Source organism: Rattus norvegicus, chromosome 13 (assembly GCF_036323735.1).
Source record: "Rattus norvegicus strain BN/NHsdMcwi chromosome 13, GRCr8, whole genome shotgun sequence".
NCBI lineage: Eukaryota > Metazoa > Chordata > Mammalia > Rodentia > Muridae > Rattus > Rattus norvegicus.
In genome coordinates this window covers 49,297,970-49,367,428 of record NC_086031.1, presented here as the reverse complement: position 1 = coordinate 49,367,428, position 69,459 = coordinate 49,297,970, and the positions used below count along the sequence as shown (strand labels likewise).

The following is a 69,459-nucleotide window of genomic DNA, read 5'->3' as shown; positions in this document are numbered from 1 at the left end:
TCCTAGACCCTGAGCGCTGGACAAACATTCCTTTGTTGGTCAAGATCCTAAAGCTGATTATCAATGAGCTTTCCAACGTCATGGAGGCCAACGCTGCTCGCCAGGCCACTCCCGCCGAGTGGAACCAAGGTGCACCAGACCCTTACTCCCAGGAGACTTCTCACTGGGAGAGTGAAGTTCCATGTTGTCAGATGGCAATTAGGTTTATCCAGGAACAGGTTTAAGGGTGTGGTGCGGAGTGTTACTAAGCAGCTGTGTCATGGCTGACGCTGGCAGATTTACTCAAATCTCAGTGTTGATGGTGAGGGCAGCCAGGAAGCAGCTACCTTCTTCCTCCTTAAAGCTTTAGTTTTTCTATTCAGACACCCGGGAGGGTTTGGCCAGTCTTTGTGCTGTCACATTTGGGGACTGTAGGCCACATTGCAGAAACCCTCGGGGCCTTCTGTTCTGTCCTAGTAAGGTTTGGGGAGGTAAACTGCATGATTGTTTGAGCTGCTTTTTGTCTTCAAATAGATGATTCCAATGATATGTGGGAGGACCAGGAGGAAGAGGAAGAGGAGGAAGAGGATGGTTTAGCTGGCCAGCTTTTATCTGACATTCTTGCTACAAGTAAATATGGTAAGCTATTTGAGAAAAGACAAGACAACATGGTAAATACCTTTTCTTTGCACATTGGTGCCAAGAATGGAGTACCCAGGAAAAAGGAGATGTGGGCTCATAAGGGGTGCTCCTTGGGCTTTTGCCCCTTCTGCCTCAGCTGTGCAGTGAGTGCCACCTTAGGCCTGATGGTGGCCTCTGTCCTGACTTGCCTGTGTTGGCTGTGTCTAACAGAGGAGGATTACTATGAAGACGATGAAGAAGATGACCCCGATGCCCTGAAGGACCCTCTCTACCAGATCGATCTGCAGGTGAGGCATCCATAGATGACAATTACATACAAGTTACAATGGCTTTCAAAGGCATGGGAGCAATATTATGGGTTCAAATCCACTCATGGTTCGTCATTAGAACTGCAAGAAAGTGGGGGTGGGTAGTGTCTATTTGAGTTCTCAGGGCCCTGGGGTAGAGAGGGGTACTGGGATTTTTATCCAGTTGTCTATACCAGCAATAATCCGTCTTTTACGTCTACTTTGTGAAATTCTCCAGGTGAAATAGGAGATGGAGTTTTGGAAATGTTTTTGGATTCCCTATGGACTTCTGTCACTGGGTTGAATGTCCAGCAGGTCCACAGTGTGAAAACCTACCCCTTAGGAAGCTGGCATGTGTCTGAAAGCCAGCATTCCTGTACCTCTTGCTGCACACTGTTGGCCTTGGGGAAGTTTGCTGATGCTCTCTCCTTCCTCTCCTCCCTGCAGGCATATCTCACAGACTTCCTTTGCCAGTTTGCTCAGCAGCCCTGTTACATAATGTTTTCATGCCACCTTAACGACACCGAGAGGCGGGTCCTACAGACTATCGGCATCTAACAAGGAGAGTCTTCTTCAGCCTGTGTGCTCCCTCCTGGCCCAGCCACAGACCATTCTACAGTCCTCTCCAGCCTTGAGATGCACTTTTTCTCAGCCTGGAGTGGCTTCTGGCCCTTAGCCTCGACAGTGACACTGACACTCAGCCCTTGTTTACCAGGGCTGGCATTTTAAAAGCTAAAGCAAAGAACATTTATCAAAGTCCTGTGAAGATACCCCAAATCTGGAACTTTCTCCCCAGCTCTGACCCCCTTCATTCCTAGCATCCTCTGTTGGCCAGACCAGAAACATTGACCCGGATGTGGGTTCCTCATTTTGCCCCACTTCAGGAGCACAGGAAGTTACTGCCATTACTCTTCAGAAACATACCTGTTTGCTTTCATAGGACATCTGATGTGTTCAGATAGGAACCCCTTGGGAGGTCATTATGCTTTCTGCCCTCGGCCAGTGATGCTCTCGGTTTTCAGTAAGAAGCTGGAGCAGCCACATACTAAGCCATTTCCAGTAACCTCACCTTCATGCTTTCCTCATGCAACACTAAGGGTCCTTGTCAAAGGTTCCATCTTCCCATCTTTGCATGCCACAGCCCCTCCCCCAGGCTGTTACACACACACACACACACACACACACACACACACACACACACACACAGAGAGAGAGAGAGAGAGCAAGCCAGATGGATGGCAACTTGTTTTGGTTTTTTTGTGTTTTTTTGTTTTTTTAGGGAAAAAAATCAGGAAAAGGATTTTTATTTCTAAATCTGCCTGACCCATCTATATTTAATATGCCTCTTCTGCACATAACCACAGAGTCTGATATTCAAAGGTTATCCCTCTCCCTCAGGAATCCTCTAAAGTGGTTGAGTTGTAGCCCTCGAATTTGCAACATGTATTTTTCTAGGACAGTAAAGCAATCTTTACAAATGAATTTAGTCTGCATACTCTAAGGTATCTCAACACCTCTACCTTCTGTTTATTCCCTCTAGAAGCAAAGTAAAAACAGAAAAAAGCATAACATATTTTGGCATCCTACTGTGATTTGGCAAGCAACTCAGAAATCTTAGAGAACTGATATTTTTCATCCAGATATGTTTAAGAGTCAGTGGTACAGCATGTGGATGGCCCTGAGTTCAGGCCCCAGTACTAAAAAACAAGGGAGATCCCTCAATGGGTTTTCTTTGTATTACGAATTGAGAATGGGTGAAGATTAAGAGCAGTGTTCCCTCTGTTTGGTAGTGCCCAGGTCTGATGTCCATTTTACATAGCCAGAGCTATTTCTTTGGGGTGATGCGCTAACAAAGGAAGGGGAATGTAGTGGTAACTTGAGCGGAAGGGTCAGGGTGTATCCTGCACGAGGCCTTTCTGGAGCCTAAGGACTTGGCAGCTTGTTGCCTACACCACCTGATGCCTTAGTGCTCGGCCTGGAGTCAGAGGCACCAACTGTAAAAGCCTAGGAAAGTGTGTATAGTTGTCTTCTGCCTGGCAGTGGAGACCAGTATGTCCTCTGCCCTTGCTGCTTTTCCTCCTAAAGTTGAATTTCCTGATAAAGAGAAATGATAGCATACCTGCCCAGTGGTCCCCAGAGAACCACAGCAGAAACTTTAGAACCTCATTCCACAGTTGACCTCAAAGCCAACTGGATTTGGTGCTAAAAACAGTAGACCATTCCACATGATTTAGGCGTCCAGTGGATTCAGCATGTTAGACTGGTACCAGGTTAGAAGCATTGGCCTGCTGAATTTGAGGAAGCTTGGGGACCCCAGTTCATATGCTGACAGTGACATATATCTATTCTAAGCCTGCACGTTTGAACAGTTCCCAATGTGTAGTGCCAAAATTAGTCCAAAGGGCCTGTCCCGTTCGAGTGCTTCACTTGATAGGAAGGCTAAGCTCCTGCCTTAGGGAAACTTGAAAAACAGGTTCCTAGGAAGCCATCCTGGCCAACGTACATAAGTGATTGGAGGTGGAGGGTCTTATGCACCTTGATGGACAGATTCTTGTGTTTTCAGAGCATTTGCCTCCTGGAACAGTGGAATCTCCCATCCTGCTGAGAGACTGTTCCCAAGATCGAGGAGAAAGTTCTGTTGGTGACTTGGTGTGACAAAGTTGACCTCTGGCTCCTATTTTGTCTCCTACGAAAGGCAACTTCATTTGGGAAAGGGGCGAGGCGGACTGTTGAAAGACTAAGATCAGCAAGCTCATGAGAGCGGTGTGAGCTCCCTGTGTGAAGGGTTTCCAGTTTGTGGGTGAAACACTGGAAAGCTGAAAAGCAGATAAAATTCCAAGAAAGGGAACTGTTCTGCAAGTCACTAAGAAGCAAATGGTTCAAAAGCAGATGAATATCTGTGGAGAAAGGGACGACCAGGGCTGAGGTGGCCATTGTGAGCCAAAGAGCTAAAGTGGTAAGCTAATGGAAACTAGCCTCTCCAACACACCCCGGAGAGGTAGAGTGAGCACTAAGTAACCAAGCCACAAGTCAACCCTTGGTGGAAGAATCAGGCTGGGTCTTTGCTGTGGAGATGAGGGGGCTTATTCATGCTAACAAGTTTGAAGCCATTTGCAAAAGAAACTGACCTAAACAAGGAAAGAGTGCGTATCAAAGTTTAGATGACGGGAAACCTAGGAAGGGTGACATTTAGGATCCAAGGAGATCAAGTCATAAGAAAAGGAGATTGGCAACAGTATTTATCAGGAAGATTGAAGATCAGAGTACTGTGTACCTCATTAAAAGTACTGAGTGTTAGGAGTCCATATAGTTCCAGTGTGGGCCCAGGTTAGAATACTGCAGGTTTTCCTCCACCCCCATCCCTCTCAGTGATCCTGACCAATGACAGTACTCTGTAAAAGGACAACCAAGGCCTACACTGTTGAGGGAAAGCAGTGACGTGGCTGAACAGGCTGGGCTCAGGACAGCACTTCAGCACGGTGTGGGCTTGTTCAACAAGTGCTGCTCCAGCCCACCAGCCAGGCCAGCTGTGCCCAAGAACGTAATAAAAGATGCATTTCTGCCTCTTGTCAGTTTCAGTGAATATTTAGCTTCTGTCAGGTACAGAAGGCCAATGCCTTAGGCTTTTCTCAAGAAGCTAGGCTAGGGCTCCATGGTGGTGCCCACCCTAAATCCTAGCACTTATTGACAGGCAAATCTCTGAGTCCATGGTCAGCCTGGCCTACATAGCAAGTTCTAGGCCCACAAGACCTTGTCTTGGAGTGGGGCAGGGGAAGCTGATTATGAGATAGGAAATCAATAACAAATGAGGCAAGTGCTATAGGAAAAATGGGTACTGTGTACTGTCACCTCCACCCCCAAAGAAAGACTGGGATAGCAGTAATTGAAGGTGAGTCGCTGGCATGAAGATGACGACCCTTCAGTAAAGCGTCTTGCTAAAATGTGAGCACTGAAATGCTAGAGCTGTTGAACAGGTCTGTGAATGACCTCACACCTGCTAACCTTGCAAAGCAGGTCCTTTTCCTTGACCCTTTTATAGATTGAGGAGAGTGGATGCTGAATGTTGCCTGCTAGTGTGAGATTACCATCCAAAATCCCGTCCTTAGGACACTCTTACCTCTCCTGTGTATTTGCCAGTCAAAGTTGGTTAGGGTATTCTAGAGGGATAGAAGGTGACATACTGTGGAGGACAGTGGACAGAACTCACTAAATTTCAGGCCAAGCAGGGCTACATTGTGAGCCCATGTCTTTAAAAAGAAAAAAAAAAAAAAAAAGAATGGATCCTGAGCCATATATAGCCCAGGGGTAGAGCATCCAATTAGCATTCACGAGGCCCAGGGTTCTACTCTCCACATCAGCAGCCCAGCTAGAGAAAAACATTAAGGGGTTGTGATTCCTGGAGTCTAGGCCAGAAATAAAGCTGTAAAGATAAGTAGAGCCAAATGGTAAAGGCTCCAACAAGGCCTGCTTCCTCTAGAGGAACTCCCCACCTAAGAGAAACTAAAAGTAGTTTGGAGCCTGAGCTGAAGTGGGAGGCCATGGAAGGTAGGAATGCCATCTGGCAGCAGATCTGGGTGGAAGAGCTGCAGCGTGTGCCGAGACCGTAACCCGGGGAGAAGAGATGAATCGGTGAAGCCTCATGAAGGTTTGGTGACCCCCTGGGAGAGTTTCCCCAAAAGGACAAGTGTCAACTGTGTCTTCTCAATGTTACCAGGTCCTCTGCATCAGAGGGGTCAAGCATTCTGTTAGTCATGGCCAAAGCCCCACTCACACAGACTGACACTAAATCTCAGTGCTTTTTGAAGATTCCAGCAGCAAGCAGCTGAAAGTACGTGTTAATAAAATTATGAAATCAGTGACCCATTTGCCTTTCTGTGAGGATAACGCAGGTTGGCACCAGCCAGCTAATGATCTCATTTTTTGTTTTGTTTTTAGATGATTACAAAAGGTTTCTCATGCCCATGTGGCAAGCAGGCAATGAGAAGGAAAACAGTCACTGGCCTGACTAGAAGGCCCAGAAAGCCCTTCAAGTCTTGGCATAACAATGTAGCTGGAAGGGGGCTGGGACCTTGGTTTCCCAGTCTGTAAAGTGGGACTGGTGCCCATCTCACCGGGATATGAGAAGAGCCCCATCCTAGCCCCCACCACAGAGCAGGAACTAGCTGTATCTGGCTGCTCTTGCCTGGTTGGATTTGACTGTGACTCAAATCAGCCTCACAGATGCCAGTGCTGCTGCTAAACCAAAGGCTTGGTGAGCCTCTAGGAGGACAGCTCTGTGGACCTGCCTGAGGAACAGGGTGGGAACAGGTGGTGGCCCCAGCTCCCACCCACCACCCACTATGCAGTTGCTCTGTGGTTATCTATGACAAATCGCTGGTATATTGGTTTGCTTTCCCTATCCCCCCACCACCACCTCTCATTCTCCGAACATAATTAAGTTCTTTGTAATTCATCACCTTAGTGGGTTCTGAAAGGTGGAAATCCACGGCTTGAGGATAGCCACATTTCTAAATCTGAAGGGGGAAGCTCAGCTGAGGTCAAGTGCAGAGCCTGGGGGGAGGGGGAGGGTAAAAGGAGGGACCTAGAATCCCACAGTAGGAAGTCCATGGAGCCTCGGTCAGGTGACAGAAAGCCTTTGGGAGAAGGCCGAATGGGATACCTGAAGAGCTCTGTACACAGACCAGAACTTCCTGCATATCGTGAGCATGTGTTAAAACCAGAGGAAACAGGCCTGGAATGCTTACCCCAGAGTTTGGCACTAAATTCCCCCGCTAGGTGGTAGGATAGACTCAGTCTGATTTATTTCAATATTTTAAAAAAAAAAAATTTCAACCAGGTGGTGGTGTGCACACCTTTAATCCCAGTACTTAGGAGGCAGAGACTGGCGGGCAGGCTGACCTCTGATTTCAAGGCCAACTTGGTCTATATAGTGAGTTCCAGGACAGCTAGGGCTACACAGAAAACTATATTCCAAAAAGAAAAAAGAATTTTTCTGACTTTGTAATTGCAGATTCCTTTTTTTTCTACTTATAAGTCCACTGTTCCTGCCTTCAGACACACCAGAAGAGGGCATCAGATCTCATTACAGATGGTTTTGAGCCACCATGTGGTTGCTGGGATTTGAACTCAGGACCTCTGGAAGAGCAGTCAGTGCTTTTTTTTTTTTTTTTTTTTTTTTCTTTTTTTTTTTTTCCGGAGCTGGGGACCGAACCCAGGGCCTTGTGCTTCCTAGGCAAGCGCTCTACCACTGAGCTAAATCCCCAACCCCTAGTCCGTGCTTTTAACCACTGAGCCATCTCTCCAGTCCGTTGCTGCAGATTCTTAACTCTCATTTCCCTCGATAGCCTCTTTCCTCGTGCCTGGCAGGAAGGTTAACTAGCAACTGCAGAGAAGCCAGGCCAGTGACAGTGACCTTCACCTTACCTTTACTTTACCTTACCTTAAGCCCTCTCCCGATCAGACAAAGAGAGGGTGGAGTTTCTACAAGAGAGAAGCCAGCCAGACCAGAGGGCTCAGGTGGCTTTCAGTGGCAGTCAGGAAGTGGCAGAGCAGGACACAGACATAGTTGGTGATTCACAGCGTGGGCTCTGAAGCCAGGCTAGAATTTGAGTATCTGCAGGACCACATACCAGCTTTGGTAATTTGGAGCAAGCTGTACTTAAAATTTTATATCCACATTTCCAAATCCACACAATAGGTATGCTGGTCTCTGTACCACAGGGGACTGTAAGGATCAATAAAGTCTGTATAATACAAAGTCCTTTGAAGTGAAGCTTACAGTATTAGATTTAGCTTGTTAGTGTGATCTGGAATCTAATGGAATTATCATCACCTAAACCTGTTAAGAAAGGTCCTGTGCATCCGAATTCAACAGTTCCCATCTGTGCTAGGAAGGCTGCAAACAAAACGGCAGCTGAGTTTTGAGACAAGGCTCTGGCCCGAAGCTCTTCCCAGGAGAGGGGACAGACAGGAGAGCTGTAAACAGCCTTCGCCACTCACTCTCAGGTCTCAAAATAACTTGTCTGCCTCCACCCTGCCCAGCTGGCAGAGCTGCAGGCTGAGTAAACTGCCATTTAAAGATAACCTGGCACTCTCCACACACCCTACTGCCTGGGCCAGCTCCTAAGAGCAGACTGAGGCTGCCTAAGAAGGCGGCCGCCCCTTCCCCTTCCACTCACGCCAGCACATCCGCCCGCTTCACCCTTCATCTTGGAGTCCACGCTGCGGAAGCTTTGCTCAGATCGCTGAGAACGCTGCAGACAAGCAGGACCTTGGCGTTCTGAGAGGTGCTCCTAAAAGACATTTTAAAGAGTACCCCTTCCTACCAGTGGCTGGGAGGCAGGATGACGCCCTACACTGGCCAATACCTTTGACCTCCCCGCAAAGGTGCTGCCTCCTGCTACAAGAACAAATACAGAGAACGCTACTTTTTTTTTTTTTTTAATTCTTTTTTTCGGAGCTGGAGACCAAACCCAGGGCCTTGCTCTTGCTAGGCAAGTGCTCTACCACTGAGCTAAATCCCCAACCCCGAGAACGCTATTTTTTTTTTTTTTCTTTTTTTCGGAGCTGGGGACTGAACCCAGGGCCTTGCGGTTGCTAGGCAAGCGCTCTACCACTGAGCCAAATCCCCAACCCCGAGAACGCTATTTTTTTTTCTTTTTTTCGGAGCTGGGGACTGAACCCAGGGCCTTGCGGTTGCTAAGCAAGCGCTCTACCACTGAGCTAAATCCCCAGCCCCGAGAACGCTATTTTTTGCAGCAAGTCTTCACATCCACTCTTCAGTCTTTGCTCCATGGCCCCCTCAGGACGCGGGTCTAGTTCGTTGTGGAACTATAGCTCATGGTAACCATTCCATTCTGTGCTTCCCCATCCCCTGTCAAAGAGTGCCAGTTGGGAAGTGGTGGGTCATTGCTTCCGCCAGAACCCAGAAGGCCGGGGCACAAGGATTAGGAGTTTTGAGGCAAGGCTACCCTTTGTCCATGTCTGCAGGCACGTTCCTACATGAGTGTCCCAACCTGCATGGGCACCCTAACCACTAACTCCTCCTAATCCTCCGTCCTAGAATTTCTCAAACAGAAAACCACGGGTGTAGCTGGGCATGGTGGTTCATGCCTTTAATCCCAGTGCTTGGGAGGCAGAGGCAGTTGGGTCTCTATGAGTCAGAGGCCAGCCTTCAAGCTCCGGGCCAGCTAGGGCTACACAGGAGAATCTGTCTCAAAAAGGGGGTTGGGGGGAGGGAGTTTGGTCTAGTGAGATGAATCAGCTGAAAAATGCAATTATTGTCAAGCCCGAAGACCTGAGTTAAATCCCTGGAACCTACATGATGAGAGGAGAGAACCAATGCTTACAAGCTGTCCTCTCACTTTGTGTCACACAAATAAAGAATGTTCAAAAAAAAAACAAAAACAAAAAACAAAAAACAAAACTAAAGATACCGAATAATGCAGAGACAGGCGAGGCAGGACCTAAAGCACACTCGCAGAACAGGAAGGACAGCCTTTTGCTGAGCACCTGTGGCCCGAGCTTGGTGACCGTAGCCCTTGCTTCCATAGAGCTCAGGATAAAGGAGGAAGAAGGACAGCAATGGCAGGCATAGGGGGTACTGAGTCAAGACATGTCCTCAGCAGTGACTGTCCGACTGAAGTAGGCACTCCTGCCAGCCCATCTGTGGCTGGCAGCTTCCTTGTTCCCTCTCTGGAAGGCACCTACAAGACCCGGTTTATGACCACCCTTCTGTGATTTCCTTTTCCTAACTCACCAACGTTCAACTTTGCCGCCCGTGACCTCTGATTCCCTCTCCCTGAACACCAGAAACGTTTGCCATCAGCCACCATCTGTAGCTGTGAGTAAAGATCCACCTGTCTAGAAATCATGGGTCCTACCATTTTCTTTCCCATGTACTCTTTTACCCTAATCCTTTAACATTTGGGTTATAGTCTGTGTTGGTAACATAATGATAAAAATATTTACCATTTTGGGATGGGCGTCAAAGATGGCTCAGCAGTTCAGAGCACTTGGTGCTCTTGCTGAAGAAGACACAGGTTTGGTTCCCAGCGCCCATGCAGTGGCTCGCAACTGCCCATGAGTCTCGCTCCAGAGTATCAGATGCTCTTGAGGGCAACAGGCATGCATGTAGTGCACACATGCACAAGCAGGCAAATAATCATACACATGAATATGTTTAAGTGTCCATGGCAGGAGACGAAAGTCATCATTACTCTGCCTTAGTTGATTGGTAGTCCTGGTCGGGGTGTTGCCTGCAGGGTGAAGCATGACCACTGACATTCTGTAACTACCTGTCTGGCAGCAGTGAAAATATGATTAGAAACTTTGGCTCCCTCTTGTTATTTCTCCCCCCACCCAACCCCTCAAACCCCCCACCCCCACCCCCATCCCGATCCCAGAGCTGAGGACCGAACCCAGGGCCTTGCATTTGCTAGGCAAGCACTGTACCACTGAGCTGAATCCCCAACCCCTTTGGCTCCCTCTTTAGCTGCCAGATTATTGAAAGAATGGACCCCAAGAAATTTAGACTTTTCCCAGGAACTTCCAACTGGGTGAGGAATCGGTTAAAGCCCAGGGGCATCCAGAGGAGGAACTGGTGTCCTGGTAAGAGATTTACAGTTTGTCAGTAACCTTGCAGGGGAGACTAGGAGCTAAGGCAGTGATGGCCAGGGGAATCACATTTTCCCTTGACTGCTTACCCTCTATTGAAACTTTACCCTTACTTGAGGATCCTGAAGATGGACTAGACCTGTGTGCCCAGACCCCTCTTGGGGTTAGAAGCACCCTTTTACACAAGAGCCTAAGACCATCAGAAAACAGATATTTACATTACGTTCATATCAGTAGCAAAAGTGCAATTATGAAGTAGCAACAAAAATAACGTTATGATTGGGGATCACCACAGCGTGAGGAACTGTGTTAAAGGGTTGCCACGGTAGGGAGACTGAGACTCACTGTATTAGAGCTTGGAAAGGAATCGCTGGATTTCCTTGTTCCTCTTTCCAATGTGGCCATATTGAATAAATTTCCTTGTTGTTTTTCAGTATTAACTTGGTTATTTTAGTTGTCTTATCGAGGATGAGTGGCTAAACCTGGCTTGTTGGAGCCCAGGCTGTGACTCTAAGTCCTGTATCAACTCCACATGAGTTTGTGAAGGTACATTGGCTCTCTCTCTACCCTGAGACTTTCCACCTGTAACTAACTGTCGACTCTGATAGCTTATGTAGTATTTTTGCAGGCTTGCTCCATGAAGAAAAAAAGAGCTTCCACTGTAAAGAGATTAGCTGGCTGTGTCTCAAGTGGCCTGGGCCACCCCTACCGGTGAGGAGTGAGGCTATAGTTGGAGCTGTCCATTCAGAGGGAGAAGGGGCCATCTCAGGGAGCCAGTGCAGCTGCCAGGGCCCAGGCCTGTGGGCACCGATGGGGACAAAGCTTCTCTGAACTTCCTCTCAATGGACGCCTGTTTCTAGGAATGGGGGCAGGGTGACGCTGCCCCATCCTCCCCCTGCAGGATGTCCAAGACTGGACACCAGAGCAGAGGAGGTTCCACACAAGGGAAGGTGCGGCTCTGCCCCTCCAGAGTTGGCCCATGAGCTGGTCATTAGGAGGTGGCACCAGGATCAGTGTTTCTGGGGTCTGGGATAATGATTGGTCTCAGGAGAGGGGCGGGCACAGGGTACTGCCAGGCCTCCCTGACCGCAGTGACCAGCTGTTGGCTGTGCCCTTAAGGGCTCAGACTGAAGGAGTCACCGCACTGTTGTGGACAGGGAGAGCAGGGCTGTGCCTTGGGGTGAGGGGCACAAGGCTGGTGCTGAGGCTGGTGGGCGTCACTGGTGGGCAGACTCCTGGGCGGAGCCCAGGCAGGGTTACTGCAGGCGGGGCGTTAGTCCCGCCCCCAAAAGGCGGGAGAGGAGCCAGAGCCTGGCGGAGGGCTGGGCGGTGCTGCAGCTCCCGCCGGCCGGCTTCGTCCAGCTTTGTCCTGCGGCCCCTTTTCAAGGCCGTCCTGGCCGCGCCCAGCCCCCTCCGGCCATGCCGCCCGCCGGGCCCCGCGGGGTCGCGCCACTCGCTGCCGTCGTCCTGCTGGTGCTTGGGGCTCCTCTGGGTAAGGGATGGAGAGCGACACGAGATGGGTGGGGTGGGGCGGGATCAGGGAGAGGTTAAAAGGACCAGCCGTGTCCTCAGAGGCTATCCTCCGGCTGTCCATGTGCCCCAGATGCTTACGGTTGTTCTTGGAGCAAGAAGAAATGGCGCTGAGAGGTCAGGCGGTGGGAACCTAACCCCGGCCAGGCGCGGGGTGACTTCAGGGAGAGGGGGGCTTCTAGGGCTGAGCCCCTCAGGGTGGAAACAAAAGTGAGCTTTCAGCTTCCCAAGGCAGTGGGGTTGAGGGTGTCCAGAACTGAACGGGACTGGTATCTACTGGGCAACCCCCACCCCTGCCCGCAGCACTGGCGAGTGAAGACTGCTTGTGGTATCTGGACCGGAATGGCTCCTGGCATCCGGGATTTGACTGCGAGTTTTTCACCTTCTGCTGCGGGACCTGCTACCAGCGGTACTGCTGCAGGGACCTGACCTTACTCATCACCGAGAGACAGCAGAAACACTGCCTGGCCTTCAGGTGGGCTGCGGACTCCCACTCCACCCCTCTTAAGAGGCCTCCTGCTGGCTCCAATGCCCACCTCCACATTCTTAACTGAAGGAGTCACCAGTACTCCAAGTGGTGACAGAGCCGGGTGGTTGGTGTTAGTTACCATGGGCTTGCCCGAGCTGTCTCCAGGGGCTTTCTGGATCCTGATAGGTCTTGGGAGGGAGTTTGCTGAGTTAACACTCAAACAGCAAAGTGGCTTGGTAGGCAGTCGGTGAGAGGACAGGAAGACTTGGGGTTTGTTTCCAGGCTGGCTTCTTACTAGCACTGTGATCCACTGTGACACTTGCCCTCTATAGATCGTTGTTACCTTTTTGAATAATATGGAAGTTGCTAACCTGGCCTGGCGGTTCACACCTGTAATCCCAGCACTCAGAAGGCTGAGGCAGGAGGATCACTAAGGAGTTCCAGACCAGTCTGGGCTACAAAGTGAGACTATCTCAAAAATAATGCTACCGCCAAAAAAAAAAAAAAAAAAAAAGAAAGAAAGAAAGAAAAAAAGAAGAAAAGAAAAGAAAAGAAGAGAAACAGAGTTGCCAAAATTAAAGGTTTTGCTGGTCCTTCCCCTATCCAGCCCAGGGCTGAGGGTAGGTTCTCAGGCAAGCGGACATGCTACTGGTAAGCTACACTCCTAGCCCCCAAATTAGTGGTTTCAAACTTTTTTAAAGGGAGCAGCAAGCATATAACATTGATATAAGAGAATTACAAGTTCTTGTGAGATTTGGTGATAATGGCCCTACATTATTTCAAAGGCTCCATTGAGGCCAACATGTTGTAAACCTAACCAATTAAATGGTAGATGTAAAAGCAGGAGTAGGTGGGCACACTACAAATCCCAGCATGCCTCATACTAACTAGCCAGACAGCATAGCCTCCTGGGAAGTAGAGATCTCTTAGATCTACTAAACCGGGTGGGCAGAGTTAATCCCACAGGGAACCCCAAGTCTTAGCATGCTGTGGCTCCCTGCTGGCCAAGAGTTGGAGCCGGCACAGTGAGGAGTCCCTCTGTGAGTGTCAGAAGGTGAGAGGACCTGTTTTTTTGTCTAAAGTCCCAAGACCATAGCAGGCATCGCCTCTGCTGTAATCCTCTTTGTTGCCGTGGTTGCCACCACCATCTGCTGCTTCCTCTGTTCCTGTTGTTACCTATACCGAAGGCGCCAGCAGCTCCAGAGCACATTTGAAGGTATGCACAGAGTCAGGCAAGATGAGTCTGAAATGGGCTGGGATTGATTCCTGCACTGGGCACCAAAGGGGTCAAGGATTGGTGAATTCTGCAGTGGTGAGTTTCCGTATGCCCGGACACCGCCACCCAGAAATGCATGCAGGTGAACCCTTGAGCATTAGACTGCGTCTGTCCAGGAATGTATGGGAGCAGGCTACTGTGCCCTCGTGTGTGCGTGCACATGCACATAGTTACTGTGCCCTCGTGTGTGCGTGCACATGCACATACAGTCATGTGCGGGAATGCATCGGTTGGTGGCAAGTAAGCTGTAGGCATAAGCCTGCCTGTGGCCGAGTATATGAGGTGGGGTCCACAGTGGTGGACAGTAATTGGGTGTGTCTCAGTACCTCCGGATGTATATTTGAGTGTTGTGTGTAACTGCCCAAGCCTGATAAACATGGGGTGATGGTACCATATGGGAGATCAGTGTGAGGGGAGGACTGGGAGAGGACCCCCTTAGCGGCAGCTGTGTTGGATGACAAGATACCAGCATCTGGAGCTGCCCATTTTCTACCCAAGTGGCGCTTCCCCAGGCTAGACCGCCTCCAGAGGGCTCTCAAAGCTGCTTGGGGGAACAAACTTGGTCAACACAGACGGACCTGCTTAGCTTCATACATAGCTCCCTGCTCAACTCGGGGCAAACAGGCTTTGGAGGCAAAGGCCACAAGTGGCCACCCAGTAGCCTGCCAGGCAGTCGCCAGAGTACTTATCTTGGTTCCCTGGATGGGAGAAGGTTTGCATAGCAGCCGGGTATTTATTTATTTATTTATTTTTTCGTGTCAAGCCAGAAGAGGAAGGGCCTCCTGTAACTTTATTCACCAAATATATACCCCAAGTACACCAGGTAGAAAATATCTGGGAAGCACAGTGGGAAACCCTGGCTCGTTCGGTACCAAAAGCCAGCCGGGTATTTAAATGCTGACCCCTGTCCCTCTTCTAGGCCAAGAGATTCCGATGACAGGCATCCCAATGCAGCCAGTATACCAGTACCCCCCGGACCCCAAAGCTGGACCTGGACCCCCACAGCCTGGTTTCATGTACCCACCTAGTGGTCCTGCTCCTCAGTATCCTCTCTATCCAGCTGGGCCCCCAATCTACAACCCTGCAGGTAAATGCACAGCCTGGAATCCTCGCTCCTTCTCGTCCCCACTCCTTGCTCCACAACCTCCCTTACCTCTTTCCCTGGTAGAGTGCCTTTCCCAGGCTCCTTCCGTGTCTCCTTGGAAACTTCTAGGCATTTTCCCGTGGAATCTGCACACCATGAAGGGGATTGGGGGGAGTACTTCCTGTCTTCCTGTGTCCCACTGACCCTCATCCTGTCTCCTTGGTTTTCAGCTCCTCCACCCTATATGCCACCACAGCCCTCTTACCCAGGAGCCTGAAGAAACAGCTGTGGCTCTGCTGTCCCTTCCATGACGCCGTTTTGTTGGGAGAGTCCCCATCCTGTACCTGCATCTAGCCCTGAGGGTGGGCATGGGTCTTCTGGTCACCAGGCCCCAGGTCAAGCCAAGCCTTGGGCCCTGCTGAGGACAGAGCCCAGAGAAGTGGAACGTGAGCTGAGCTGGAACCAGGCCGTGGATGAGGGGTGGGTAGGGAGGGCTTGGGATTCATGAGCTATTTTCACTGGGAGTAAGATGAGAGCCTGGGTCACAGTCTCTGTTTTCAAGTAGTCCCTCCTCCCAGGATCCCAATCAGAAAGGTGGGGCCCCTCCTATTTGCCCAGTTTGGGCAGAGGTGGAGACCGGTGGGGGGGGTGGGCTCTATCAACAGCTGGCCACAGCCCTTCCCTCTGGCTGCCCGACTGGCCAGAGCTCAGGCCTCCTGGATTAAAGCTGTAACGATATCACTCGTCAGTGGAATCATTGGCCCCTTCTCCTATCCCTGCCTTCTGCTGAACCCAGACTGCTGCCCGCCGCTCCACATTCCACGGCAGGGGAGGGCAGCGCCAGTGGGAGAAGAGCCCTGCCATCAGCCCCATCCCGGGGAAAACCCCTGAGGATCCCTGAACTGTTTTCCAATGCTGTCGGGGCAGATTTGTGGCAGCCAAAAAGAGGGTGCTCATGTGCTTCTCAGGGCCAGGCCTCTGAGACATCCAAGGCATTACCAGCTATATAAAGGCACCTCTCTATTCGAATGTGGGTCTCTTCACTGCCTGACCTTGAACATGCCTCTGAACATCTTCATGTATTGAATGGGGATAACAGTTGTCAGGAGGATACACACTGGCATTGAAACTATAAATCCGTCCTTTCCTCCTGATCAGAGAGGCCCAGGACTCAGAGCCAAGTACAGAGATGTGGTCCCCTAACACACTGGTGTAAGGTACTGGACTGCTTGATCCTCACGAGATGCTAAGGTGTCAGGTCCTACAGGCCAATGTCCCGGTCCACAGAAGCTAGGTATAAGGTCTGTGAAGGCTACCTAGAAGAGGTGACCGGGGGGTATCAGTGGATGCACAGAGCTGTCTGCCCATCTTCCCTTGCTTGGATCCTTAAAGTCATAGTCTTTGTGCTCTCGGGACAACTGGTGACAGATGCAGGAAGTTCTGAGGTTTGGGGATGCTGGTATGGGCTGTGAGAGCCTCAGTCATGATAACTAAGTGCCCTGCTACTAGGACTCACCCTGAGACCATTTTTAATAGTTTTGGGTCAAGTAGGGAAAATGCCAAGTTATCCAGTGTCCCCTACTCCCATTTCTTTAAGTTCAGCTTTTTTTTTTTTTTATTTTTATAACCACCTTCAGGAAATCTTGCCCAGTGCAGCCTCAAGTTTCTGGCTTCCAGCAGCCTTTATAGGTTCTAGGCAGGACCATTGTCCTCACAATGTCCCCAGAGCCCTCTGTAGCCACATACCCAGGGGGCACTACCTCATATCACATAGCCCAGAAGTGGAAACATTGGGGCCTGAGTCATAGACTCCCTAGAGCAAGGATCTGCCCCAGAGTTCACAGCTTTCCTCTCCTCAGTGAAGTCGAGGGGTCCCTGAATTTATCCTCTGAGCCTGAACCTTGTCACAGAGGGGCAGCTGATGCTCCTGGGGACGCGCCTTGGCCTACAGCTGCAGATTCGCTCTCTCTTTGAGGGCAGAGGGAAGAGATGGAGCTGGTGTTACACCTTGTTTCTTCCATTAGACTTCAGAAGACCATAACGGAATTCATTGCCCTTGAGTCAGCAATCTGGGACCTTTGTAGGGTAGGATGGGAGGTTTACACCAGCTAGAGCTGCAGGTGGAGAAGGGCTATTTCCAGCTAACACAGCAAAGCACCAGAAATAAGAATTCTAAGGAGAGGGGTTGGGGATTTAGCTCAGTGGTAGAGCACTTGCCTAGCAAGCGGAAGGCCCTGGGTTCGGTCCCCAACTCCGAAAAAAAAGAAAAAAAAAAAAGAATTCTAAGGAGAAAGAGGAAGCATTCCAGTGCTGGGGGCAGTGGGTTGCAGACTTCTAGCATACACTGGAGCTTCTTCATGGAGGATAACATTCTATCTCCCTCAAACACTCCTAATTTCCAGCCTGCTGCGTGTGTCTCATTGGAGAGTAAACAGAGCCCAGCAAGACCTGGGGGAGCCGGGGTTGGGGATTTAGCTCAGTGGTAGAGCGCTTGCCTAGGAAGCGCAAGGCCCTGGGTTAGGTCCCCAGCTCCGGAAAAAAAAGAACAAAACAAAACAAAAAAAAAAAAAAGAAAGAAAAGACAAGACCTGGGGGAGCCTAGAGGCCTATATTTGCCCCTTTCCATTACTTAGCAGTCCCAAAAACCACAGGCAGGTCAGAAAGAGGAGCTCTGGGGTGGGGCTCACTCTGGCTGTTGTGGGACTGGATACAGAACTAGTACCCAAGGTCTACTCAGGGCACTGTTTCAGACCTGAAGGAACCGTTAAGAACTAGGAGACCTCAGTGATGGAACCATGGTCTTGCTAGGATAGGAGGAGACATTGAACAGCCTCAGGGCTGGTGCAGGAATCTAGTTGGGGGTGGGGGGAGGTGTGCTTTTATAAAATGAATGAATGAATGAATGAATGAATGAATGAATGAATGGTCTATACACTGTATGCAGCCCTGGGCTTGCTTCTCAACTGAAGCACACACAAACCTAGACAAACGTGGATCTGTTCAGGTGCGTTTGTTTGTCAGGGGTAGAGTGACAGAGCTCCAAGGGGTTTGGGTGCCGTGAGGGGAGAGGGCTAGAGCAAAGACAACATGAGAATACCGCAGGGGTCAAGGGAAAGTTAAGTGAGAAAGAGGAGGAAGCAGGGTAGCTGACTAGAAGGGAGGTGCACCTTAACAAAAAAGTCACTTCTGGCCTAGAGGGAAGAAGGGGAAGGAGGCCTGGAGGGGAAATGGGGAGGCAGGCCTGGAAGGGGGAGTTCCAGAAGAGGAGAAGGCTTTTGGGGCACTGACAGGACTTCCAATGCAGCACCCCTGGCGCCTGACTTCCAGGTTGATTTCAGCTGGATAGCATCTGCTATCAGGGGCGGGGGTTGTGCTCCGTCCTCCAGATGGCGACAAGAGAACTTGGTTTTCCAGAAAAGCTTGGTCGTGAGCGAGTGTCCCACGTCCAGATCTATGCCTCAACAGTGGTCAAGTAAGCGCGGAGTCCACGCTCGGCCCTGAGACCGGAGCCCATTGATTGCCATAGCTCATCATATGTTGAGCTCCAGTGACAATATGGGATATGATATAAAAGCCTAGCCAACTGCCCGTGCCCACGTGCCAGGCAGACCCTTGTCCTAGGCCCGCCCGAGTCCCCCACTCTGGCTAGGGAAAGTGAAGAGCCGGAGGAGGAACTTCTCGGTTTGGGGGCAGTAGGCATGTAATGGAACCTCAGAAAGAACAGGACGGATGCTAAAAAAGGCTGAGGTCAGGTGTTGGCTTCTCTTGGATCTAGAAGACCTGCTCTCACAGGGTGGGGGTTGGGGGAGCGACCTGGAGTTGAGTCTGGATTCATTAACTTGAACGAATCATTTGCTTTCTTTGAACCTCTCTGCTCGCCCCTCCCCCGCGTAAAACGTAGGTGATAGATGGGGATAGATCTTTTCTAATGCTAGTTCTGACCTTCCTCGGTTTTAGGAAGGAAAAACCCGCTAGACGCGTGACTCCGGGTTCAGGTTCCTCAGGCGGACAGCAGAACTCGCGGAGCCGACAGAAACGCTTCTGCGAATCCCGCGTGTCCTGAGCTCAAGCATCCGCCCCGCACCTCGAGCGGGTCCGGTACCGCACCGACAGTCGCGTAGGGTGGGGCTAGCTTCCCTTCCGCATCTCTGGTCTTCTCTGACCTCCGCAGCCAGCTCCAGGTCCAAGCTTTAGGCTGCTCTCTGGAGCAGAAGAGCCTGGGACGCAGTTCTCCTCGAGGTGGCGCTGCGCCCCCACATCAGGTTTAAAGGCACTTAGAATTCTGTGATTACATCATTCCAGGCTTAATGGGCTCTGGGAGGCAGAGGGTTGGGGAGTGTGTGTGACTCCAGTCCCCACCCCGCCTAAATCGTGTTTCCAGCTAAGTAAACAAACAAACAAACAAACAAACAAACAAGAAAGCAAAGGTGAAAAGTTATAAAGGAGACTTTAAGATTGGAGATTGGCCGGGTGTGGTAGCACACACCTTTAATCCCTGTGGAGGCAAACAGATGTTTGTGAGTTCGAAGTTAGCCTGCTTTATGTAGGGAGTTCTAAGTCAGCCAAGACTACATAGAGAAGAGGAAGATATCTATATCTACATCGACATCTATCTACCTATCATCTACCTATCTATATTTCTGTTTGGCTTCCAATGTCATTGTGAAAAACTATCACTGGTCCATTTTTCAGCAGCAGAGAGGAGTGAAGACTTCGGTCCTGCCTCTTATCAGCCATGTACCCATGTGAAGCTGATTAATTTCTATCTGCAAACCAGTGAGGCTATTGGCTTCCACCTCGCAGAGTTGGAAGATAAGCAGAAGCACCCTTAAGATCTACCTAGTGGGGGCTGGAGAGATGGCTCAGCGGTTAAGAGCACTGACTGCTCTTCCACAGGTCCTGAGTTCAAATCTCAGTAACCACATGGTGGCTCACAACCATCTGTAAAGATCTACCTAGTGCCCTGCACCATCAGATGCAAGCTCGTGGGCTTGGCTCCAAATCACGATCTTTGAGATCTGGGAGCCAGCGCTGGGATATCTCCTCCCCTGGGCCAGCCCATTACTTAAGCAGTAATGGGGTGGGGAAGGAATGGAATCAGAAGGTACCCTGGGATATGAGTAGGCCCTCTCTGATTTTAGCCAGACCTACAACAGCTATCCTACTTCCTTAGGGAGGTGGGACCCCACCCATATTCCAACTGCTTTCCTCTCTGCTTCTAGAGAGAAAGAGAGAGACAGACAGACAGACAGACAGACAGACAGACAGACAGATGTCTGTGACCCAGAACCAAGGTGGTAATTTCATGGTGGCACAGTAATCTTCAGGCCAGTAAGTCAGAAAGAGATCATGTTGGAGATGGAAACCAAGGCCTCCATGCTAGGCATGGGAGCTGACGCTGGGCTTCATCCCTAGTTGGAACAGTATTCCATAGATCCCCAGTGATGCCTCCAGTGGGAGCATGCCCTAAGTCACACTGGTGTCCCTCCCTGAGTCACTCTGACTCACTCTGCCTTCCTTCGCCTGTAACTGCTGTGAAGAACTGGCCCTGAGCCTACAGTAGGAAGAGTCACGGAATGGTCATCCCTGAACGTGCCTTATATAGCCATCGCCAGGGCCCTGTGTGACTCTCTGCCCCTGAGAACATCTCTGGGCACAGATACGAGGCAAAGAGACTGGCGAGGAACAGACCTGCAACACCAGGTCGGGAGGTTGTCTCAAGAGTTCAAGCTTTCCCCCATATTGCCCTCTCTGTCTATGGTCACCTTGAATGGTTTGGCAGGGACCCTGAGCTTTTGGAGGCCTTCTAGGGAACCCGGGGTGAACATTAGAACCATTAACACATGAAGAAAAGGTGAGGTATAGCCACTCGCAGCTAAAGGTTTGTATATATTATCAAAATCTTATGGAAAAACAGATATATAGCTATTATACAGCAGCAGGTGGTGTGAAGGAAACGTCTGCTTTGGCATCAACCCTTCAGGTCCAGCTGCTGTCTGTCTGTCTACTCCCAGCTGGAGCCTACCTTCTCTCAGGTACTGTCCAACCATGTCCGCTGCCCAGGCACATCAGATGGAGGCTTTATAGTGTTCCCAGCCCTCCTGCTCTGCCTTCCGACTCCCTTGCCCTCCATCTTTCTACCTCTGCCCCATGGAGTGCCACTGGCCCAGCCGCTTGGCCCCAAGGGCTCCTCAGAGGCCTGAATCCTGGCCCTGGAGGCAGTGAGGCTGGGGTGGATATGTGGTCCCTGGGAGACATCTTCTCTGTGACGTACTTAAAGGACTCCTCTTGTCCCGACACTTCACTCCAGCTCCAGGTTTCAAAGCAATTTTTGAAGAGCCTCAGAGACAAGAAAAGGAAAGGGAGAAGAGATGAGGTGTCCTCCCTCGAGCGCGGCCCAGGTCTCGAGCTCTCCCATGGTGGACAGGGGCAGCTGTAGCAGCTCAGCCAGGGTGGGGTGGCGGGGGTCTGTGTAGCCCTGGAACAAGAGTCTAGGCAGTCAGGCATTGGTACCAATGCCTGGCTGCCTGTCCTATTGAAGCAGCTTGGGCACCTCTACCTGTAAGGCAAAGCAGAGATGGGTTAGCTCAAGGAATCCAACACCGTACCCTAGAGTCTAACTCACTTTCCTTCCCTGCCAAAGGACACCACGCAAACACCTCAGCATGTGTCTGTGGGATGAATGTTCTGCAAAAACCATATGCTGGGGCTGGAGAGATGGCTCAGCAGTTAAGAGCACTGACTGCTCTTCCAGAGGTCCTGAGTTCAATTCCCAGCAACCACATGGTGGCTCACAACCATTATGAGATCCGATACCCTCTTCTGGTGTGTCTGAAGACAGCGACAGCGTACTCATATACATTAAATAAATAAATCTTTAAAAGACAAACCAAAACAGATGTCAGCAAGAAGCCTCTGGATCACAGCTGCCTTCCCCTCTATGTTTTGGTCTTTAGTCACAAATGATGGTGAGGAAAGCCAAGTGTCCAGTCAGAAAGGCAAATGTTTCTGGGCTCTGTCACTCACGTGGGACTGGCAGGGAGGCAAGGATGTGAGAATCGAGAGATAATGAGACAGTCCTGTGTCCAGGGCACTGGGAGTTAAAAGCATACCCTCCTAGGGGTGACCTTTAGGATAGACTGGCCCATGGACTTGGGCTGATCCTGAGAGTGAACGAAATAGAACAATGATGGCTTTTGTTGGAAAAACCAGAGCATAGAAAGGCCACGTGCCAGGACCTATGGCAGCCTTGTATATATAGGGGCCGCTTCTCCATTTCTAGGGGAAGCAGGTTTCACCACAAGTGGAGAAGGCAGAGAACAGAGTCCAGAGGAAGAGCGAAAGGTCTTTCCTCTAAGAGAGATGATGTGGCCTGTTGGAGGCTGGATGGCTGAGAGGCCCTGGGAGTCTGAGGCCCTGTGGCCTGACACGGGCTCCTCCGTGTGCGTTCCCTGTGTACCCTGCCTTATCCAATAAGCCTAGACCTGTCCTGGCGCCATAGCCACGCCCACCACCACTTGCCTTCTTCAGCTGCTTAAGGTTGCTGGAACGGATGGCAGCTAGGAGTTGGTCACGTGAGTTCTTCTCCTGGGCAGGGAGCACTTTGTCTCCCATCTTCCTCTGGGTGGCTGGTGAGAGTGAGTTCTTTAGGTTCTCCATGATAAGGGGTGGGGCCAGTGGAGGGGGAGGGGGAGGCGGGGCTGCTGGGACACCCGCTTTCTTGGGTGAGTTCTTTGGAGCAGACTTTGGGGATGGCTGGGGTGAAGGTTTGGGGGAGCCCTTGGGCAGAGCCCCGACCTTGGGTACCTCCAGCCGGTCCTTCTTCTCCCCACTGGCTTCCTGGGCCTGCTTTTGCTCTTGCAGCCGTTTCTGTCGCTGCTTGTCCATGTTTCGGCTAAGCAGATTGGTGACAGTCATCCGGGGTCCAGCCAGCTCGAAATGGTAGCCCAGCTTGAGTAGGGTGGTGTTCTCCTTGAGCAGCTTGGCAATCTCCATCTCCGTCTTGCCTCCACAGATGTGCCTCTGGTTGTGAAAACGCAGCTCCGTCAGCGTGTTGTTCTGGAGGAGGGCCCGGAAGATGGCCAGGATGCCTTTGCCAGTGATGTGATTGGAGTCCAGGTTGAGGCTGGTGATGGTCTTATTGGCCTTCAGCATGATGGCAATGGCAAAGGCCACGTGGTCGTCGGCCCGAGTGTTGGCCAAGGCAAACACCTTGACCACGGTGTTGAACTCCAAGGCCTCGGTAAACCGGACTAGGATTTCATTGGTGATGCAGTCTGAGTTGTTGACGTTCACCTCGGTCATCTCTGGGTCATTGTTCTTCACTTTCTCCAGAGGTTCGTCAAATATACTGGGAGCTGCTTCCTCTTCTGCCCTGGCTTGCCCATCAGAGGGCTTGCTGGGGCCGCTGGGGGGCTGCTTCTCTCTGGTCTTGCCCTCTTCTCTGACTCCTTTATCAGGTTGGGTTTCTTCCTTCTTCACTTTTTCGTCTTCCTTTCTCGAGTCTCTGCTCCCACATCCTATGCCCTTGACCTCTGGTTTCTTGTCCCTATCTTCGCGTGACTCTTTCTGCTTCCCGTCCTCCTGTCTCCCAACTGTGCTCCTGTTCTCTGCTGTTAGCTTCACCTCCTCTTTCTTGCTGGGCTCCTTTACCTCCTCTCTCTTCTTGTCTTTGTCTCTGCTCAAGCCTGCGTTCCTGACACTCCCTGTCTTCTCCTCTTCCTTCTTCGTGGTGGCGGCTGCCCTTTCTTCTCTGCCATCTTTCCCGGCTTCCTTCCTGTCCACTGCAGCCCTGACCCTGCCCTTGTCAATGCCCCTGATGACCTTCTCCTCCTTGGGCTTCTCACTACCTCTGCTGTCGGCCTCCTCTCGATCCCTGGAGAAGCTTTTCTTTAAAACGCCCTTCTTCGGCTCCTTGCCCACGTCTGAGTCCTGTCTGGGGCCTAGGGCCTTTCTGCTGGCATTGCTGCCCTTGTCCTCTCCGTTCTTGGCATCAGTCTTCCTCCCCACTTGCTTGCTTTCCTAAGAATTCAGAAAAGAAAAATAAGCACACAGAGCTGGCCCCAGAGGGAGGGAGAGAGAGCGTGTACGGACCAGAGGGAGGGCTTGTATAAGTGCCCTTGAATCTCTGAAGGACGTTACATTTGGGGAAGGTTGACAGCCTGCCTCAGTTGAGTTTTGTAGAGGCAGGACTGGGTTCTGGCCTCAAGAGAGAGGACTGACATCAGACTCATGGCCTCGGGTTTGGGCCATGTGTACATGGAAAAAATATGCCGAGAGATCAGTTCCTCCACAGAGTACCTTAGGCCTTTCCAGTCATGGGTGAAAATTTAGTTTCCTGCTACACACATGGTAAACTAAGGAAAACCACTCTTGCCAGAAAAATCTCTGTCTTGTTTATAGTGCTAAATGTTCATAGATTTGTTTGCATTTATTTTTTCTTTTTTAAAGATTTAATTGTTGGGCTGGAAAGATGGCTCAGGGGTCAAGAAAGACCCAGGTTCAATTCCCAGCACCCATGAGGAGCCTAACAACCACGTGTTGCTTCAGATGCCTTCCATTGGCCTCCTTGGATACCAGGCATGCAAGTGGTACCCTGAACACACATGCAGGTAAAATGCCCATACAAATGATACCATAAAAAATATTTTTAAAAGACTTATTTATGCTGGACAGTGGTTGCTCACACCTTTAATCCCAGCACTAGGGAGGCAGAGGCAGGTGGATCTCTGAATCTGAAGCCAGCCTGGTCTACAGAGGGATATACAGAGAAACCTTGTCTCAATAAACAAGCAAACAAACAAATAAACACAAGTAAGAAGAAAACAAAACAACAAACTTACTTATTTTGTGTTTTATGTGTTTGCCTGCATGCTTGTATGTATACTACATGCCTGCAGTTCCCACAGAGGGCAGAAGAGGGCACTGGATTCCCTAGGAATTGGAGTCACACAAGGTTGTGAGAACCCATGTGGGTGCTGGGAACCCACTGGGTACTTTACAAGAATAGCCTGCCCTTTTTTTGTTTTGTTTTCTGTTCTGTTGTTTTGGAAAGGGGTGGGAGGTTGGATGTTGAGACAGCCTTAGCTGTCCTGAAACTTGCTATGTAGGCCAGACTGGCCTCAAACTCACAGAGATTCCCCTGCCTCCGCCTCCCAAGTTTTAGAATTAAAGACATGCAACACCATGCCTGACCAAGAGCACCGAGAGCTTAGCTACTAAGCCACTTCTCCAGCTCCAAGTTTATGTTGTAATATACATTAAAGAGGGCAGTAAGATGGCTCAGAGGCAAAGGTATTCACCACCTAGATCCCATGGTGAAGAAAACCAGTTCCTAAAAGTTGTCCTCTGAGCATACTGATGTGTGCACTCACAAGCACACACACTGAGTATAATACATTAACTGCAATAAAGTGTCAGTTGGCTGACTCCTTGAGTGTCTGACTCCCCTCGCATTCATTCTGCATTCATAGTAAGTGCTTAATATCCTTCAGTCTAATCCTGAGGGAGTCAAGGGCTTCGGATAATGAATTTTGTAAGAGTGTGTGTGTGTGTGTGTGTGTGTGTGTGTGTGTGTGTGTGTGTGACTAAGGATCAAAACATGCTAGGCAAGTGCACCTTCCATGGAGCTGTACCCTCAGCTGAAGCCAATACATTTGCAAAAGGGGAAAATGTTGGAATGATCAAGATAATGTTGCTAACATTTTATTTTACCAACCAAGGTTATTTCTAAATTCTATTCTCTGTACCATTGAATGAATATGTGTGCATATATATACACATGGACACACCTTGAAATAAAAAGGAACTAATTAATTAGGTAGACATAATAGAGCTGAACCGTTCCATCGAGTGTGTGTCTTCTGTAACAGTCCACAGTTTTGTCATCTTTATTATTTAGTAAGGACTTTGATGGGGCCAAGCATGGTGGCAAACGCCTCTAGTTTTAGTATTAGGGAGACAGAGGCAGTCAAGTCTATATGAGTTTGAGACTGGCTTGGTCTATGTAGTGAGTTCCAGGCTAACTAGGGCTATGTAGTGAAATCCTATCCAAAGAAGAAGAGGAGGAAGAGGAGGAGGGAGATGAGGAGGAGGGAGATGAGGAGGGAGAGGAGGGGAAGAGAAGGAGAAAGAGGAGGAAGAGGAGAAGGAAGAGGAAGGAGGAGAAAGAACGAGGGGGAAGAGGAAGAGGAGGAGGAGAAAGAGGCGAGGAAGAAGAAGGAGGAGGAAGGAGGAAGAAGAAGAAGGAGGAGGAGGAAGAGGAGGAGGAGGAAGAGGAGGAGGAGGAGAAAGAGGTGAGGAAGAAGGAGGAGGAGGAGGAAGAGGAGGAGGAGAAAGGTGAGGAAGAAGAAGGAGGAGGAGGAAGAGGAGGAGGAAGGAGGAGGAAGAGGAAGGAGGAGAAACAAAAACCACTTTGCCAGGGACAAGTTCCTCTCTGTGCAGAGCCCTGGAAACCACTGAGGGCAGCCTACTCTGAATACAGATGCTCTGATGTTGTCTGGAGAGGCCCTGAGATGGAATCGACTTCAGTCAGTAGAGGCTTGAGTGTTCCAGGCAGCACAGGCCACCCAGCACCTCCACAGAGCCCACTTCCTTCCTCTGCAGAGGTGTGAATGGGCATTTCACAGTGCTTGCTTCTCATCGCTGCAGGAGAGGCAGAGGGAGCAGTAGATTGCCTCAGAGGATGCAGGCCATTTGACTAGACATAGGACGGAGAGTCAGGAGCAACTGCGTCACTAAGGGATGTGTGAGATCTTTTCCTGCAGTTTTTCTTTTTTACTATGACGAGACCAGGAACAGCTTCTTTCTTTCAGGTGTGCCCAACAGAGTGTAGGAAGATGGAGAGTCAGGGTTTGGAAGAGCAATAGTCCATGGCACCCTCTGGCCATGCAGCCCTTCCTTACCACGACCCTTCCCAGAGGGGATAGAGACGAGGTTGGGCCTGAATTGCAAACACCCTAGTAGGGACCAGCCCTGGAGTTTTTTGACTTCTCTCCCACGATCACATAGGCAGGCAAGGGCTGGAGGCCTGGGAGACTGGGCCTTGGACTGTGCCCCTTTCAATCTTAAGCCCAGAAAAAACAGCTGTACTGTGTGTCACTGGAGCTGTGTGGTGAGCAGAGCCCTTTACTCTCTAACTGGCTCTCAGGAGCTGGGTCTGGCCCATGAGATCCTGGGGCAGCTTTCCATCTACAGCTGCTTTAGAAGACCTCCTCGAGCTAGCCTGGGAATCCCTTCTCCCATCCCATCTCATTGGGCCCTTAACGCCTTCCTCTCATTGCAGGAGCACGGTGGAGAGCGATAGCTCTGGAGGAGGTCCGGCTTGGGACAGAGCCTGCTACCTTCCCTTCTCTCTCTGTTGCCCGGGTGTGGCCATCTGCTTACTGTTTATTGCTCAAACACCTCTCCAGAACGCCCAGACTGCTCAGCTCACAGCCTTGCCTTCAAGGGAGGCTGAGATAACCACCAAGTGTACTGGGCAGACGTAGGCAAACAAAACTGGAGCTCAGGCCCAACTGTCTCATTAGCAGCCATCAAGTCAATAGGAGAGTATCATCTGGTCTTTCCTATTAGGGGTCAAGGCTCCGTGCCCTGCCTGCTCTACACTCCTCTTACCTGAGTGCCACACCACCCCCAGAGCTTCACAGATCACCCCCACTCCCACCCCTATTCAGAACCTCCAAGTAAGTAAGTCTTGATCTTTACATTTTAACCCTTTCTCTTCCCAGATCTCTCACATCCTGACCTTTGACCTTTTCAGACATCAGCTGCTGCTCCTCCAGTTATACCCCTGACCTGGCGTCTAGGTTGACTGAGATCTACCAAGAGGTGAGCCAACACTTTAAAAAGAACCAAATGTAAAACAGGCTGAGTGGGGGGGTGGGGTGGGGAAACGTTGATTAATCACTGCTTTCCTCCAAATAGCCAGGAATGAATGGGGCTGTGGCTTGTTGGAGCAAGCTCAGCCCTGGGATCTCAGACCTTGCCTTAAAAGGACAAGGAGCACAGACTGCTCCCAGGCCTGGGATTTTGCAGAGTCCAGCTCCTTGCACACAGCCAAGCCTCCTCCTTTATGCTTATCTGAGAGGGAGTTTGGGCTGGTGGCTTGATTTTTGTTTTCAGAATTAATGGTGAGCATCCTGACACCCTCCACAGGTTATTTATTTATTTATTTATTTATTTATTTATTTATTTATTTATTTATTTATTTATTTTTTTGCTGGTGCTGGCTATCTCTAGACTTTTCATCATTTATGGCAAAACGAGTTTAGGTTAAATGTAACAAAGGACTCAAGAGAACTAAGGCCTGTCAGCCTTCCGATGAGGGAATCTAGGTAGTGCGATTGTTCTTTCTGGGAAAAGCTTGAAGGTTACAGGAAGCCCAGAGGGTGGGTCTGGGTCTAACTAGAGTCATGCACTAGACTATGACCGTAGAGGACCTCCGGTGGCCTGTGACACATGGAGGGACCTCTCCCAGGGTCAGAGGTGAGAAACAACTCCTCACCTGTTTCCTCTAGGCCTATGGCCATGAGATGGTGTCTTGTTTGCTAAAAGCCCCAAGGGCTCTGGTGAACAAAACACAGCATTGTCCCCATCACCAGATACCCTTGAAGCTATTTCCTGTAAAGTCATATCTGATTACAGAGAAGCCACCATGCCAACATTTCCAGTGCCGAGAGAGGAGGAGAGGACAGGACAGGAGAGGACAGGAGAGGGGAGGTTTGTCTATTTGAAAGTCCATGACACGAGAGCTCACTGAAGGCAAGAACTAAGGCTCTGTACAGTGGAGCCCTGTTAGCCCAGGCTAACTCTATCCTACTATCTTTTTCACCTGATGATGAGGAGTCTCCTTGGCCCCACACAGCTGTGAAGAACAAGTTTGAAGGTGGTTCCTGCAAAGCTGGTCACAGGAAGGCTGGAAGGGAATTGCCTTTGCTTCTGAGCCACGTTGACAGCACCTTACCTAGGAGGCAGCAGTGACCACCCTCCTCAGCTGGGATCCCACTGCCTCCTCCATTTCAGGCACATTTGCTTCTTCCCCACAGCAAGTCTGAGGTGACTCTGCTTCAGAGGCTCAAAGCCACTCTTACTGCATTTCCAGGATCTGAGAGGCCCCGGAAGACCCTCCAGCTGGAAGCAACCAGATCGCCCCAGCCTGAGCTCTAGATTGGAGCAGTGGCTCTGAGTCCCCCATTCTGTCTTTGCTGGGTATTCTTTCTAGGCCTTAGCAATGTTGGTGTTGACCTTGGTGCTCTGTGGAGTGTCACAGCATGGGCAGCCTCAGTGTGGAGAGCTAGAACTTGGCAGGTCTCCTCTTGCCTTTGGCCTTGGCCAGCTGCTTCCTCCAGGATCAAGGCTGTTCTTTCACCAGGAAAGCAAGAGAAGCACAAGGTGGTGTCTCCTGGTCCTGCTTATAGAAGGCAAACCCCTTGCTGCCTCTCCATCCTGGTCCTATACGTTCTCTCAGAATCCCAAATTCTAGTACCTCCCCCAACCCTCCCCCCCCCCCCCCCCCGCTGCCCCCAGTCCCAGTCTCCAAAGCTGCTAGTGCCATCTGTTTGCACAAGGGAGGGCAGAGAGGAGCTGGCCACAAATCCCCTGGGAGAATAGCTCCCTTTCAAGCTGGTGTGAAGGGCAAAACAGACACACAGCCAGGGCTGGTGGGGACAGAGGGAGTGAACTCCCTCCAGGCTCCTGCTTCATTCTACCTGAAGTGACAGTAAAGGTTCCAGATTCTCCTGGGGGGTCCCCTGCCCTTTGGAGACTATAGCATTCCAGACACACAGTAGTGCCTAGGTAGCCTGTGGGTAATGTCCCCTGCTCTGAGGCAGTTCCTTACATAGATAGAAGAGGTAATGCTACTGTCCTGGAAAGCCTCCGCCTCCCATCAGCACCGTTGGGAGAATTTCACATTGTTCTAGAAATGTTCTGCTTACAGTTGGCCTGTGTGCAAACCCCACATGTGTCTCTACATAGTTGTGTGGCCCTCTAACCTCTTGTCCCACGTACAACAGAGCTGGTCCCCTGGGATTCTTCACCTAGTTTCTCAACTGGCTGTGTGCTGGGGCCAGACTCAGATCTAGCTTCGCTCGCTGCCAAGCAGGACTGGAAAGGAGACACAGTGTGACTGTTCAGAAAGCCTTGGGACAAAGGCTCACTGGGGCCAGGTGTGGTGGAGCCTGCCTTCAACCCAGCACTCGGGAGCCAGAGGCAGGCACATCTCTGAGTTCGAGGCCAGCCTGGTTTACAGAGTGAGTTCCAGGATAGCCAGGGTTACACAGAGAAACCCTGTCTCAAATTTAGAAAAAAGAAAGAAAAAGAAAGAAAGAAAGAAAGAAAGAAAGAAAGAAAGGAGGAAGGAAGGAAGAGAGAAAGAAAGAAAGAAAGAAAGAAAGAAAGAAAGAAAGAAAGGAAGGAAGAAAGAAAGAAGGAAAAAAGCAAGAGATGCTCACTGAAACCATGATAACATCATTAGGGTCCAATCCCTTGTCTACTTGAGACTGTTCGTGCTCAAAAGGATTTTAGAATTTTTATAGTACGAAAAATTGAACACTTACTCAATGGCCAAGGGAACTATAATTTGAACTTTTCCATGGAAAAAGAAATGACATCTCAGATGCCAGGAGCCTACCTGGAGGATAGGAAGCTGGGATGAGACCAGGTGGTTTTGGGAAGGGTCTCCCACTCTGGCCCCCATCACACCTCAACTGTACAGTAAACCCTGTGAGAATTAAGGCTAAAACAATTCCTCACACTGACGTGGGCTCTGTCATCATCTACTGTGGGGCTGCAGGGCCACCTCTCACAGGTTTTCTTCTCAAAGGAGTCTCATGTAGGTTCTGGTTGATCTCAACTCACAGTGTGGCTGAGGATAAGCTTGACCTTCTGATCCCCCTGCCTCTACTTCCAGAGTGCTTTGCCACATCTGCCTCAGGGTGTGCTGTAGATCAAAGGGTCTTGTACATAGAAGGCAAGCACTCTATCTACCAACTGAACTATACCAGCAGCCCCTCCCAGAACTTTCTGATGAGCCTGCAGAGGACTCCCTTGCCCAAGGAACTTTCAGCCTCTAGGGTGAAAGAAAGGGAGAGGAAGGGTAATGAGATACCTTGATGAGGCCTTTCCACAGCCCAAGAGCTCCCTGAGTGCTTGCTGCTGCTGACAACCCAGGGCACTATCCTCAGAGAGTCCCTCAGGAGACTGCCAGAAATGGGGGTGTCAGGCTCAGGCAGACCCTTCCGCAGCAGAGGTTAGCTATGCCTTAGCCAGCCTGTTCCCACCCTTGGCACCTGGTCGGGAGACATGTACTTGGGGGTGGGGGGCAGGGTGGCTCCCTTATCTCCAAAGGCTTCAGGCTATTGTACACAGCTTCCCAAAAGCTCAGGGCTTCAGAAGGGTCATGCTGGACACCCAGGGAAGCCTGCCTACTTGGGAAATGTTGAACTGAGAGGCCAAGCATGGATTCGGTATATGAGGAATGAGTGGTAAGAAGACTGTGTTAGCCATCTTCTTTAAGGTTCTGGGAATGGAACCCAGGGACTTACATACTAGGGAAAGCTTTATCAGTGAGCTACCATGCCAGTCCCCATCAAACCACCACAGGGCAGTCATGGGGTTGAGAAAAGCAGTGACCCTTCTGGCACCCCAGTGTCCTGCTGTGGTCAGCACACTTGAGCAACAGTGGTCTCGGCTCTGTGGGTGGAGATGGATGAGGCCTGGATCTCTGCAGAGAGTCAGGAGGCTGCATGAGTGTCAGCCTCAGATGCTCTAGCAGGGACACCGGCCTTCCCTTAGCTTTCGTATGTAGGTGAGAGGAGGGGCCTTCCAGGAGGAAAGGAGGAGGAAGCAGCCATCATCAGAGATGGAAAACAAGATCGGACATCCATGTGTTCCTAACTCCCCACCATCGGGAACAGAACCACAGCCGGAGGTCCTCACTGTAGGCTGCCTTAGTCTGCCATGTTCCTGTGTTTGTTCCGTACTGTTTCTCCACGAGACACTAAACTTTGAGGCTAAAATTGCAAGGCATAGTAATGAGAAAACCAGACTTGCAAGAGGAGACCCAAAGGAGACATGGGTGTTCCCGCAAGTGAGCTGAGGAACAGGCTGGGCGGACAGCAGTGCTCCTGGTGGAAACAAGCCGGATAAAGTCCTTCGAGGCAGTGACACGCGTGGAGCAGAGAGGGAGAAAGGATAAGTAGGATGAGGAGGCTCCATGCCACCAGGGATGCGGGGCTGACTCCTGAAGGAGAAAGAGGCCTGGTAAACGGATCACACTGTGGAGAGGGGGTCCCTCTTGGGCCTTAGCATTTTGCTCCTTCTCTGCGCTCCCTACCATTTTGCTCCTTGGCATGGGCATTTCTCAGCCCACTTTCTCTGGGCCTCAGCCTTCCCATCACCCAGAGTTAGTATAAGCCTAAACCAAGGTCTGCTTTGGAAAAGTCAAGCTCTTCCCCCTGTACCACTGCCCCACAGATACCTTTCTTCCCTTCCTTGCATTGGTCTTTCTCATTCTCTCTGTCTCTTTCAGTGGATCAGGGCCACCAAGTATGCATTCCCAGTTACTGGTGCCCAGCACACAGCATGGGGCACACACAGCATGGGGTGCACACAGCATGGGGCGCACACAGCATCTATTCTGACTCGGAGTAAGTGAATGGCGCACTGAGAGAACGATGTCCACGAACTGAAGCCAGGTCCGTGTCGGGAATGAAGGTCAAGAGAGTCTGTAGGCCAGACACAGTGGCCCACACCTAAAACCCCAGCACTTGGGAAGTAGAGACAGAAGGATCAGACATCCAAGGCCAGCCTCAGCTACATAGCACATTCTACATTAGTTACCTGGGCTGTTTGAGACAGTTTTAAGGGGAAGGGAAGAGAGAGAGCAGAGAAAAGAGAGAATGTACACCAAAAAACTAAAGCCAGGGCTGGAGAGATGGCTCAGAGGCTAAGAGCATTGACTGCTCTTTGGAAGATTGAGTTCAATTCCCAACAACCACATGGTGGCTCACAACCATCTGTAATGGGATCTGATGCCCTCTTCTGGTGTGTCTGAGACAGCTACGTGTACCCACATAAAATAAATACATAAATCTTTAAAAAGAAATAAACAAAAAACTAAAGCCAGTGCTGGCTAGACAGTGGTGATGCATGCCTTTAATCCCAGCATTTGGGAGGCAGAGGCAGGAGGATCTCTATGAGTTTGAGGCCTGCCTGGTCTACAGAGTGAGTTCCAGGACAGCCAGGGCTATACAGAGACAAAATAAAAACAAAATAAAAGGAAGAAACAAGGGTTGGAGAGATGGATGGCCCAGTGGTTAGGAGCACTGACTGCTCTTCCAGAGGTCCTGAATTCAATTCCCAGCAACCACATGGTGGCTCAGAACCATCTGTAATGGAGTCTGACACCCTCTTCTGGTGTGTCTGAAGACAGCTACAGTGTACTCACATACATAAAATAGAAAGAAAGAAAGAAAGAAGAAAGGAAGAAAGAAGGAAAAAGAAAGAAGACAGACAGACAGACAGACAGACTGACTGACTGACTGACTGACTGTGACTGACCCTGGAGCCAGTCAGATGGCCCAGTAGATACAGGAGCTCACATTCATCCCTGGGGACCTGAGTTAGATTTTCAGGATGTGGTAGAAGGTGAGATCTGAACTCCTGAAAGTTGTCCATATGTGTTCCTATGTGTCCATGTGTGTCATACACAGCACACTTGTTCACACGGAAAACACAAATAAAATGTAGTAAAAGATTTTTTTTTAAGGTTTTAGGTTGGAGAAATGGCTAAGTAGTTAAGTGGTTAGATGTTTGCTTTTGCAAAGGACCCCGGTTCTGTTCCCAGCACCCACATGGAGGCTCACAGCCATCTGTAACTCCAGCTCCAGGGGATCCGACACTGTCTTCTGGCTTCCTTAGACATGGTACACATACACCCACGCAGCTATTCACAGAGTCTTCAGCCCAAATCAGACTTTAAGGGTGGAGGAAAAAAGAGGACAGGAAGTTGGGTAGGAAGGAAGGGGATGGACAGAAGTCTCGGGAGGATGAATATGGTCAAAACTCACTGAATGGAATTCTTAAAGAATTGACACAAATAAACAAATTTTGAAATCGGAACCAGAATACAAGTCAGTGGCTACCAGAAGCTATGGAATGCTAACGACTCTGTGTCTAGGGAGGCTGCAGATCTGAGAAACACATTCACTGGCTCTCTCGGCCTGGTTCAGAGTCTTGAAATGTAGCCCCAGCTAACCTTGGATTCAAAATCCTCCTTCTTTAGCCTTCTAGATGCTGGGAACACAGTGTGCACCGCCAGTCCTGGCTCAGAGCCACAGTCCCCAAGCCTCACTGTGGTACTGGTTAGGCCCAGTGGAGGTGACCTGCTTGTATAGTGGATGTGCCCCAGGCAATCCGAGCCAGGGGTAAGATAGGAGGACGTCCAGTAGAGGGGCCAGGAGAGAATGGATGCACACACCCTCACTCCATCCTGAGAGATCCTCACTCTCCCACAAGCTTAGGTCCATACGATGTACATTCAAAGCCCCTGATCAGTTTGTACCCTCAGCTGAACTATTGGGTCTAGGTTTGGACTAGGCTAGCCCAATGCCAGGTGGAAGGCTAGAGCATATCCATGAGTTAAGACTTTCTGGAATCCACAAAATCTTGCTTCTGTGGCGTCTTTTCTTCCCTCTCCTGTAACCTTGAAGACGGCTCAAGCAGAGGAAGGGTGTTGAAGCCAAGAAGTAGCTAAGCCAGCCAGTCCAGTCCCCAGAGACTGCCCACCACTGATGTTCCTTAAAAGAATGCAATAAACAAGGAAGCCTGCCTCACTGGGCCAGAAGTGGGAGACTGGGAGGGGCTGACGGCCATTTTATTCTCCATTTTTACCACTTTATCCCAAAGGACTGTGCAGCTGGAAAGAAACCAAGTTTGTTTTCTAAAGCAAAGGTTTTTCAGTGTCAGACTAAGATCTTTGTCTGTCTTAGGGTTTTACTGCTCTGTGAACAGACACCATGACCAAGGCAACTCTTATAAGGATAACATATAATTGGGGTTGGCTCACAGGTTCAGAGGTTCAGTTAATTATCATCAAGGCAAGAACATGGCAGCACCCAGGTAGGCATGGTGCAGGAGAAGCTGAGAGTTCTACATCTTCATCTGAAGGCTGCTAGTGGAAGACAGCTAGAGTGAGGGTCTTAAAGCCCACACCCACAATGACACACATACTCCAACAAGGCCACACCTTCTAATAGTGCCACACCCTGGGCCAAACACATATAACACACCACATTGTCCAAGCTCTGTCCTCCATTAGTGACTTTCTAGTGGCTTTCCTCCGGGCCACCACTCTATAAATATCATCTTTCCAAAGAAGGCTGACTTTTCTCAGTCTTTTCTTTTTTTTTTTCCTTTTTTCAGAGCTGAGGACTGAACCCAGGGCCTTGCGCTTGCTAGGCAAGCGCTCTACCACTGAGCTAAATCCCCAACCCCGACTTTTCTCAGTCTTAAATTCACACCCAGCTCATTACCAATACTCTAGATGTCGAGGAATATGTAGGCTGGAACAATACTTAAAAGCCATGCACACAGCTGTAATCCCAACACTGGGGAAGGAGGAGGATCAGTGTAAGTTCAAGGCCAGCCTGGTCTGTGTAGCAAGTGTTGGGTCAGCAGGGCTACACAGTAGGACCCTGTCTCTAAGACCCAAACAGAAAGGACACGTAAGTTCTGCTAAATGGAGGAGACCACCCAGGAAATGAAAACATCTCATAAATGTCTGCTCATCACTTCCTTTCTCTTTCAGGACAGAAAAACATCCTACTGGCTGTATTAAACCATCTTGTTGGCCGGACCATTTGCTAGGGCTTCAGTGAGGCACCTACAGGATAAGTCAACTGTTACTTCCGGTCCGGTTTCCACATCTCTGCACAGTTGCTGGATTCCTCTCCCCCATTGCCTCTTTTTTTTTTTTTTAAAGATTTATTTATTTTATGTATATGAGTACACTGTAGCTGTCTTCAGATACACCAGAAGAGGACATCAGATCCCATTACAGATGGTTTTGAGCCACCATGTGGTTGCTGGGATTTGAACTCAGGACCTCTGGAAGAGCAGTCAGTGCTCTTAACCACTGAGCCATCTCTCCACCACCCCCCCAATTGCCTCTTTAATCCCATTCTATTCTATCCTCTGCAAAGAATCTCCTCTACATTCCAGAAAGGATCAAAAACCCAGCTGTAGGGTATTCTACTGTCCTGTGTCACACCTACAAACTCTCCTCTTCCTCCCCTCCCTTCCCACTCCCTGTCCTGAGACGCAGGCTAAGCTTACTGCCTCTCTCCAGCTCCTCCTCTCACTTGCTCATACACCCCTGTAAATCAGGATTCTATCTCCAACCGGCATTAGTATCCAGGATTCGCCCACCTCTAGCTTCCTCAGAGAGTCCCACGTTTTCACCTCGGACCAACACAATCCTGCCTCCCTCTCAGCACACCACAGAAGTTAGTTCCGTCCAGATCGCTCCCTACCACCCCTTGTTGCCAAAGCAGGTTTCCGTCTTTTACATTTTCTTTTACTTACTTAAATGCTATTGATAGTGTGCGCACATCCGAACGCTGTGTGTGGGCTCCTGTGCCACGGCGCACCGGTGCAGGGCAGACACACCTTTCAGGAGCTGTTTTTCTCCTTCCACCTTTACGTATGGGATTCAGTCGCCAGGGTCCCCTGGCAAGTACCTTTGCCTGCTGAGCCCTCTCGATGACCCCAGCATCTCTGTTCCTTGTTCCTTGCCTTCCTTAACTGCCTAGGGAGCACTTGGGGGCGACCAGAGCCTCCTGTAGCACACATCCTTCCCTCAGTCTCCAGCCATGGTTTTCTTTTGCTTTAGCATCTTCTTCAACCGTCCTCAAGGTGCCTTTTCCTCCGCTAGACACAGGACCAGCAGTGTTGTCTGATCAAATCTCAAACCTTGCTTTCACATTCCCACCCTCTTTCCTGGTAACTTAGCCACCCTCGGGCCATTCGTGTGTGTGTGTGTGTGTGTGTGTGTGTGTGTGTGTGTGTATTGATTTTATGTCTTTATTTTTTAAAAAATATTAATTTCATTTTTTGTTCATGAATGTTTCACCTGCATGTATGGATGCACAACATCTCTGGGAGATCAGAAGAGGGCTTCTGAATCCCCTGGAACGTAGTTACAAATGGTTGTGTACCACCATAGTGTGCTGGGAACAGAATCTAGGTCCCCTGCAAAAGCAATAAGTGCTCTTAATCCCTGAGCCATCTCTCCAGCCCCAGTTCACTCGTATTCAGTTTCAATGCCTCTCAAAGCTCTGTCTCTGGGCCACACAACACTACAGATCCAGAACCTTGTACTTAAGGTTTAGTAACCTTCTTGGTCTGTGTACTCTAAGTACCTCAAAATGTGGGCCCATCAACTCTTGCCTCCTATCTACTGTGTGCGTCACACAGTAGGTGTAGGGTTCCCTATACACCCAGTGTTGGCTCTGCTGGAGAAGGAGAGGAGACATGGTGGTCACATGGGTCCTTCTGTACTCACTTTTCCCTTCTGTCCAACCAGTGGCCCAAAGTAGGAGGCTGGAAAACTATCCTATTTCTTTTTTTTTTTTTTTTTCTTTTTTTCGGAGCTGGGGACCGAACCCAGGGCCTTGCGGTTGCTAGGCAAGCACTCTACCACTGAGCCAAATCCCCAACCCCAAACTATCCTATTTCACACAGGAGCTCTTTATTCGTCTCCACCATATAGGTCCTACATTCCATAACACTTCTCTTGGTCCAGGCTCTCCTTCCCCTCACAGGGTTAGGCTAACAGCCTTGTCCCCAGTGTTAACCATGTTCCCAGTAACAGGGCCCTGCAGCCACTAGGCCTTTCTGAGGCACACACCTCTCAGATCTTTGCCTAAGCATGCCAATGGCTCCCTGGCTGCCTTCAGGGTCAGATGTAGACACCCAGCCTCCTCCCAGCCTGGGGTTCTTCCTCCCTGCACCCATAATTCCTCAGCTCTGCTCTGGCCGAAGCTTGGAGGTGCTAGGCCTTTGCAGGGCTGTCCCCACCCTTTCCCAAGCTCTTCCCTTTTCTTCCTGGTGAGCTCTGGCTGAGGAGGAGAGAGGGTCAGTCTAGACTTGTCATTCAGGGCAGTACTTTGGAATATACACAAGGTAACAATGTCACTGTTTCTTTTCCAACGGATGTTTAATAGCTGAAGTGCTTTTATGATGGGGGAATCTTGTCCACAGAAAGTAGAGTTATTCACTAAAACAGAAAATTATCATTGAATCGCTTAATCCATAGAACAAAAATAAAATTCAGGAGCTGGAGGGATGGCTCAGTGGGTTAAAAGTTCAGTTCCCAGAACTCACGTTAGGCTGCTAGTTCACACCTGTCTGTAATTCCAGTTCAGGGATAGTTACATTTAAAGGCACCTGAGCTCACGTGGGCAGACCCACACATACACACATAATTAAAAATAGTAAACATAGGGGTTGGGGATTTAGCTCAGTGGTAGAGCGCTTGCCTAGGAAGTGCAAGGCCCTGGGTTCGGTCCCCAGCTCCGGAAAAAAAAGAACCAAAAAAAAAAAAAAATAGTAAACATAAATCTAAAAACCAAAGCCTGCTAGGCGTGATAGTATGTACTTAAATCTCAGTACTTAAGAGGCAGGAGGATCACAAATCTGGGCTAGCCTGGACTACATAGATGCCCCTGTCTCAAACACACACACACACACACACACACACACACACACACACACACACACACACACCCCAAACCCAAAAATCCAAGAATTGGAGTTGATGTAAACATAACCTCAACTTGCTTTCGCCTTCCAGGTAATCTCCTGGTGATGCTGGGGGATCCTGAGAAAAATGGTCTTTGTTGGCCACATGGGCAAGAAACCAGATATGCACGCACAGATGTGCCTGCCTTGCCTCTGGAAGTGATGGGATCAGAAGCAGCTTCCGAGAGAACAGGAGTGATGTACAAGCTTGGGTGGCTACACTCCTAAAACGTGTCATCTGTCAGCTCATTCTACTAAAGGGGTTGGGGACCCTTGACTGCTTGAGTCTTGAAGAGTCAGGATTTCCAATCAGGGAGTGTTGAATGGAGGCGGTGACCTGGCTTGGAGGAGCAGTTCTGCCAGAGGCACCAGAAGAGAGCAGGTGGGAGAGAGAGCTCTCCCCCTGGCCTCCTCCTTCCACAGAACCCCTGCATTCTAGGGCTAGTGAGAGGTGCAAGGTGAGGCACGGCTGGGCTGGCAACCTTTCAAGCCAGCTGTTCTGGGTTCCCTTTGAGATTCCTGAGGGCTACAGCCTGGGCCTGCCGTCTATGGGGCAGACTTTCTATGTCCTTGGAGGGGCAGCTCCATTGTTTTGCCAACTGGTCTGGTGACTCACACTGGGAAGCTTGTAGCAAGCCCCATTTTTGGAGAAACCAGGAAATCTCTTTGGAGAGACAAACAAGCCACTTCAGCGCTCTGCACTCGAAAAAGCTTGCCTGCTACTTTCTGCCTTATCATTCAGCGGAGATAGGAAGCTCAGCAAGCTTGGAAACATTGTAAAGATTTACTTAAAAGTAAGCTATTTGTCTCAGCATGCTGGGTCCCTCTGGAGTACTGGGGGGTTGGGGAGAGGGGGTTGGCAGGAGGAACATGCTGTCCTCTTGCTGCCTGGAGCTGTTTGAGCAGAGCCCTGGCTCCCACCCAGCCACCCTCCTGCCTTTTCTAAACAAAGCCGCTACAATGGCCTAATTGGGACCAGCACTTGGCCTCTGCAGCACTACAGGGTCCGGGCTCAGAAAGGACTGCCTTCTTTTAATGCTCTCCTTTGGGCTCAGAAAGGACTGCCTTCTTTTAATGCTCTCCTATGGGCTCAGAAAGGACTGCCTTCTTTTAATGCTCTCCTTTGACTGCCTTGCAAGTCTTCATTCTTTGCCCTATTTGCTTCTCTGTCCTGGCCCAAGCCAACCTCAACCTTGAACTCTTTCCTGCTTCCCCTTGAAAGTCTTAATTCTGAACAAGTCTCATTTTACATTGGGTCCCGCAAATACTGTGGCCAGCCTAAAGCCTGATTGGGAGAGGGGTGGATTAAAAGGACAGGAGTGGGGGTTGGGGATTTAGCTCAGTGGTAGAGCGCTTGCCAAGCAAACGCAAGGCCCTGGGTTCGGTCCCCAGCTCCAAAAAAAAAAAAAAAAAAACTTAAAAAAAAAAGCGTGCAGAATCCATATCACACTTAAACAGGTAATAATAGTAATTCCTTTTGCTGTTCTACCCACATGAACCAATGGGTGCCAGCCTCCAGCCCTTGGCAGAGGCATGCATGTTATGAAGTCAAGATTGAGGGGGAAGGAACAGGCTAAGGGGCCTGCTCTCCGGTGCTAAGTGGCCTCAACACGGTGTGAATGCTCAGGGGAAGCAGGAACTCGACCAAAGAGTCAGAGGTAACCTCTTTCGTGGAAGCCGTTTAGAAGTAGAGTCAAGAGAGAAGCGTAACAACCGGGGAGCAACAATCAGATCTCTGGGTGTTAATCACACCCACTAGATGTGTCAGACAATAATAACCATCAGTAAGGAGGCGGAGAAGCTGAAATGCTCACATACTGCAGACAAGTACTGCCATATTGGAAAGTAGTGTGGAGCTCAGAAAGCTACACACAAAACTACCACAGAACCAGTAGTTTTACCCCAAGAGAACTAGAACTAGAAGAATCCACCAGAAAACTTACCTACCGATGCCCAGAACAGCATCATTCACAACAGCCTCAAAGTGGATACAAATGAAATGTGTGTTAGCCACACAATGAAAAACTATTCAGCCGTAAAATAGAACAAAGTGCCATTGCAAATTATGGAAACTCAAAGTTACATAGTTTAAAGAAATCAGAACCCAAGGACTACATATGGTATGATTGCACTTACAGGAAGGATCCAGAATAGTAGTGGTGGTGGTGGTGGTGGTGGTGGTGGTGGTGGTGGTGGTAGTAGCAGTAGTAGTAGTAATAATAGTAGTAGTAGTAGTAATAGTAGTAGTAGTAGTAGTAGTAGTAATATAAGTGATTGGTGGTAGACACAAGGCACATGTGTCATGGTGCACACGCGGAGATCAGAAGACAACTTGTGAGAGTCGGGGATCAAATTCAGGTCAAGAGGCTTGGAAGTCTGTGCCTTTATGAGTTGAGTCATCTTGTCATCTTGCTAAAGGGTTTGGAGGGTATCAAAAAATAGTTTGGAATTCGGTAGTATTGTTGATTGTACAATACTTTGAATATAGTTACACCCAGTCTATCGAGCCACGCCCCTTTGGGGCAGTACTGGGGAATGAGTCTAGGGCCTCACAGGAACGAGGCAGGTGCTGTACCACTGGGCTGCAGCCCCAGGCCTGAACTACATACTGCAGAAGGGCAAGTCTTACAGTATATGAGTTGTATCTCAATGGAAAGAAAAGACAACTGAAAGCATCTTGGCCTTATATGTGTACAAATAATAGAAAAATTACAGCAAACAAAACCACAACCTTGGGGTTGGGGATTTAGCTCAGTGGTAGAGCGCTTGCCTAGGAAGCGCAAGGCCCTGGGTTTGGTCCCCAGCTCCAAAAAAAAAGAACCAAAAAAAAAAAAAAAAAAAAAAACCCACAACCTTTCTGTTTACTCTTCCTTCCTTCCGTTCCTCGGTCCCACTCTTCCTGCCTTCTTGTGTCTTTCCCTCCTTTGTTTCGTCCTATTTAGGTTTTGGAGCTATGCTGTCCTCGAACTAATGGTGATGCTCCTGCCTCAGCATGCTAGGTGCTGGGATTACGGGCACAAAGCCACCATGCTGGATTCATTTCTTATCTTATATTGCTCAAACATTTATTTATTTATGTATTTATTCATTCATTCATTCATTCATTCATTCATTCGTTATGGCTTTTCAAGACAGGGGTTCCTGCCTGTTTTGGAACTCACTCTGTAGACCAGGCTGGCTTTGAACTCAGAGATCTACCTGCTTCTGCCTCTCAAGCGATAGGACTAAACTTTTTTTTTTTAGATTTTATTTATTTTATGTAAGTGAGTACACTGTCACTGTCCCCAAACACATTAGAAAAGGGCACCAGATCTCATTACAGATGGTTGTGAGCTACCATGTGGTTGCTGGGATTTGATCTCAGGACCTCTGGAAAAGCAGTCAGTGCTCCTAACCACTGAGCCATCTCTCCAGCCCCAGGACTAAACTTATTTTTCACTGTTTTTGTTGTTGTTGCTGTTTTGTTTTGTTTTGTTTTATTTTGGTGTTTCAAACAGGGCTTCTCTGTGTAGCCATGACTGTCTTGGAACTTCTTCTGTAGACCAGGCTGGCCTCAAACTCACAGAGATCCTCCTGCCTCGATCTCTTGAGTGCTGGGACAAAAAGCATGCACCACTGTGCCCGGCTTGAAATTTCATCTTAATAAATGCTATTTAAGCAAAGGACACGCTCCGTCTTCCAATTCCACTTAAGACTACAGAAGAGCGATGTTTCTATTTTCTCTGACTTATAAGGATATTTAAACAATAACCATCTTATATTGTACATCCTGAAGGAAATATAATGTGAAATATATATAATATATATATAATATATATATACATGTTTGTGTGTGTGTGTGTGTGTGTGTGTGTGTGTGTGTGTATAAACTCAAAATGTTTTTGGTAGTCACATCACAGAAAAAACCATAAAAGATAAAATTAAGTTTAACAATTCAAATGGTACCATTTCAACATACAAATATATCATATTGTATACTAATCTATCATATAATACATATATAGCTGTATAATAAAATTGTGCTTTGTGGGGGGGGGTGGTTTGAAAGAGACATGTCTCCTGTAGGCTCAGGCATTGAATATTTAGTCCTCAGTTGGCGTCACTATTTGATGCAGTCGTGAGGAAGTGTAACCGTGCTAGAGGAGTTCATTGCTGGGAGTGGCCTTTGAAAGCTTAAACTCTGACCCTGCAACAAGGTCCATCTCTCTGCTTCCTGCTTTCAGTTAAAGATGTGATCTCCCGGCTTCCTGTTTCTGCCACTCTCTCACCCCATGATCAACTCTTGTCTCTCTGGAACTGGAAGCCAAATTCTGGCCACAAACAAACTCCAGGGGTCACCTGGCTCTGCCTCCTCAGCCCGTGGAGTGTGAGCACATGCCACTGTGCCTGGGCTTCTATGTGGGCTCTGAGGCCTGAACTCAAGTCCTCTCCCTTGTACAGCAAACCATCACTGAGTATGTGGCCAATGGTGGCTGTAGGGGACAATTTAAGCCTAGAATGTCTGTCACTTCCCCTGGGACCCATTTCTTTTCTTTTCTTTTCTTTAAGTTTATTTTTGTCTCTGATTAACTAGAAAACCTCTAGGCTTGTATGGTTGCTGCAGTGTCCGTAGAGGCAAGCGGGAAATCATGGCCTCTTCCAGAGCAAAGTTTGGGGACAAAAGCTTTAAGAAAGAGATGAGACAGTTTTGAAGAGAGGACAGAAGTTTCACGAGTTAAATAAAGTCTGTGGTAAGGGAGAAGGGTGGGAAAGGGAGTCAGGACACCAGGCCCTGCTGGGCCAGCAGAAGAAGGAATCAGGACAGAAAGGCCCAACGTGCTTCTCAGCAGCCATTCTTCCCACCAGAGCCCATCTTAGAGTGGGTTTTCAGGGTTTGCCCAGGGCCAGGCAGCCACCAGGACTCAACAGTCCTTAGCCTTAAACATGCAAATGAACAAATGCACTCTCTGTTCTAGCAGAGGAACAAGGTTGGTTGGGTTTTTGTTTTCCATTAAGTCACACACAGTTTGAACCAGCAATATGGTTCAGTGGGTAAAGGTGCTTGCCGGGTAACCCTAATGACCTGGGTTAGAGCATCAGCCCCCACATAAAAGTGGACAGAAAGAAACGACTCTGCAAAATTGTCTTCTGCACACACATCATATGCACACACATCATATGCACACACTTCATATGCACACACATCATATGCACACACTTCATATGCACACACTTCATATGCACACACTTCATATGCACACACATCATATGCACACACTTCATATGCACACACTTCATATGCACACACTTCATATGCACACATCATATGCACACACTTCATATGCACACACTTCATATGCACACACATCATATGCACACACTTCATATGTACACATATCATATGCACACATCATATGCACACACTTCATATGCACACATATCATATGCACACATCATATGCACACACTTCATATGCACACATATCATATGCACACATCATATGCACACACTTCATATGCACACGTATCATATGCACACATCATCATATGCACACACTTCATATGCACACACATCATATGCACACACTTCATATGCACACACATCATATGCACACACACATACACAGATAATAGGAAAGTATTGTTGTTTGTTTTTCTTTCAAATTATACGTGATTTGTTTCAAGTTAAAGACAAAAGGAAGAATTGAGACCTTTCTTGGGTGCCAGCTGCGTGGCCTCAGGAAGACTCAGTTTTCTCATCTGTCAGGTAGGTTAAAGGTCATCTAGCCATACCAAGCACACAGGAGGTTCACATGTGACACATGTGGAACCCACAAAGGTTGACACAGACAGGAGGTATTAGACTCACTGTGGCTGAATGAATCTGGCAGGTCCAGATGCATGTCCAGATTCTAGCTACTCCGTATGTGTGGTGCTTCTCTGTGGTTTTCACCAAGAGAAATTACTGCTTCCCTTGGTGTTGTGTGCATCTGGCATAGTAGAGGGAGGGACCAGTTACTCCCCCTTCCTGATATTCTCTCTGGACTTACTTGATATTGCCCAAGGCTGGAGTCTTGACTGCATTCTGGTTTTATTGCATTTGTGTTGCTGCTGGTAGGTTTCTTTTGTTTTGCCTTATTTGTTTGTTTGTTTGTTTTGTTTTGTTTTGCAGCACTTGGGATCAAACCCAGGGCTTCACGTACCAGAGGGAAGCCCTATACCAACTGTGCCACACACCCTAGCCTCTGGTTATTTTTAAGTAGCAATAAGTCTTCTTTCCAAAACAGAGGGAACCTTGGTGCATCTGCTCTCTCAGGGTGCATACACCCTGGCATAGCCCAGGGAGCTGAGAAAGAGGAAAAGCGCTCTGCTTGGCAGATGAGCCAACACTGGGAACATGATCCCCTGAAAAATAACATTTGTGACCTCATGTTTCCCCACACTATGGGATGTCTGCCCTGTAAGCTGCCCATCAGTCCTGCGTTTCCAGCATCAGGGAGTCTTTGCTCTCCTCGGGGACTTTCGTTTCATCAGAGACTCAGCTGGGAGACAAATGCGATAATGGGTCTATTTATCATCTGGTTCGGCTGGCCTCAGCTCTGGGGATAAGCGCCAGGGGCCAAGGGAAAGAGCTTGTGTTGAGGCTCTAGAGATCTGTTTGGGGCCTTGGAAAGTATATTTATTGAGAACCATGTAAATGTCCAAATATAGGCAAGTGGTTCCATACTGCCGTACAGTGGGCTGTGATGACGCCCACTGAAAGTGGTGTTTAGGAAGAAGTTTTAGTGAAATGAAGAAAGGACGAATGGGATGAGCAGGAGAGAAAACTTAATGGAACGTACATGTGCACAGAAAGGTCTCAGGCACAAACGGGAAAGCACAGAGAGAGGCCTCTGCTGAGGAGGGAGCTCTGTAATCGGGAGGAAGAGAGCATGGGGGCTGTGACAGGAAAGTGGCCAGAGAGGGAGAGCCCTCTGGGGGCAGTTGGAGCCATCCTCTCCACAGGAGAGCCATGCTGGAGAAAAATATGTAAGGACAAAGGAGAAGGATGAATTGCTCCCCAAAATGCCATAAAGAAACACATTATAATTACGCTAACTTTTAAAAGACAGAAAGACAGGGAAGGTCACACTTCTATAATACATTATAAATTATATATGTATTATATATAAATTATATATAATTTTTTTCTTCCTTTTTCAAGACAGGAGTTCTCTGTGGAGCCCTGGCTGTCCTGAAATGATCTCTGTAGACCAGGCTGGCCTCGAAGTCAGAGATCCACCTGCCTCTGCCCCCTGAGTGCTGGGTCTAAAGCCATGCACCAGCGCTTCCTGTTATAAGTTATATTTTAAAGAAAGCCAGCCACAAGTAGCACGCTGCTCTTTTTCGTTCTTGTTTTGTTGAGACCGGGTCTCACTATGCTGCCTTAGCTAAACTGGAATTTAGTAGTAGACCAGGCTGGCCTCTAACTCACAGAGATTAGTCTGCCTCTACTGGGATTAAAGACTGTGCCACTTTAGGGGTTGGGGATTTAGCTCAGTGGTAGAGCACTTGCCTAGCAAGTGCAAGGCCCTGGGTTCGGTCCCCGGCTCCGGGAAAAAAAAAAAAAAAAAAAAAGACTGTGCCACCTAACAGGCATGACACACCTTTAGCACCACACCGAGGAGGCAGAGGCAGGTGGATCTCCAAGCTCTAGGACACCCAGGGCTACAGAGTGAAATGCAGTTATGAAAAGAACAAAAGCAAACGAACAAAAGAGACGTGCGCTACCAGGCCTGCTCACACCGCTCTTTAAAGCAAGAACTGTCAGACCTGGAAGCCAGTCTGAAGACTTCAGCCTAACCCCCTTGACCACAGAAACAGTTGCATCTCCAGTACTTTATGGTCACTGCCAACATCCTTCCAGCGATTCTGAGATTGAGTTAAGCCTAGCTGTGACAGGGGACAGGGGACGGGCGTGTCATCGCTCAGTGGCAGATGCGCTCCCATTGGGATAGGTGAAATGGCCCGTTCTCAGAAAACTTGGTAGAAGCAAAATGTCCTAACGCCAGCCTGAGGCAGATGGAACTCTAGCAGGAAATACCAACCACTAATTCCTCAAAGCATCCATTACAAATAATGAATCTATTTCCTTCTTATGGATTGAGAACAGGGCTAGCTGTCCCACATCTTTGTGAGAGTTACAGTTGAAATGGGCTTCCTAGGGGGGTGGTTGGGGAGGGGGAACACCCTTATAGAAGAAGGGGGAGGGGGATGGGATAGGAGGGCTTATGGACCGGAAACCAGAAAAGGGAATAACATTTGAAATGTAAATAAAAATATCCAATTTAAAAAAAAGAAGCCGGGGTTGGGGATTTAGCTCAGCGGTAGAGCGCTTGCCTAGCAAGCGCGAGGCCCTGGGTTCGGTCTCCAGCTCCGGGGGAAAAAAAAAAAGTAAAAGAAGTAATAATTTCCCAGACTGGTCTTCTGTTATAGAAACACCAGGGGAACTGAGAAAATAGTCATTTGATCTCTCTCTCTCTCTCTCTCTCTCTCTCTCTCTCTCTCTCTCTCTCTCTCTCATAGGGTTTAATTCTCTTGTGGAAGTCTGACTAAGAAAGACAGAGGATTGTCTATTGTATAAGGACCTAATCTTAGCTCTGCCCTGTCCAGTAGACATGTTTCCATAGCTGCAGCAGCAGGTTACCCAGACCTTTCTAGGTTCCAAATCTACATATCTAGGCCCCAGGCTCCCAGAGAGGAGGTCCTGTGAGTGCTGTGAGAACGGTAGCTCCCTTCCTGACTCTCTGCAGGGGAATGGGAGGGTCCAGAGGGACACTGCTTGTAGCAAGTTCTCTAGGGAAGCTATGCTGTTTGTCCTGGCTCTACAGGCAAAGCTCCTGGAGGCTTAAGGGGGAACCTAAATGATGGGAGGCTCACTCCATCTTCAGGGGCCCTGAGCGGTTCATGGGCCCTGGGTGGATTTGACCATGTTTCCTAGGAAGTGTCCAAGTGTCCGTCTGTGATTTCACATCCCTACAGAGCTCAGAAAGAGAGACAAGACGAGGAAGAGAATGGGATGTATGAATGTCTTGCCAGACATCTGCCTATCCAAGAACATGAGGCTTGGGCTTATTTCTTTGTTCACAGAAACTGGGATACGGTGGCACACCACTGCCAAAGGCCTCTTCCTTTGACAATTTGCACAAAACCGTATTTTCAGAGCCTCAGAAGAAAGTCTGGTGGTGGTGGCTCATGTCTATAATCCAAGCACTCAGGAGGCAGAGGCAGGCAAGTCTCTGATTTCAAGACCAGCCTGGTCTACAGAGCGAGTTCCAGGACAATAGGGGAATGAAGAGAAACCTAGTCTCGAAAAGCCAAAAAAAAAAAAAAAAAAAAAAAAAAAAAAAAAAAAAAAATTCTCAGAAGAGTTAAGCTCAATTTTCTAATACTTGAGACCAGCAAGATGAATCTGTGGGTAGGGGCCTGTACTAAGACTGACAACCTGGGTTGGGGATTTAGCTCAGTGGTAGAGTGCTTGCCTAGCAAGTGCAAGGCCCTGGGTTCGGTCCCCAGCTCCGGAAAAAAAAAAAAAAGACTGACAACCTGAGTTCGATTCTTTTTTTTTTTTTTTTTTTTTTTTCCGGAGCTGGGGACCGAACCCAGGGCCTTGCGCTTGCTAGGCATGAGTTCAATTCTTAAGTCCACATGGTAGAAAGAGAGGACCAACTTCTGCAAACTCTCCTTTGACCTCCACAAGTGTGCTGTACCAAGTAAAACCCCACCCTAATCATAAGTAAAATAAAGTAAAAAATGACATTTACAACCTTTCCTTGTCCTCTTCCTCCTCAGGCTTGCAAAGCAAACACGTTTAGCCCTGGAGCCTGGTTACCCCATTCAACCACAATCCGTGGTAGAAGAGAAAAGACACCCCAAAATTGTCCTCTGACGTCCACACAGGTGATATGACTCACCCACCCACACTCACATATACAAACACATCATACACACGCAATAATAAGTCTTCTGAAATTAAAGAGGAGGAAGTAGGAATGGAGGAAGAGGAAGAAGAGGAGGGAAAGGAAGGAGGAGGAGCTTGGGGAGGAACAGAGGGAGATGCTAAAATGATGTGTTAGGTGCGGTGCAAAGTGCCAGACATCGCAGATGCTGCTGTGAACCCAGGAACGGAGCATACAGGTCTAGACTGGAGGTCAGGAAAATTCTGCTGGTTTGTGTGGTTTGTTGGTTGGTTGTTTTTTGTTGTTGGTTTTTTTGTTTGTTTGTTTTCAGTTTTAATTTTTTTTTCTCTGTGTAGCCCTGGCTGTCCTGAAACTCACTTTGTAGACCAGGCTAGCCTTGAACTCAGAGATCCATTTTGTCTCTGCCTACCAAGTGCTGAAGTTAAAGGTGAGTACCACCACTCGGCCATGACATCTTTCTAAAGAGGATGTCAATGAAGCAAGGTCTCTCGAGACCTAGCGTCCCACTCAGGTGACAGAACTTTCAAAGGCACTGAGGGCTCGAGCAGGAGAAGGCTTGGCAGCTATGAAGAACCAACAAATGGACTCCAACTACAGAAAAGGGTAGAGGTGAAGGAGAAGGGTATTAGAGGCTTGAGCGTGACAGGCGCTGGCTCGCCAAGGACCTCCTAAGCCATGCTAAGGAGGGTAAATTTGATCATGGAAGCTCTGTTGAGCAACTGAAGGCTTTTCTGCAGGGAGGGGCAAGATCATGGTTTCATCTTATAATAAGACTGGCAGGCAAGGCCAGGAAAGGTTGCAATGTCGAGAGACGGGGAGCCGGGAGGACATGAGTCTGATGACATGGGTGGAGGCGGTGGATGTGTAAGAGAGAGAGGAGCTAAGAGATCACAGGGGTCACAGGCAGGATTCTATCACTCATCAAGCCTGGAAACCAGGGGAGACAAGAGGGCTGCCTAACCTCCAGGGTTGTGTCCTTGGTTCTGGGTTAGATGGTATTTCTAGCGCCAAAGTGCAGAAGGTAGAGGAAAAGCAGGTTCAGGAAGAAGTTGGGGTGTCGATGACTAATTTATTTTTAGACGGGTTGAATTTGAGACACTTGAGGTATCCAAGAGGCAACTGAATGATCTAGAACCCAAAATAGAGATCTAGGCCACAGATAGAGGCTGAGCATAGGGTGGTAGCTGTGGCTGTGGGGCAGAAGGCACCTGGGGAGACTGCAGAGGATGTGTGGCCAGCCGGCCATTACAGAGGGCACCATGTCCCTCTGCAGGCGGGAAGGAGTAACTAGGGGGAAAAAAAGGAGAGCCAGGTGGACATGGATGGTGTCTTGGTGCCGCAGAAGTGAGTGTTTTAAGAACAAGGGAGGGACTGGAGAGATGGCTCAGAGATTAAGCGCATTGGCTGCTCTTCTAGAGGTCCTGAGTTCAAATCCCAGCAACCACATGGTGGCTCACAACCATCTGTAATGAGATCGGATGCCCTCTTCTGGTGTGTCTGAAGATGACTACAGTGTACTTATATATAGTAAATAAATACATCTTTTTAAAAAACTTAAAAAAAAAAAAAAGAACAAGAGAGGGGCTGGAGAGATGGCTCAGAGATTAAGCGCATTGGCTGCTCTTTCTGAGGACCTGGGTTCAATTCCTAGCACCCTCATGGTAGCTCCCAACTGTCTATAGCTCCTGTTCCAGGAGACCCAGCACCCTCACACAGACATGCATGCAGGCAAATCAACAATGTACATAAACTAAATAAGTAACTTTTTAAAAAGTAAAAACAAAACAAAAAACAAGAGAATGGCCAGACGGTGGTGGCACAAGCCTTTAATCCCAGCAGTCAGGAAGCAGAAGCAGGTAAATCTCTGTGAGATCAAGGCCAGTCTGATCCGCAGAGTGAGTTCCAGGATAGCAGGGCTAGGCTACACAAAGAAACTCTGTCTCCAAAAAACCAAGGCATGTGCCCTAGACCCAGCAATGGGAGGTCCCAGGCTGCCCCATCGAAGCTGAGGGCATTGTGGAGAGGCAGATGCTCAGTGGTGATGGTTTTTCTGTAGCCTGGTTAGGAGGCAAAAGAGCTGAGCTGAGACCTGAGGGCAGAGGATGCTGCAGCCGAAGGGAGGGGTGCAAAGTAGCAAAGGTCCTTGTGGAGCCAGGAGGGAGTGAAATCCCAAGGTGGGCAGGAGAAAAGAAGCCCTTTCCATGGGCAGAGAGAGAAGAGGGTTTGCATTGGGTGCTCACAGGCTTTCAAGCATCTTCCGTGCAGGCTTCACGTTTCTCTGTGAAATGTGGGCTAGGTCATCTGTTCAGGGTGAAAAGAAATGGTTCATAGAGCACGGCTGCCTTTGGGGAGTGTGAGGGTCAGGGCAAGACGTCCTGGGTGGCTCTGAGGGACAGCTGAGGAATGGGCTTTCAGTTCACAGAGGCCCGGTATGGATGGCAGGGACGTTCTCTCCAGGTGTGACTGGGGTTCAGATGTGGCTTGGAAATGCTGACAGTCCTACCACACTGAGGAGACAACAGGCTGGAGAAGATTGAATCTGAGCGCTGAGAACAATGTTTAGAGCGACTCGAAACGCAGACATAAGAGGAAACTAAGCCAAGAGGGGCCTGGAACTTAGCTGAAGAGGCAGTGGGCTGCCGCATGGGAGCAAGCAAAGAGGAGGGGAGGAGGTGTCAAGTAGAAAACCCCTCCTTTTTCTTTCTTTTATTTATTTACCTTTTTCTTTTAAAAAAATGTGCACATTTTGTTTTGCATGTATTTTTTCTGTGTGAGGTTATTCGATCTTGGTGTGAACTGCCATGTGGGTGCTGGGATTTGAACCCCGGTTTTCTAGAAGAGTAGTCATCTCTCCAGCTCCTACTTGTGGCTTTTTTTTTTTTTTTTTTTTTGAGACAGGGTTTCCCTACTACATAGCTCTTGTTGTCAAAGAACTTGATTTATGGACGGGGCTGGCCTTGAACTCACGGAGATCCACCTGCTTCTGCCACCAGGCTCTGCTAGAAGACACTGTTCCTGTCCACGCGGTTTGGAAAGCTAGAGAGTCCGGAGTAAAAGAACCTAGCCTCAGCTTTAGGAAAGTGTCTGACTCTTAGAAGACTATGTTAGAAAGAAGATGGGTACAGACTATATCCAAAGATCGTGCCTGCACCCTGGCTGCTCTCAAAGATGGGCTCGCCTGGAAATGACCAAGACAGCCATCTGCCAAGCACCCATTATTTGCAAAGCATGGGGTCAGACTAACTCCATCTTTTTAAATCTCATCTTCATAAAGACTCTTCAAATCAGTAGCGTCATCCCTTGAAGTAAGTCAAGTGGTTTTGAATCATAAATTCCATACTTAGACACACACCAAACAGAAAGGAAGTCGCAAGTGGGAGAGCCATGTCCTTGTTAGCATCATGGTTTGTAATAGCCCTGGACTGGAGACCACCCACATTCCCGTTAACAGGAAGATGGATTAAATAAGCTATGATATACTCAGGCTGTGGAATATTGCACAGGATGGAGGTATAAAAGTGTGGTGGAACATATCTTTAATCCCAGCACTCTGAAGGCAGAGGCGGGCACATCTCTGAGTTCGAGGCCAGTCTGGTCTACAGAGCAAGTTCCAGAACAGATAGGGCTACACAGAGAAACCCTATCTCAGAAAACAAAACCAAAACAAAACCAAATGCTATGGATGACACCACCCTTGGTTTTACCTACAGTGGAGTGAACGTCTCTAGACAGAGAACTCTTCCCATAGGACTCTATAAAACCAGATGAAACTAAACTCTGAGGTTGGGAGTTGAGGTAGGTGTTAGCCCTGGGGAGGAAGCTTGGCTGGGTGCTGTGGTACTGTCAATGTGTTCAATGTCCTGATCACTCTGGTCAGTCACCCAACTCTGTCTACACGTATGTACTGTGCACACGTCTGCATGGCTTTTGTTGCTGTAAAAGCTGTATGGGGGAAGGCTCACTTTGCGAAGTACAAATCCAGTACGAAAAAGAATAAAAAACAAAAGAAGGTAGTGCTTCTATGGATGCTAGGCACTTGTCTGAAGCCACACAGTGTCAGGAGTCAGCAGGAAAGTCCCCATGTTCCCTGACTTGACTTGGAAATCTGCTCAGGTCCCACCTCTCAGGTGTCAGCTAGGTACTGAGAAGGAATGGTGTATCCCTCATGCCTGAGCATGGGTGGCCTTGAGAACAGACAGATGCACACGAAATAGAAAGTCTACTGGAATTTTAAGCAATGCTGGCCCTGGCTGTAGTCTGGTGACAGCTTGCAGGCCAGATATCTTGACTAGAAGTGTTTTCCTGTTTTCTCTACCTCTCCCAGGGAGCACGGAGCATTCTTCTGGTGACCTAGGCCTTGACCTCTGACTATTGTTCGGCGTCCTAAAATTCTCCCTGCTTCAATCCAGCCTATATATGGCTGCCGTGGTGTCTTCCCAGCTCGCTCTGTGCACGTGTCAATGCATCAGAGAACAGCTTCGCTAACCCCCTCCCCACATTTTTCAATCCGGCTGCATCACTCCTTTGATATCTCCTTTGCTCTCCCTCCACACAGAGGTGAGACTCTGCCTGGCATGTGGCCCTCTGCATGTGAGCTCCGTCTCTTCCTCACTCCTTTCCCAGTGTCATCAAAGTGTTTCTTTTTGCCGACTTATTCCCAACAGCATACAGATAGGCAACAATGTTCTCTGTCTCATAAAAGTCCTCTCCGATGCCAAATTTACCTCGGATCTCTTGGTTGTGTTACACACACACACACACACACACACACACACACACACACCTCCTATATTCTTCCTTGAATCTGTGTACACTGCTGAGTGTACTCCTCACTATAGTGAAATAACTCCATTATTCCGGTGGCTTCCATGTTCCAGGTACTGTGGCTGACCCCTGGCCTTCTTAAACCTCTTAGCAATAAGGTCAAGGTGGAGAGCAGAGCTCTCTTTTCCCTGACTCCTTTTTTTCTACTTGCTTTTACGAGATCACCAGGTTCCTCCCCACCTCAGTCTACTAATTCTCTCTCCTCTACCAATGCCCAATGTCTGCTCTTCTTCTCCACCCACACACCACACTCCTAATTGATCCCTTCTAGGCTCATGGTTTTAAATCTTATTCAAAGGCTGGGAAGATGTCTCAGTGGTCAAGAGCACCTGCTGCTCTTGCAGAGAGCAGCTCCCGACACCCAGCTCATGATCATTCATTACCTCAGTTTCAGGGAATCTAACCCCTTCTTCTGGCCACTGTGGGAACCAGGCACACACACGGTGCACAAACATAAAACAAATAAATAGGAAATAGGCTTTTCTTTTGGTTTGCTTTGGGCTTGTTTTCTCTGTGTACCTCTAGCTGTCCTGGGACTAGCTTTGTAGACCAGGCTGGCCTTGAACTCAGAGGTCTGCCTGATTCTGTATCTCAAGTGTTGGGATTATGTTCTCTCTCTCTCTCTCTCTCTCTCTCTCTCTCTCTCTCTCTCTTCCTGCCCCCCCCCGTGTGTGTGTGTGTGTGTGTGTGTGTGTAGTCCAGCATGATGGTTAGTTTTGTTAACTTGACACACAAGCTAAGGTTCTCTGGGAACAGGGAACCTCAGCTGAAAAAAAAAAAATCATCATCAGATTGGTCTGTGGGGTGATTTTCTTGACCAATGATGGCTGTGGAAGGCCCAGCACGCTGTAGGTAGTGCCACCCCTGGGCAGGTGGTCCAGGGTTGCATAAGTAAGCGGGCAGAACAGGCTTTGGAAAGCAAGCAGTGAGCAGCGTCCCTCCACAGTCTCTGCTTCAGCTCCTGCCTCCAGGTCCCTGCCCTGCTTAAGTTTTCACCTTGGCTTCCATTAAGGACGGACTGTAAGTGGACTGTGATCTGGAGATCCAAATCAAGTAAACCCTCCAGGTTGCTTTGGGTCATGGTCTAAAGACCATTGCCTATGACAGTAGAAAGCAAAGTACAATATCTGCCCTGACCATGAGAATTATGCAAACAATAAATGTAATCTCTGGGTTGGCAAGGACAGTCTCTATGCTACACACTCTGTCCTAGCATTTAGAACATGCCCAATAGAGCAGAAGCCCAACGAATACTTAACAAATTAATGATTTAGTAGACTCCTCCTTGTCCTTGTAAGCATAAGACATGATTTGTGAATTCTGTGTATAAAGGGAGTGGGGAGCCAGGGGTGTGGGTCAGAGCCTAGGCTTGAAATGTATGAGGCTCTGGGTGCTCGAGGGAGAAGGGGTGGGGAGAGGGAAGCATACGTAGTGGGAAGGGGAACGAGTGGGCTGAGGTGGCGCGAAGGAAAGGCAAGAAACAAACATTCATGAGCCTTCAGTACCAGATCTCCAACCCAGCACACTTCTTGGAGCCCTTTGGAGATATCAAGCCTTTCCCCTTCCCCAGGACCAGGCACTTCAGCTTCCACTGACAGACACTCTGGCTGCTACCATGCACAGTACGATGGGAGCCCAGATCTGCTTGGACTCTGAAGGGACTATTCCAACCACTAGACACACCCAGCACCCTCCGTGCCTTCTGGAGCCCTGCTCCGAGGCCTGTGCACCTCAGTGCAGGAGGTAGGAGTTGCCTTCTGCTGTCCCTGCCCCCTGCTCTGGAGCCAGGGGCTGGTGAGATAGTGGAGCCTAAGGATCCTGAGCAGGGAAGAAGTGAGGGCAGGAGAGGGTGGAGCGAGGAGCAGGAGGCCTTTCTATTCCTAGCTGTTTGTACACAGTGTCCTGACAACCTGGCCTGGCCTCTGCAGTGGACCCCAGAGATGGCTGAAGCCAAAACTCCCAAAGCAGCCCTGGCTTTTCTGAGATCATGCTGGGATGGAACAGGGCTGGCGAGGAGAGTTAGTTCTCCGTGCCCGAACAGCCCCTCAGCTTTCTCTTTCCCGCCAGGTTTCAGAACCAGTAAACTAGCATGGGTCCCTGGGCCTGGCATGAGGAGGAGGTGAAATAAAGGTAGTTCTGTGACATCAGGTGACTGGAGTCAGGCAGTAAGTGACAAATAACCCTCGCTTTCTTCCCTAAATCACTTCCTTGCTTTTCTCCTTTCCCCTCACCCCCTTTTGTCATTGCCTCACTCCTGCCAACAGAATGTTTTTAGCCTTGTGAGAACTTTTTTTTTTTTTAATGTCGTTTTGGCATCTGGACAGGTACAAAGCCTGGAGAATTTAGAGCGAAGACAGTCTCTCCCTTGATGAAGTAAACTCTCAATACTTGGTCCTCTTTAATCCTCCAATAGCCCTTCGAGGCTGGTATTTATCATTCCTACTTGACAAGTAATGGAGCAGAAGAAGCTAAGCCAATGAGGGTATTGGTACTGCCCTTGGGACCAGCACGTGCTAAATAAGTTAATGTCCTCTCTCTCTCTCTCTCCCTCTCCCCCCCCTTCCCCTCCCTCTCCCCTTCCCCTAAGGTACTCAGCTTCATTGACACTGTAAGGGGCAGAAGCAGAACCCAAATCTAGACCTAACTGAGTCCAGATGCCTATGGTTTTCTAGCTCACTCCTGGCCCGGCTGCAGAGAGTGAAGTCTTGAACAGGGACTTAAACCCTGGCTGTCAACCACCGCTTTCTGCTGGTTATGCCTAGTGCTGTTGTTCAATTACCACAATACAACCTAAGCTGGACCTTACCCTGTGAATCAGGATATTCCTGTTTATCCAATGTGGCAGGCCCATGAATATCAGCTTCTTCCTCCCGCTACCTCTGTACCTTGTGGTCCTTCTTGTTTTGAGTACACACACACACACACACACACACACACACACACACGCTGCAAATCTCTTAGTACCTATCTATCACTCAAGGCTTGCCTAGTCTGAGCCAGCTACGGACATGCTGGCACGAGCTGACACCCATAATTCCACAGTCTCTTGGAGGAGGGAAAGAGGCTGGGAAGGCAGATAGACTTGATGAAAGCTTTGTCTTCCTTGTTTTATCCAGGCCTGGGACCATGAAGTCCCTGAAGCCCTGATGCTTCCAACTCCCCAGGTTGCTGTTGACAGCCTTCCTTGATCGACAGCATCCAGACCACTTTGAAAACATCCCATGTTCCTCTCGTTGTTGGAAATCTTCCTCATTCCTGTCCATCATCCATCTGGCTTGCCCACCTCTCTCTCATGTTTCCTATTCTGCCAAGCTCTCAAGTTCTCAGATCTGCTGTCCCAAGAAGGGGAGAGCATCAGAAGCCATGCTACAGATGGGATCTAGGTTGTGTTTTGTTTTGTATTGTTTTTGTTGTTGTTATCCTTATCTGTCCTGGAACCTCTCCATAGACCAGGCTGGCCTTGGACTCATAGAGATCTGCCTGCCTCTACCTTCCAAGTGCGAGCGTTAAAAATGTGTGCCTCCATAGTCGGGCCACAAAGTTCTTTAAATATTATTAAACGCACTACCAATGAAAGATTTAAAAACAACACACCGAGACAAACACCTACAGCTGCCGCCACCCAGCTGGAGATCAAGTCAGCTGCTTTTCCAACTACAGATGGAGGTGGGTTTTAAACGTGGCTAGCCTTGTCTAGGGGTGTGCTTGTGCCTACCTAGCTCACCAGGCCCCCATCACCTCTCCTGCCCTCTCTACCCTGACCTCCAGGGCTATTTTGAGTGTGCACCAGTTGGGGTTAATCTCCTTAATCGGTGAGCCGTGCTGCCTGCTATGCTCCTGACTAACCCAGCTATCTGCTAAGGGCACTCTGAGGGTTGCTGAGGCCTCAGGGATTCCCATTCCTGAAGGGAGCCAGAGGGGCCTGGAGTTGAATGAAGACCGGGAGGAAGGGACTGTGGAGGCTAACAGGCAGCGGGAGGCTGAGGACAGCAGTGGATTGCTCAGAGTCTCAGGTTAACCTCTAGGGAAAACCTAAAAGAGCTTCCTCTACCCCCGAGCCCAGCTGCTCTGGCCCCTGACCCCAGTTTCATGCAGGTGATAATCCTGGGTCCCTGTCACCCTAGGGAGGACAGGGGAGGCTGGCTGAGGGGGTCACCCACCACCACTACCACTTGGGAAGGGAAGAGAATAAGAGTTGACCTGTGGTGATCAGGTCCCTGAAACATGAGACAAGGACTGCTTCACTCCACAGCTGGCTCATGCACTGGGGAGGGCTCTGTCTTCCACCTGGGCTAAGGGAGAACTCCCAGAGGACCAGAGAGGAGCTTGGCTGCCAGATCCACCCCATTTACAGGCAGGGACGGAGTCCACCTCCAGCCTTCCCTGAATCTCCTGCTAACAAAAATTCGTTTCATAAGCAGCCTGGGATCTTCTGTAGGGAGGTCTTATGTAAGTATTTACCTCCTGAATCATATATGCTGGTGAGGGAAACAGCCAAGAAAGCAAAATGCAAAAAGAGAGGGGCAGGGGTATATGGCACCACAGCAGGGATGTTAGCTGCACTCAAGGCCCTGGGTTCGATCTCCATCATCATGAAAAAGACTGTGGGTCAGCAAGAGAAAAACTCCTTGCCGGGCAAACCTGACAACATGAGTTACATCTTTGGAACCTACAGTGGGAGTAGAGAGCTGACTCTTGAAAACTGTCCTGTGACTTCCACACGCACACCACGACACACGCGCTCCCCTTTCCTTAATGACAAATACTCTAAAGGATAGAATGTTAGGATACGGGAATGTTCAATCAACGTGCCCAGCTTTGGCTAAGAATCTGGGACAACTACCTGGAGGTGGAGACCTGGAAGAGGTATGGGAGGAATATTCATGAAAACTATCTCTAAACAATCCAAAGGATCCCTGGACTATTCTAGCCCAGTGAAGGTGAGGTAACCCCGATCCCTTTCAGGGTCCCCACCCTAGCACTCCAGCCACAGTGTCTTAGAGTTTCCCTCCCAGGAGAAGTCGAAGGGGCCTGCTTACCACTCTTCATTCCTATTGGACTCTTAGTATGGTTAGTTTCAAACAAAAGTAGGGCTCACTGTAATGATTATGTGGACCCATATCCCTATCCCCATCCTTTTAAAGCAAATCCCCCAATTCGATCAGTTGTCCTAAGAATATTTCATTACTTATGTCTAAAACACAAGCATCCTTTTGAAAGAATGTTCATAATGCCATCATCCCATCTCCAGGAATCAGCTAAAATTCCTTGAAACCGCCCCATAACTTTTCCTAGCCAACGGTTGGTTTAGTGGTTAATGGTATTCCTCAGAAAGTGGGGAGACTATCCAGACTGTCACAGTCACTGCTTGTCTGACAACATACAAGCACACTGGGTCACACCTCTCTGGGCTCTCACATGTAGCTACTATATGATCCTAATGGAGCTCAGTTAGCACAGAGCTGGTCTAGCATGCACCAAGACCCCGCGTGTTCAACTGTATAAGTGGGCACAGTGGTGGCTCACACCGGCAACCCCATTGCTTTGGAGGTAGAAACTGGACGATCGGGAGTTCAAAGTCATCCTCACTAGCTGTCCAGTTTGACCAAGCCTGAGCCACATGAGAACTTATCTAAAACATAAAAAAGCAAGGGCTGACATTGTCTTCCTTCCTTTACTCTGATATCCTGTGAAGGGAGGAAGTACAAACTTCAACTAAGAGGGAGGTCACCTCTTAGCTGTGTCGCTCTGGGACAGGCATTTAGCCTCTTTGGGACTTTTTTTTTTTTTTATGACGGGGATAAAAGTTATCTCCTAAGACTGTTAAGGCTTATGAAAAAGAAGGATCTTGTGGTGGGCATGTAGAAGGTTCTCTGGAGCCCACCTTGCTTCCACAGGCTGGGCTAATTGGTTGGCTTGCTATCGAATCGATTGGATTGCTATGTCTTCATGAAGAGCGAAGGCCCAGGCAGCGAGAGCTGGAGTTAGTTCCCCAGCCTGGAGCTGACACTCTACCTGATCACCCAAGCTTTGCTGTTTTGTTCTGGCCACTAATTAAAGGGACAAGTAAGTGCCTAGACTGAGGGGTGGGCAGGGCTGGACAAGGGCAGTTGCTGCCACTTATTGAGTGCTAATGTGCCAGGCACAGTGCCGGGCACTCTCCATCACCCTCTTAGCTGCCTCAACAGCCTCTGAGGCAGGTACTGCTGTCCTTGAGGTCTAGGTAGCTCGGGAGTGGCTCAGTCACATAGACAGGGCAGCAAGGGTTGCTAGTACTCATGCAGGGTTTTCTGGAATTTAAATACGAGGCCTTAATTAACTTCACCATCATTCTTTTGAGAGTAACACTAAAGAGGCTACATGTTATGGTTCACTCACATTCCCCCAGGTTGCCAGAGACTTCGGCCCACTACTCTGTACATTCCAAAGCCCAGCTGCCCACTGTGCTGACACATGCCCTTTGCCTGCACTGGGAGCAAGGAGCGGACTGTAACAGAGTATCTCTACAAGGCAAGAATGGTCCTAAAGGCAGCAATCCGACCAAAGATGCCTACTCTCCCACCCTCTATTGCTTGACTTGGCTCCATCTGGAGAAGTAAGTCCATCCCTGGGCAAAGCCAGGAAACCGGGCAAGAGAGGAGAGAGAGTCAGGGTGCAGTATTACTAAGAGCAGAAACATTGGAGAATCAAAGTCCCAGGAGGGCTAGAGTCCTTCCGTGCTCTTTGACCTAAACCTCTTGCTTTATAATTAAATAAGGGCTTTAGTTTTAGAATTGCATAGCTGGAGGGTAACACCCTTACACGGCATGTGAGAGGCCCTGGGTTTGGTTCCAGGGCTGAAAACAGTTCTGTTTGACCTCAGTCTCCAGAAGCCACAGACACAAGTCAGTCATTGGGCCCAGAGCCCAGGGGATGGAAGAGAAGAGCAAAGCCAAACTCCAGAGTGAATGCTTAGGGGGAGGGGGGAGTGGGGATGGGGGTGGAGATGAGGGTGGGGATGGGGGTGGTCACAAAAGTGTCAAGAGCTTGACTGAGTTTCATTTCTCTGTTTCCTGCTCTGGGTCACCAGCCCCTCATTCCCCCATACTTGTATTGATATTTAGTCATCATTATCAAAGCTGTAGAAGAAATAACCACCCTACCCACAGGGTAAGAACTCCTGAGCCCTTTGGTAAAGCCATGAACATGGCCTGGGGGATAGATGGCAGGGACAGAGACAGTGACCCACCCTCCCACTGTGTCTCCCTACATTCCTATTCTTAGGAGTTGGGCCAATCTCATCAGCTCGGCTTTCTCTTCTTGAGTGCTTGAAGACACAAACACCATCCTAGTCTCTCTCCCTCCCTCCTAGCACAGGATGGAGGTGAAGAAAGAATACTGAGAGCAGGACGGCATCAGCTCAGACACATCCTTCAAGGACACCTCCAGCCTCAGCTCCCTTTTCCTACTTGATTTTTGAAGTGCCATGTCTCTCCAACATATCCAACTTCTGCTTACCATGCAGATTAAGGGCAAAGGTTCACACTGTCAGTTTAACACGTAATAGCCTATTCTGAAGCATCTGGTACCCTGCCAGTAAGAGCTGTTTTTCTAAGAAAGAGGGGTTCTAGTCCTGGAGTTAGGGGCCCCGCCCTCCCTCCCCACCCTACTTTCCTCCAGGGTGTGTCACTCACATCCACAGACATCTCCCTCTGAATAATTTTCTTGCTCTCCTTTTCACAGAAGTTGAGCATGGCTTCCCGGTTGAACGAGCCGGAGGGCTGTTTGTCCGTTTGATTCCTCTGCCGCAGCCCCACGGGAATGCTCCCATCAGGGTCCACCACATCCAGCTCCTTCTCCAGCTCTTCCATTTCTTCAGGGGAGAGGGTAGACAGCAGGCTGTCGATGTCGGGGTCTTCACTCACCTGCCGCCGATACTTAGCTACCTTGGACATCTTGGCAAAGTGAGCAGTTGCTCCTACCAGGTCTGGCGGGCTTGCTGGTGGTAGGCAGGGAAGGGACAGGGAGCGCTAGTCTGGTTAGAACTGAGCGGGCTTGAGTGCAAAGCCCCAGCTAGGTGAGCACTGCAGCTCCGTGGGCCCTGCTGTACTACAGGTGTTCCGGGGGACACAGCAGCCTCCCTGCAGCCCAAGGCTAGTGGACCCTGCTTGATCTAACCAGCAACCAATAAAACCTGACAGCTGCCCAGCCAGAGAGGAGAAGCCAATCCCCAAGCCAGGGGGCGGGCCTGCCTCACTGTCAGAGCTGTTTGAAACTTGAGGACATTCCAGGGAATCTTGGAGCGCTGCGTGACCAAATTTAGTACAGAGCAGTTTAGCCTTTTAAAGACAAGGGGGCCACGCAATGAGAAAAAGAGAGAAAAATGCGAAGGCTGGCAGAAGCCGCCGGACACTGGAAGCCAGGGTAGCAGGGACTGGGGCCGTGAGGTTCGCTACCTCGCCAGCCTGAAGCAAACTCTGTTTGAGAACGCATTTTCGGTCACTGGGTGGCCACAGCCACCTTTCTACTGTATTTGGTAATGTTCGGGGGCGGGCTGGGGAGTCCCCGGCGTTTACAATTCCAGAAAGACACAAATTCAAGATGAGGGGTAGCTCTCATAACCATCCCACCTGAAAGCGGAGCATCAGTTACCCTAATGCGTGTTCACCACCTCTGAAGAGAAAAAGAGGATGGGCGACGGGGTGGGGGTGGGGGTGGGGTGGGGCGTGGGTGGGGGGAGGGGCGGGAGGAGGGGTGGGGGTGGCATCCTCACTGTGCATACAAACTGAAAATGTGAAGGTGTTTGCGGAAGAGGTGGGATCTGCAGGAGGAAGAAACTCTTAAAGGGCTCTGTTTCCAAGGCTCTTGGGAAGAGGATTGTGACCTTCCTAGGTTCCCGCCTCTGCAGGGGCATCTATAGACAACCTTCTCTGGGTGCACAGACGAGGAGCCAGCAGGCACCAGCCACAAATCCAGAGCACAGTTTAGCTTGTCTTAAGGGAAATGCAGTTCTGGGCCACTGGGAGATACTGTTGCAACAGGTCTGGTTTCTTTCATAGAAGGGCTTTCCACTACTCATCCATCATGCTGCCCTGTGCAAGTCTCAGAGACATTCAATCTCCTGCCCCCCTCCTTCCTGCCACAAAATCCCTTCTAGAAGCTCTGGTGTAACCCATCAGGGTAGATGCTTCGATCTTTCCTGGCATCTCTCCATCCTAAGCCAGAGAGAGCCAGTCACTTGATCAGCATTTGCTGAGTCCAAAGATCATCTAGGACTAAGACTTAGCCATGGCATTTAATGCCCACTAACTCAGCTTTAGTTTAAGGCCGGGAGAGGGGCTGATGCTGCCTGGTGGGGCTGGAAGGCAGAAATGAGGCAGGCAAACCCGGGAGGGTGAATGGAGGAGGGGCTGGAGAACCCTGGCAGTTGAATTCCAGTCACATGCCCATCAGTGAATAGCACTTGTCACACTCTGCCGAGAGAGCAGGTGATGTAACTAAAGATACCGTCTAGTGTGAGCCTGTCATTGTGGAGCCCACAGTCAGTAACAATAACTGTTGTGTCTGACGACGAAATGTCACTCACAGCCACACATATTCCACATTAGGTCCCTAGCTAGTAGCTCAATTTGAGATGTTCTAGAAACTTTAGGGCATGGGGCCTAGCTGGAGGGAGTAGGTCACCAGGGGTAAGCTTTTAAAAATTCTAACTCGTTGCAGGTCCCATGCCCTCTCTCTGCTTCCTGGTAGTCATGAAGGGAGCAGCCCCTGCCACATGTTCCCACTGCCACCATGCTCCTGTCTCACTGCAAGCTCCAAAGCAAAGAAGCCAGGAACCGTTGTCTGGAGTCCCTGTGAGCCAACATAAATGCCTCCTCCCTTTGAGTCTGTATGCCACATGACGTAAAGGCAGAACAACAGGGCTGATATTAAACAGATGGTTTCAGATAAGTTTGCAAAGCACTTCAAAAGAGATGTGTAGAAGCTGGACGTGGCGACACACACCTTTAATCCAAGCACTCAGGAGGCAGAGGCAGGTGGATCTCTGAGCTGGAAGCAGCACAATCAAAGGGTCTACAGTGACAGCCAGAGCTACACAGGGAAACCCTGTCTCAAAGAGAGGATTGTGTGTGTGCAGGGCTCTGAGGAAATAAAACAACACAGATGGACAAGGCCTTATGCTCTTTAGGCTAAAAGACCCTCCTTAGGTCCTGTTACTGTCACCGGCTGACCACATGACCCTGAGTAACTCCCTTCTTGAGCAGTGGCTTCTCTACCTATAAAGTAAGAACGGCAGCCATATCTGCCTGTGTTGCTTACTCTCTTGTCACCGTCACAAACCCCTGACAGGTCAGCCGTGGGGAGAACGGGTTATTCTGACTCACAGTTTCAGGGGGTCTTAACCCAGCATGGCAGGGCGGGTATAGCAGAGCTCATCGGCTGTGGTTGCATGTGACAGGCTCTCCTCTGACCTTCACTCTTTCTGAGGTATGTGTGTGCACCTCCACCATAGCACATAAATGCAGTTTTGAAAACTTAAGATGGATCAATTAATGGAGTTTTTACAAAGTCTATTCTAAGGCAAAGTAAGGTGAACATTAAGTTGCAAGATACAAGAAGACATTTACCTGAAGCACGTGAGCACAGTAGTCATTAGCAGCTCTTACAACTACTTATATTTCCCTTTAAAAAACATTTTTTTAAATTTTATGCACATGAGCAGGTTGACTGGATTATGTATGTGCACACCTGTGCTGGTGCCCTGGGACTGCAGTTGCAGAGTTTCGAGCTGCCTTGTGGGTGCTGGGAACTGAACTGAACCTACACCCCTGGAAGATAGCCAGGGCTTTTAACCTCTGAACCACTGCTCCAGCTCCATATTTGCACCTTTTTTTTTCAATGATGGAGTTAAAACCAAGCTTGAACCCAGGACTTTGTATGTACTAAGTAAGCTTTCTATGGCTAAGATACACTCCCTGACCATTTTTAACAGTTTTGGGGGAAAGGTTAAGGTGGTTTTTTTTTTCCCTTGTTTGCCTGTTTGTTTTTGAGACGAGGTCTCACTATGTATCCTTGGCAAGTTTGGAACTCACTCTGTAGACCAGACAGGTCTCAAAAATCATGAAGATCCACTTGCCTTTGCCTCCTGACTGTTGGGAATAAAGGGACATACACTATCATATTTCTTTTCTTTTCTTTCTTTTTTTTTTTTTTAAGATTTATTTATTTATTTTATGTACAGCATTCTGCCTGCATATGTGACTGCAGGCCAGAAGAGGGCACCAGACCCCATTACAGATGGTTGTGAGCCACCATGTGGTTGCTGGGAATTGAACTCAGGACCTCTGGAAGAGCAGTCAGTGCTCTTAACCGCTGAGCCATCTCTCCAGCCCATTTCTTTTCTTTTCTTTCCTTCCTTCTTTCCTCTCTCTCTCTCTCTCTCTCTCTCTTTTTCCAGAGGGTCTCACTATGTAGCTATGGCTAGCCTGTAACTATGTAAATCAGGCTGGCCTTGAACTCACAGAGATCCTGCCTCTGCGTCTGAGATGCTGGAATTAAAGGGGAGTGCTACTCTAACTACCTTTATTTCAATTACTTTTTCCTTCCTAAAAGATTTATTTTTAATTATGTGTATTGTTATACATGTTTACATGTGTGTGAACATATGAAAGCAGAGACCACATTGGTTAGGGGTGTTGGACCCACTGGATCTGAAGTTATAGGTGGTCATGAGTCACCCAACATGGTTGCTGGGAACAAGACTCAGGTCCTCTGCAAGAGCAGCACAAGCTCTTAGCCACTTAGACATCTCTCAGGCCTTCTCTTTACTTTTTATTCTGAAGTTGATCTCACTCTGTTGCCCAGACTGGCCTTGACTCACTCTATGGCCCAGGCAGGCCGTGAATTGTGAATTTGCGATCCTTCTGCCTTGGACCCTTGAGAAGCTGGAACTGGAAGGATACAACCCCAGGCCTGTGTTATTCTTATCTTTATTCTGCGTTCTTCTCTCTCTAGTCTACTCTTCTGTTCTCTTTCCTCCAGCAGCAAATGACTTAAATAAAAGCATACTTATTCCCTCTTACCGGATTCTTATTTGTTGGAAAACTCATTTAGGTGCTTGGTTGGGTATTATGTAAAGAAAATTATTGTTCTCCTCTTGAAAATCTATCATTTAATGGTGTTTGTAAAATTCTACTGTAAGGAAAACTTAAAGGGCAAACGGACTGTTAGGAGACAGCAGAAGACACATTATGTGTGGGGAGGAGGCAGTGGGTTCCTTCCAGAGGCACAACAAAGACTCATATGGGCTGGAGTCTGTGTTTAGCTAAACTTGTTAGTAGACAAGCAAGTATTCCTTGCTCCTTGCTCCCTGTTCCTACTAAGCTCCTCTCTCTGTCCCTCCTTCCCTCCCTCCCTCTCTCCTTTTTGTCCCTTATTTGAGACCAGGTCTCACAATGCAGCCTTGGAACCTGAGCTTGCTATGTGGACATGGATGGCCTGGAGCTCACAGAGAACTCCTGCCCTCCAAGTGCTAGGATTAAAGGTGTGCCACCAGGCCAGCCCTGTCACCAAGTCTCTTGATCCCCTGACATCCCCCCAGGTCAGTTCTCATTCTCACTGTTGCCTAGAAGAGAACCTTCTGGGACACCAGACTCTGAAGGCCCCTCAGCCATCCCCAACCTGCCCATCTGTAATCTGAAAGAACCCCTCTCCAGCTTCCTGGGACTCTTTGTGACCAAAATGTTTGCTGTTACCTGAGGAGGTCAGGCCTGATGCAAATAACTCCCTTCAGCTCCAAGGCCAGCCTCAGTGCATTGGTTGAGTGACCGTCACTTCTGAGCTCTGCCTTTGCTCTAGGAGTACACTAAAGTACATATATTCATTCTAAACTCACAGTTTACAAACCCAAATAGCAGGACGTACAGCATCCTAATGGTGGGTCTACACCCAAACCCCTGTAACTTCTCTGCCTCCAGTTCCACAGCTTCCAACTCTGACTCAAACTGAAATCTTTGTAACCCTGGAAACTGCTCGTGGATTGAGAATATTTTCTTGAAAGATGCCCCAGCTGTGGTCAGAGGATGTTGGAACCCACAGCTGCAGATTCTGTAGCTCAGACTCTGAAGTCAAGGACACTGTAAGACACAATTGTTGTCCAAGCTGAGAATCTACTTCTAGTTAAAACAATTCATTCGGGCACCAGAGTGTTCTGTCTTGTCTGAGTCCTCAGAAGGTGAGCATTGCTGTGGCTAGATGAGAGAGAGGCAGAGGGGGTGGGGGAGGAGAGGCTTCAAGGTCAAAATGTGATGAGGGTTGAAGAGAAGGCTCAGAGGTTAGGAGCACTGACTGCTCTTCCAGAGGTCCTGAGTTCAATTCCCAGCAAGCACATGGTGGCTCACAACCATCCATAATGAGATCTGATGCCCTCTTCTGGTGTGTCTGAAGACAGCGACAGTGTACTCACATAAATATAATAAATACATCTTTAAAAAAAATGTGATGAGATCAAGGTACACTAACTATTCAGAACCAATTTAACCAATGCTTTAATGACTTTTTAAAAACTAATTTTTTATTGAGAGCAATGATGTGCCTTTAATCCCAGCATTCAGGAGGCAGAGGCAGGTGGATCTCTGTGAGTTCGAGGCCAGCCTGGTCTACATACCAAGTTCCAGGAGAGCAAGGGTTGTTGCACAAAGACAGCCTGTCTCAAAAAAAAATTTTTTTTAATTGAGAAAACTCTCATTATATAGCCCTGGTCTACCTGCAACTTGCTAGCCAGGCTGGCTTTAAACTCAGAAATCCATCAGAGGATTCAGAGTTCAAGGCTAACCTAGTCTACAGAGTGAGTTCCAGACTGAGTATGTTACAGCCAAGGCTACACAGAGAAATCTTGTCTTGAAAAACAAAACAACAAAAAACAAAGAAAACAGGAACAACAAAATCCAACAACAATGAAAAAATACGCAGGGCTGGGAGATGTCTCAGATGTTAAGAGCAGTGGGTTTTCTTCCAGAAAACCCAGGTTCAATTCCCAGCAATTACTTGGCAACCCATAACTGTCTGTAACTCCAGTTCCAGGGGATCTGACACCCTCTTACAGGCAAAACTCCAATGCACATGAAATAAGAATAAATCATTAAAGAAGAAAAAGAAAAGCAAACAAAAACCCCTCAGAGATCCACCTGCCTCTGCCTCTTTAGCGCTGATATTAAAGATGTCCACCACCGAGCGAGCACAAGGTCCTTTAAGCGGCTTTTGAAGAGGGTGGATGACCCCAAACGGCCATCTTCCCATGAATACAGAGTGGCAGTGTAGTGTGGCAGGTAAGATGGCAGGCTCTGGAGTCAAATGACACTGGACTCAAATCTGAGACTGTAACCTGTGTAACTTGTTCAACCTCTCTGAGCCTCTGGAAATGGAAAATGTAGGTGTCAAAAGTATTTACCTTTTTCCTTTAAGGGGGAAGAAGAAAACAAGGACCGACCTCACAGATAGGGAGTGAGGGTTTGATGCCTTGTTCCTTCCTGTGGTACTGAGAAGTGAATTTGGGGCTTTGTGTATGGGAGGCAAAGGCTCTACCACTGATCTGTATCTCTAGCCCCATTATTACTATTATTATTATTACTATTATTATTCTTTTTTTGTGATTTCACTATTCTTTTCTCTTAAGATTATCATTTATTTTATTTTTTATTGGTTATTTTATTTACATTTCAAATCTTACCCTCCTTCCTGGTTTCCCCTCCGAAAGCCCCCATTTCATTCCATTTCCCCCCTCCTCATCAGGTTTTTTTTTTTATTTGATCTTTATTAACTTGAGTATTTCTTATTTACATTTCGATTGTTATTCCCCTTCCCGGTTTCCGGGCCAACATCCCCCAACCCCTCTCCCTCCCCTTCTAATGGGTGTTCCCCTCCCCATCCTCCCCCCATTACCGCCCTCCCCCCAACAATCACGTTCACTGGGGGTTCAGTCTTGGCAGGACCAAGGGCTTCCCCTTCCACTGGTGCTCTTACTAGGCTATTCATTGCTACCTATGAGGCTGGAGCCCAGGGTCAGTCCATGTATAGTCTTTGGGTAGTGGCTTAGTCCCTGGATCCTCATCAGTTTTTAAAACCTATTTATCCGTCTTGTTTGTGTGTATGAGTACGTATACAGTATTGCACATGTGTGGAGGTCAGAACTTGCAGGACTCAGTTCTCTCCTTCCACCATGTGGGTTCTGGGGATCAAACTCAGGTTGTCAGACTTGGCCGCAGGAGCCTTTACTCTCTGAGCCATCTTGCTGGCCCTATTTTAGTCATGTCTGCATACATTTACCTGTACCAAGAGCACGTAAGTGCCTAAGGAGGCCAGAGGTCACTGGACCTCTTGGAGCGAAAGTTACATCTGGTGATAAAATGCTTGATGTGGCTGCTGAAAACTGCCATCTGGGCCATTTCAACTCTAGCTGGTGTTGGTGCGACAGAGTGTCATGTAGTCCAGACTTACCTCAAGTTTTCTGTTAGTGTGTGACATCACACCTGGCCTTTTTACATTTGTGGGTAGGTGGGGTTTTGTTTGTATTTGTTTGTTTCTTTTTTGAGACTTGGTCTTCCTATGTAGCCCTGGCTTGGCCTGGTATTCAATATCTATATATTGATTGGCCTTGAGCTCACAGTGAATCCATTTGCTTCTGCCTTTCAAGTGCTGGGATTAAAAGCAAGCAGCACCACACCTGGTCACTTTAAAAATTTTAAGACAAGGTCTTACTAAGTTGCTCAGGCCACCCTTGAACCTGGGATCCCCTGGATTCAGCCTCTCAGATCGCTGGGATTGCATGTCTGTGGCATTAGATATGGAATTAAACATGATAAGGAAAATAATGTATGGAAAATGTAACAGCATCAGACATGCAGGAAGCACTTAATACTTTCTCACAGGATGAGTAATCTGAGTGTGGCATGCACTTACACCGTGTAGTCATTTCTTCTGAATTGAAACATTACTTCTTACAAGGAAGAGAAAGACTTACAAGATTCAAGAAGAAAG

At 48.9% G+C, this 69,459-nt stretch overlaps 3 protein-coding genes and 1 long non-coding RNA gene across 10 annotated transcripts in view; 3 read left to right on the top strand and 1 right to left on the bottom strand.

Moving 5' to 3' along the window:
• The window catches only part of Ipo9 (importin 9), a 52,234-nt gene extending 47,049 nt beyond the window's left edge, over positions 1 to 5,185 (top strand). For 5 of the 6 annotated variants that reach the window (XM_063272310.1, XM_008769563.4, XM_039090722.2 and 2 more), the window contains exons 21-24: positions 7 to 129; positions 514 to 618; positions 832 to 908; positions 1,356 to 5,185. In XM_063272310.1, the coding sequence (XP_063128380.1) occupies positions 7 to 129; positions 514 to 618; positions 832 to 908; positions 1,356 to 1,466 (416 nt within the window). In that variant the 3' untranslated portion in view covers positions 1,467 to 5,185. The remainder of the gene's footprint in view (positions 1 to 6; positions 130 to 513; positions 619 to 831; positions 909 to 1,355) is intronic. The other variant, NM_001107180.1, reaches the window with a different exon arrangement.
• Positions 5,186 to 11,829: 6,644 nt separating this feature from the next.
• Positions 11,830 to 15,911, top strand: Shisa4 (shisa family member 4). The gene is made up of 5 exons (NM_001077826.2): positions 11,830 to 12,015; positions 12,357 to 12,528; positions 13,605 to 13,738; positions 14,718 to 14,885; positions 15,113 to 15,911. The coding sequence occupies exons 1-5, from the start codon at positions 11,943 to 11,945 to the stop codon at positions 15,157 to 15,159; spliced, it is 594 nt and encodes a 197-aa protein (NP_001071294.1). The 5' UTR covers positions 11,830 to 11,942; the 3' UTR covers positions 15,160 to 15,911.
• Positions 15,912 to 19,458: 3,547 nt separating this feature from the next.
• Lmod1 (leiomodin 1) lies at positions 19,459 to 61,736 on the bottom strand. Of its 2 annotated transcripts, none has more exons than NM_001107179.2 (3): positions 61,119 to 61,584; positions 22,404 to 23,903; positions 19,459 to 21,441 (listed from the first exon to the last, which is right to left on the bottom strand). In NM_001107179.2, the coding sequence occupies exons 1-3, from the start codon at positions 61,377 to 61,379 to the stop codon at positions 21,415 to 21,417; spliced, it is 1,788 nt and encodes a 595-aa protein (NP_001100649.2). In that variant the 5' UTR covers positions 61,380 to 61,584; the 3' UTR covers positions 19,459 to 21,414. The 2 variants fall into 2 exon arrangements, with proteins under 2 accessions (NP_001100649.2, XP_063128377.1); XM_063272307.1 differs by having other exon boundaries at positions 20,752 to 21,437; positions 22,400 to 23,903; positions 61,119 to 61,736.
• Positions 39,188 to 52,634, top strand: LOC120096253 (uncharacterized). The gene is made up of 2 exons (XR_005492461.2): positions 39,188 to 39,478; positions 51,615 to 52,634. It is a non-coding gene; the product is annotated as an uncharacterized LOC120096253 (long non-coding RNA).
• Positions 61,737 to 69,459: the final 7,723 nt, after the last annotated feature.

What these genes read in the sequence shown, in the direction of transcription:
- Shisa4 (NM_001077826.2), top strand. Translation starts at nt 11,943, where the DNA reads ATGCCGCCCGCCGGGCCCCGCGGGGTCGCGCCACTCGCTGCCGTCGTC. An exon ending in GGTGCTTGGGGCTCCTCTGG is followed by an intron (nt 12,016 to 12,356) that starts GTAAGGGATGGA and finishes CCCTGCCCGCAG; the next exon opens with CACTGGCGAGTGAAGACTGC. An exon ending in CCCAATCTACAACCCTGCAG is followed by an intron (nt 14,886 to 15,112) that starts GTAAATGCACAG and finishes CTTGGTTTTCAG; the next exon opens with CTCCTCCACCCTATATGCCA.
- Lmod1 (XM_063272307.1), bottom strand. Translation starts at nt 61,379, where the DNA reads ATGTCCAAGGTAGCTAAGTATCGGCGGCAGGTGAGTGAAGACCCCGAC. An exon ending in AGAGGGAGATGTCTGTGGAT is followed by an intron (nt 23,904 to 61,118) that starts GTGAGTGACACA and finishes CTGAATTCTTAG; the next exon opens with GAAAGCAAGCAAGTGGGGAG. An exon ending in TAAGCAGCTGAAGAAGGCAA is followed by an intron (nt 21,438 to 22,399) that starts GTGGTGGTGGGC and finishes CCTTACAGGTAG; the next exon opens with AGGTGCCCAAGCTGCTTCAA.